We start from the raw sequence: 70,932 nt of genomic DNA on the forward strand, positions 1-70,932 counted from the left end.
GACCCTGCGGTATGGACAAAAGTAAGAAGACAACTGAGCCTGCGCAAGAACAAAAGGTTACTAGCGGTGACGAAGAGGAACTATCAGCCTTCATCCCCACGACCCCTGACGACCACCACTAGGAGGCAATGCGCAAGCGCAGATGGGAGGGGTCTATGGAAATGACTTCTTGGAACTCATTTTAATACACAGCGGGGACAGGTCATGCATATGTATAGGCATATTACAAAACTTTATGAATATGTAATATTTTACTGTATATATTTATGGTGAGTGCCGCATTGAGGCGCGCACGATTTTGGTGGGACTACCCCCGTGCCGCCCAGCGCTGAATAAACATACCTACTTTACAATCTCATAGATTGTGGAGTCCGGTTTCCGCAAGTCACTAGGGCACCCCAGATGACTGCACTGGGCTGGCAGACATGGCATAGGGCCATCCAGAGACACACAATCAGCTTGGGCCACGGCTGGTGGCCAAGTGTGTGTCCCACCACACAAGTAAGGCAGTAGCTGCCTAGGCTGAGGATACTAAATTGTATTTTTAAGCTCATCCCTTGGTACTGCACTTCAGCCAGAGGAGATCTGATCAAGGGAGTAGCAGGCAGGAGTCCTCTCTTGCTGAAGCAATGGTCTAAGGGAGGGTCAGAAATGGAAGACCCCCAAAGGTCTTATATCTCCAGCCTGATTTAAAAGCATTATGCTGACAAGCTCAGATGTAGACAAATGTTCTGTAGATGTGTGAAAACAGAGGAGAGGGCTTCCTCCCAGGTGACTGGCTTAGGCAAAACATGTTCCTGCAGATAAACAAGTGAGTGACATTCAGCGCTGGGGTTCAGAACCAGCAGCATTCTTCCAGGGCTAGGTGCAAGGGCCATAGCTGACCTGGGGTGTTTGGAGGAGGAATGTGTTCCTTTAAAACAAATGAGTTGCACAGGTGCTCCCCATGATGTGGGGTCCCACAATACCCTCTCTTCTTTGGTATAGAGTCTGGAATTCAGGGAAGTGCTTACATCATTGATCTCTGAGAGGGTCTTGCCTCTGGGCTGTCTCTGATGGTTGTTCAGAGGTCTACAGGTGGTAGTCAGAGGTACACAGGTGTCTCCACTGCCCTGACCCAGTGACCAGAATGAAGCTGGGAGTTGTTACAGGCTATTTATTAGCAGAGTTTCTCAAACCATGGTCACAACCCCTGGGAATGAACACCATGACCAGGATAACAAAATATGAGAGAAACCAGGGAGGGAGGAAGAGTGAAAGAGGCTGGAACACACTTCCCTTCAGAGATGAAGGGTCATAGGACCCATGGTCCTGTTCCAGCCACCAGTACTGTGGTCCTCACTCACCTCACTCATGCTGGTCCCTCCTGTAAGAGTATATGGAAGGACAATGTCTTCTCCTTTAAGGGTATCTGGTCAAGGACCTTCTCAAGGCAAAAAAAAAGAATAGTGATAATAATAGGAAGAAGCCATAAACAAGAACATGCAGGGACACAAACCTGACCGACAAATGATAAGGGAGACAGTGATTCAAACCAAACCGGGTCAGTCACACTAGGGCTCATGAGGACATGTGTTTTTCAAGTCCTGTATGTAGGTGCTGTGTGGCAAATAAGGACACGGACTCCGTCTGAGAGGGCACAAAGACGAAGACGAAAATCCCTTCATTATACAGCACAAGCGCCTTTTTATACCTCACATTATGCCACGTATGCACTTCAAAGAATTCCCTAGTACATCCCCTAAGCAAAGGTCATCTCGACACTCTTCCGCTAATTTCCTTATCTTTGTCACGCTCTCAGAACCGTTAACTGCCACCTCTTATCTCCCTTTTTCCCACGGCTTCTTTCACTTCCCATCTTCCCATGGCTTCTTGTTTACCAACACTATGATACTGCTTGTACTCTCAGGCATTGATTCCTCCACAGTGCTGTAAATGGCAGCACCTTGTTTGATGGCAGCACCTTGTTTGCCAATGTCCTTTTACGTCTGTGCATGTGTGTGTCTGGGATACGTGCTCAGCTTTGCTACCAGTTGAACCTGCAGATGAAAAAGTGGCAGCTGCATCCCTCATCCTGGGCAGAGACCCCCGGAATGGGGGCACTGGCCTGGGCTCCAGCAGCCAGGCAGGAGGGTTCTGGGAGGAGGATGCTGGAGACGGCAGCCAATCCTTAACAGTTTAGTGCAGGCATGATCTGGTTGAGCTGTCAGTATTCCTGGGAGTACGCATATATAATCCTTATGCAATGGGGGGCTGATCCTTTGTTAGTATGCACACAGTGATAAAGTTGTAACCAGACTTCTAGGGACTTCTGGAACCAGACTTCTTATTATGCAGGCATCAAAACAGGACTTGTGCTAGTAAATCCTTGGCTAAATGGGATCAATTTGGTTGCAAAGATCTTAACAGAACATTAGAAAGACAGTAAGAGGTGTAAAAGGTTCCAACAGCAGGCCTAGTGACTGGGCTTTGCAGTTTGGAGGATGAAAAGAGATGCCTATCAAAGTATGCACAAGACCTCCAGTAGGTAATGGATCACTCCCAGCTATTGAATCAATAATGAGATTGGCTACAAAACAATGGTTTACTGGAAATGAAGGGGTATGGGAAGGGAAATGCCGACCTTAATTAGGAAAACAGCTATGTCTTACAATTTGTGAAAGAATGTGTAATGTGGACTAATGTTACTGTAGTGAGAGACTAATTTGTGCCAGAGCTTAGCACAAAGGCCATATGAATTGTACTTTAACTTCAGTTTTTCTCTATGGAAACGTAACCAGTAGGTAAGGAAGTGTAAGTAAAACTTTAAGTACAGGGTATTCGGTAACAAAAGAGAAGGAAATGTCTCAAGACACAGACAAAAAGGGTGGCTGGAGGCTGCGAGAGTAAATCAGAAGAAGAGAAGACTCCACACTCCGTGAACAGGATTGGATGAGCAGAAGGCGGCAGATATCCTGCTGGGAGTCTGTTTAGACCACCTAACCAGGATGAGGAGGCAGATGAAGTATTCTACCAGAGGCTGGCAGAAGTCTCACAATCGCTAGCCCTTGTTCTCATGGGGGACTTCAACTTTCCAGATGTCTACTGGAAATGCAATACGGCAGAGAGGAAACAGTCGAGGAGGTTCCTGGAGTGTGTGGAAGATAACTTCCTGACGCAGCTGGTAAGCGAGCCCACCAGGGGAGGTGCCTCACTTGACCTGCTGTTCACACAGAGAAGGACTGGTGGGAGATGTGGTGGTCGGAGGCCGGCTTGGGCTTAGCGACCATGAAATGACAGAATTCTCGATACTTGGTGAAGTAAGGAGCGAGGCCAGCAAAACCGCTACCATGGACTTCTGGAGGGCGGACTTTGGCCTGCTCAGGACACTGGTCGAGAGGGTCCCTTGGGAGACAGTCCTAAAGGGCAAAGGGGTCCAGGAAGGCTGGACGTTCTTCAAGAAGGAAGTTTTAAAGGTGCGGGAGCGGGCTGCCCCCATGCGCCGCAAGAAGAACGGGCGGGGAAGACGACCGGCCTGGCTGAACGGGGAGCTCTGGCTGGGACTCAGGAAAAAAAAGAGTTTATCATTTGTGGAAGAAGGGGCAGGCAACTCAAAAAGAGTACAGGGATCTTGTTAGGTCATGCAGAGAGGAAATCAGAGAGGCAAAAGCCCAGCTAGAATGCAATCTGGCCACTGTGGTAAGAGACAACAAAAAAAGTTTTTACAAATATATTCATAACAAAAAGAGCCAAGGAGACTTTCCATCCTTTATTGGGTGCAGGGGGGAACATTGCCACCGAGGACGAGGATAAGGTTGAGGTACTTAATGCCTTCTTTGCCTCAGCCTTTAATAATCAGAGCAGTTATCCTCAGGGTATTGAGGCCCCTGAGCTGGAAGATAGGGACGGCGAGCAGGATAAACCCCCCATAATCCAAGAGGAAGCAGTTAATGACCTGCTGCGCCACCTGGACACTCACAAGTCTATGGGGCCGGACAGGATCCACCCGAGGGTACTGAGGGAGCTGGCGGAGGAGCTTGCCAAGCCACTCTCCATCATTTACCAGCAATCCTGGTTAACCGGGGAGGTCCCGGACGACAGGAGGCTTGCCAATGTGACGCCCAAATACAAGAAGGGCCAGAAGGAGGATCCGGGAAACTATGGGCCTGACCTCAGTGCCAGGGAAGATTATGGAGCATTTCGTCTTGAGGGCGCTCACAAGCCATGTGCAGGACAACCAGGGGATCAGGCCCAGCCAGCACGGGTTCATGGAAGGCAGGTCCTGCTTGACCAACCTCATCTCCTTCTATGACCAGGTGACCCGCCTCGTGGATGAGGGAAAGGCTGTGGATGTGGTCTACTTGGACTTCAGTAAAGCCTTTGACATTGTCTCTCACAGCGTTCTCCTAGAGAAGCTGGCGGCTCACGGCCTAGACAGGTACACTCTTCGCTGGGTAAAAAACTGGCTGGACGGCCGAGCCCAGAGACTTGTGGTCAACGGAGTTAAATCCAGTTGGCGGCCGGTCACGAGCGGTGTTCCCCAGGGCTCCCTATTGGGGCCAGTCCTGTTCAATATCTTTATCAATGATCTGGACGAGGGGATCGAGAGCTCCCTCAGGAAGTTTGCAGATGACACCAAGCTGGGCGGGAGTGTTGATCTGCTCGAGGGTAGGAAGGCTCTGCAGCGGGACCTGGACAGGCTGGATCGATGGGCTGAGGCCAACTGTATGAGGTTCAACAAGGCCAAGTGCTGGGTCCTGCACTTTGGCCACAACAACCCCAGGCAACGCTACAGGCTTGGGGAAGAGTGGCTGGAAAGCTGCCCAGAGGAAAAGGACCAGGGGGTGCTGGTTGACAGCTGGCTGAACATGAGCCGACAGTGTGCTCAGGTGGCCAAGAAGGCCAATGGCATCCTGGCCAGTATCAGAAATAGTGTGGCCAGCAGGAGCAGGGAGGTGATCATGCCCCTGTACTCGGTACTGGTGAGGCCGCACCTCGAATCCTGTGTTCAGTTTTGGGCCCCTCACTCCAAGAAGGACACTGAGGTGCTGGAGCATGTCCAGAGGAGGGCAACGAAGCTGGTGAAGGGTCTGGAGCACAAGTCTGATGGGGAGCGGCTGAGGGAACTGAGGTTATTTAGTCTGGAGAAGATGTGCAGGGGAACTGGAAGCAACAAAGAGGGGAGTAGGCAGGAAAGGGGAATAGAAGAGGCTGGTCAGGTGTCAACCTGGGCCAGTCACTGCTGGTCTGGCTGAGCTCTGCACTTGACCACCGCAGTCTGTCCTGTCTTCTTATTAAATCTTTTCATAACTCTCCCTGCATAATCTCACTCTACCCTGTGTGTCCGTGTGCTGCAGGGACTAAGTGCCAGCTACCAGCGTGTGTGAATTTGATGCCAGCTACTGAAGTCAGACTGGGATTGTGGCAGCCTCTGACCTCTGGTGTCAGCTACTGGAGCCAGTGGGATCCCAGTGCAGCTACCAGAGCGAGCGGGGTCTCGGTGCCAGCTGCTGGAGGCAGTGGGGCTCTCAGCTGCCAGCTGCTGGGGCAGGAACAGTGTGTATCCTAAAACCATTTCCTGGGGGGATGGCGTGAGTGAAGCGAGTGAGGGGTTCAGCACCGGCAGCTGGAGCGGTGTATAGGGTTTGCGTGGCAAGGTTTTGGGAGTGGGGGGGCTACAGGGGTGGCTTCTATGAGAAGCTGCTAGAAGCTTCCCCCATGTCTGATAAAGCTGATGCCAGCCGGCTCCAAGATGGACCCACCACTGGCCAGGAGAAACAACTCTGCAGACACCAAGGTCAGGGAAGAAGGAGGAGGTGTTCCACGCACCAGAGCAGAGATTCCCCTGCAGCCCGTGGTGAAGACCATGGTGATGCAGGCTGTCCCTCTGCAGCCCATGGAGGTTAACGGTGGAGCAGATATCGACCTGCAGCCCGTGGAGGACCCCATGACAGAGCAGGTGGATGCACCCGAAGGAGGCTGTGACCCCATGGGAAGCCCACGCTGGAGCAGGGTCCTGGCAGGGCTTGTGGACCCGTGGAGAGAGGAGCCGACGCTGAAGCAGGTTTGCTGGCAGGACTTGTGACCCCGTGGGGGACCCATGCTGGAGCAGTCTGTTACTGAAGGACTGCACCCCGTGGAAAGGACCCACGCAGGAGCAGTTCGTGAAGAACTGTAGCCTGTGGGAAGGACTTACATTGCAGCAGTTCATGGAGGACTGTCTCCCGTGGGAGGGACCCCACGCTGGAGCAGGGGAAGAGGATGAGGAGTCCTCTCCCTGAGGAGGAAGGAGAGGTAGAAACACCGTGTGATGAACTGACCGCAACCTCCATTCCCTGTCCCTCTGTGCCACTGCGGGGGAAGGAGGTAGAGAAAATCAGGAGTGACGCTGAGCCCTGGAAGAAGGAAGGGGTGGGGGGAAGGTGTTTTTAGGATTTGGTTTTATTTCTCATTATCCTACTCTGATTTGATTGGTAATAAATGAAACTAATTTCCCCAAGTCGAGCCTGTTTTGCCGTGAAGGTAATTGGGCAGTGATCTCTCCCTGTCCTTACTTTGACCCACGAACCTTTCGTTATATTTTCTCGCCCCTGTCCAGCTGAGGAGGGGGAGTGATAGAGCGGCTTTGGTGGGCACGTGGTGTCCAGCCAGGGTCAACCCACCACAAGCGGGAACGCAGGTCACAGCCCATGTGTCTGGTGCTGGCTGCTGCGGGGGGTGAGTATCTGTATCTTCCCCAAAGTGCGTGTGTATGGAGGGTGTGTGTGTTCACCAGAAAACTTAAAGCTGGACCAGCCAGTTAGCAGGAGTCCCAGCTCCGGGCAGGGGTATCAGCTGGGCAGGGGGTTGGTGCTGGTACCTGGGTGGAGTGTGAGGTGCCAGGGGGACGACTGGGTGAGTGCTGCGTGTTTGCAGGGAGCATCAAGCTGGACCAGCCGGCAAGTAGGGGACCCATGGGGCGGGTCAGAGGGCCAGGACCTGGGCAGGGTACCAGGAGAACAGAGGGGCTGTGCCAATGCTCAGGGCACCTGCAAATATCCATGTGGCTTGTGAACCATGAGAGTGTTGTGTGTGTACCTGCACTAGTGGCCGCCTGTCTCTGACAGCCCCAGAGGCAGTGGGGACATGGGTGTCTGCACTTGTGTGTTATGTGGGTCCTGTGTGTCGGTGGTGTTGACGGCAGCACCTTGGCTGTGGCAGTCTGTCTGACCGGTCGTGTCAGTGTCCTTTTGCATGTGTACATGTGTGCCCACATGTCTCTGGGGTACACACTGAGCCTCACTACTGGCTGAGCCTGCAAAGAGGAAAGCAGCAGCCATGGCCATTGACCTGGGATGGAGACCCCGGGTCACTAAGCGTGGCTCTAGCGGCCGGGCAGGAGGAATCACCAGGCTGTGGAGCTGCTGGAGGTGGTGGCTGCTTATAACATCCCCTAACATGCATCAATCCAGATGATGAAGGTGATACCAGGGTTAAAACAGGAGTGGTCAGTAGGATTGTTAAAAGGAAAGCCTGGAGTTCCCACATGCTTATGAACTACAAAAGGGTTAGTTCCCGCAGGGTGGTCTGGTTTTCCACCTTGCCTTCATAATTTTTCTGGGGAAACATTGTCAATGAGATAAATAGGGCCACTAAAATCACATCTGGTAGGTTTATGCTGATGTCTCTGAACAGGTCTGTCCATGCACGTGAGTCTGATTTCCCTGCCTGTTCCTGTAACAGATTTCTGTCTGTTTTACCACTACTTTAAAAGAACATTTTTTTTTCAAATTATTATTCCTCAAAATAAAAACAACCATACAAGCAAGCCCATTCCTCCACCCCTTTACTTTCCTGTGTTGCAAACAGTACATACTCTTGTCTATAAGCCCACGCTTACTCCCTTCTGCACACCCTCTTAAAGCACCTATCCTGGCAGCAATCATTTTATTACACTGAAAGAGAGGCAAGGTCTGAGGTCAGCATTTACCGCAATGTCTACATTTCTAACACATCTGGTAAGGTTGACACTTTCATTGACTCTTCATGGTTGCTACCTACTGAGTGGGAGGTTTTCAAGGATAGAAATCCATAGAAAAACCCTTAGGAGGGTTTTTTTCCTTCTCAAAGAAATTCTGATTTACTTGAGGATAAAAGGCCAGAATTCCCTAAAATTACTTCCTTATGAGAAGCCATTGAGCCAGTGAATACCAGTTGAGTTTGTCATTCAAAGGTAAACTGACAAGAGAGACTAAGGTGACTATCTAAATGAGGATACCTACTCTTTAGCCGAGATTAGTCTAACCATACAGGAAACATTCTCTATAAATCTTTGTTTTAGTTCAAACAAGGATTAATTAAAGGAAATCATACGTTTCAAATGACACAGACAATCAGTTGAAGCAATGAGAGAATCAATATTCTTGATTAGGATAATCATGTCAGAAATTAGGGAGGCATTGTGTATCAATCACATAGATCACTTAAATGATGCAGAACATAAATAACAAGTAGGATTGCTTATGCTGACCTACGCTGATTTTGCTACGTTAAAGATCGATGGAGCCACAACAAACATGAACACAAACCCCTCAGTCTCTTTATTTTAGAAGAATTAAATTTTGTAATCATAAAACGTCTCTTTCATAGTAACAAATAAATACAGGAAATGGCAGAGAGCCCTCTTCTTTTTATTTTTTGCTTTGGTGGATAATGAAAATAATGAATCTTTGGAAAAGACTTGGAAGCATAATCTCAGAATAAAGAAGTGGAAGAACAGGCAACCAAGTATGTAAGTCAAATATTGTCCACAGATCACACATTCAGGAGGCAGTATTCCTGCCTGCCTAATCATAATCTAAATCATCTGCCTTCTTTATAAAAATTATTGATATGTGTACTTCCCAAAGAGGTTTCTAGAATCAGTTTGCTACAGGAGCCTGCAGAAAAGTCAACATTTTAGTCCTCATTCTTTAACCTCAAATATTTTATTTCTAGTCAGTGATTTTTTCAAGGCAGTCTTTACCTCTTTGTTCCTCAAAGTATAAATGAAAGGGTTCAGCATTGGCGTAACAAGGGTGTTCAGAAGGGACACCACTTTGTTCATACTTAGTGAGGCATGTCCTCTTGGCCTGACGTAAATGAATATGACCGCCCCATAAAGCATGATGACTACAGTCAGATGAGCAATGCAGGTGGAGAAAGCTTTCCGTCTCCCAGAAGTAGATGGGATCCTCAATATGGTCAAAATGATGGCGAAGTAGGAGATGACAGTCAAGAAGGAAGTGCTAAACAGAAGCAATATAGCACCAACAAAAATGAGCCATTCAATATGGCGGGTGTCAGTGCAAGCCAGCTTCAGCATTGGCCCAACGTCACAGTAGAAGTGATTGATGATATTGGGGCCACAGAATGGCAGTCTGAACACCAGAATAGTTTGCACAAAGACAGTCATAAGGCCACCCATCCAAGAGCCAAACGAGAGCTGAGCACACAGTTTTCCACTCATGATGGTGGTGTAGTGGAGAGGGTTGCATATTGCTATGTATCGGTCAAAGGACATGGCTGTGAGGAGGAAAAGCTCAGTAGTACCAAGGAAAAAGAGGGAGAAGGCTTGGGCTTTGCACCCAGCTATGCTGATAGACTTCTTGACCTCCACAAGACAGGCCAAAAACTTGGGTGCAGTGGCCGAGATATAGATGATTCCCAGAAATGACAGATTTCCAAGGAAGAAATACATGGGTTTGTGGAGAGTGTTGTCATTCACCACTGTGGTGATGATGATGACATTCCCAGTGACAGTCAAAATGTAGATGACCAAGACTCCCACAAACAGCAAAACATGAACCCTTTGAAGGCTGGGGAAACCGAGAAGAATAAATTCAGTCACAAAAGTCTGGTTTTCCATCCTCTGCTTCCACTTTGTATATTTCTGCATTAATAAATATGGCAAGTAAAGGAGTGATCAAAGTTTTTTTCTATGTGAGTAGGGAAGAGGAAATATAGAGATATACATGTGTATGCGCATATAGGTATGTATATAAATATATATATGTAAGAGACATTTTAAAATTGATTTTAATATATATTTTAAAGAAACCAGAGGGTTTGAGATCCTTATAATAGTTTTACTGCTTAATTTCTCAGGTACTTTTTCAGTTGAAAAAGTGTTCTCTCTTATACTGGAAGACTGTATGGAAGACTGAAGAATTTATGATTGACAGTGATATATACTGGTAATATTCCCTCTATCAGTTACATTTCTAAGGGTGGGAGACATGACCGTAATTTATGTCCTCTAAAAGATGGATGTCTAGTCAAAATTAATCTAGGCTCCTACTTTGAAGCTCAGAGTACTGCCAAAAAGTGATTAACCCCATCCGGACGTAGGCAACATGAACTACCTCTTACCATAGGCGTTTCTCCATCGATTGTCCATAGCAGAACACAGGAGAGCTGGATGGCAATAGTTATCCAAAAATGTTATTGTTTGAACAGAGATGAAATGTATATCGCCTTTTGCATATACAAAGCCTTCATAAGTCTGTCCTGACCATAGCTTTATGTAAGAAATCACTCTCTTTCCAAGGAAAAAAAATAGATTATGCAGAAAATATTTTAAATCTCTACTTTATGAAGATTTATGTCACCAGTTTTGTGTTACCTTCATCTTTTTCATCCTCACAGGTTGTTGTCAAGCAGTCCTAAATGAAAGAAAGAGCATGACAGTCACATTCTAAACCTATTAATTGCTCATGTATTCGGTTTTATTAAAAAAAAAAAGTACAAATGATCTGCTGTCCTTTCACTCCTACTTATCAAAGCAAGCATTAAGTTGACTTAGGAGTAGAAATCATGAGCTTCCCTTGCTAAGTACATTTTAAAAAGCATTCAAGTTTCTGCCCCTCCCTGCTTTAGGATAGGAATACCTTACTAATACATTATTGTCAACACATCGTGTCTCTCTTCACCCTGATTTCTATCATGCAATCTAATTACTCATACGAGCAAACAGTCTAAATTTCTTGGACAGCAGATTGTTCTGAAATATTTTCTTTTTCTTGTCCTAAACCACTTAGAGTATAATACTCACATGCCTCGGTCTCTTTAGGGCCTGGATTACCTTCAGTAGCCACCAATGGTTCTCTGAATAATGAAAACACAAAAATGGAAGGAAGATATTCACATTTGTGAAAAAGCCACCAATGTTAAAATCATCATCCCAAATAACAAATATCTTCTGAGGAGGGAAGGGAGATAAATACCTGTCAGCAATGCCTATACTCAGCATATAATTAAACCTCTCTATGTGCTGTTGTTAAGCAAGCTGAGTAGCTCCAGACCGAGGGAAGATATTCAGGTAGTTCCATTGCACATTCAGAGGCATTTAATAAAGCCCATTACTGTGCAAAGACTATTGGCTGGGAAGGAGCAATTAACTCAGCTCATCCAACATGAAATCTTCAGGGGGAAAATGGATCACTTAAACGGTGTAAAGGGCCTGCAGAACTTTGAAAAGCAGCCTAATGGATAAATCAGCATGGAAAACCAGAGTATCTTAACTAGTAACAAAAATTAAACTCTTGTAAAGAGTCATGAAAAGAGCCCCAAATTCTCAGACAGACCTGATGAATCAGCTGTTGCAGAGTATGTCAGCTCTATGGATTCGATGAATATAAGGATCCATATTTTGTTCCCCTGCGTTTCTTTTCATTTTGGATGGCAATGATGATTAAAATTTGTGAGCAAGTCTACACAGCCTCCTCTGGGTAAGATGGGTTTGGTAACAACTGCTGATAAGATAGTAGAGTGACTGCAGAAGACTTGTGGGAACAGAACACCCAGAACTAACTGTCTGAGAACTCTTTCTGAAGCATATTGCCATACCATAATGGCAGCTTCATTCCTGAATTAACTCAACAAACTTTAGGCTGTTTTTATCACTAATGAAGCTCTCTGTCCCACATGCCTCTTTATCTCCCCCTAACTCTCGCTAAGGAAGTCCTTTGACAAGGAAGGAGCACATCCACTTGATCTGAACGGGAGGGCATGGGTGACGGGCTCAGTAAATGTTCTGAAATTTGTTTGACACCAAAGTTGAAAACTTCCACTGGGAGTTAAAAAATTATATTCCTTAACTGCTAAGAGAAAGAAAATAATGAAGCTATTTTCACTGGGGACAAGTGGCGGTTGTTGGGTGATTATGAACAGAGAACACAGCTGAGCAGCAGACAGGATGGGCCAGGAGAGTGTTTCATGTACATAACTGCACAGATATGCAGAAACAAAGGAAGATAGCTGCATACAGACATATGCAAGGGAGGGGAGCATTAATGATATGATAAAGATTGAATTAGCCTCCAGGTGCTTATTAAGAAAACCACCCATGTTCATAACAAAAAGCAACAGCTTGTTTTGATTCAGCACAGAACTAGGGATTTTTGTTACAACAGAACGATCCTGGTTCAAACTGAAATAAAAGTTTTCATGCAGAACTGTTTCTCATTTTGGTTTTGCTCTAGCTCAGCTACAGCAGCTTCCATCTGAAGTTCCAAACATTTCCATCTGCAAGAACAGAATTCCAAAGAGTTCTGGCTCCTGCAAGTTTTTCCTTCCCACCCCCAAGCCTGATCCCATTAATTTTGTTGTCAAAGAGTTTCACAAACCATTGATCAGGTTTCTCTCAGATATTTGTCTCACTACCCTTGGGTCACATGCTTGAAATCCTTCTTCCTGTCCCAAACACCCAGGGTTTTAAAGCAGCCCCTTTTTCTTTCTTACACAGGAGAAAGCCCCCAGCTCTGACCACAGTCAGCCCACAGCAGAGAGACAGCCCTCAAAAACACCAACGGAGACTCAACATTTACCTCAGACCCAGACAAAGGGTTGGATGATGAACCCCTGCTCCTACCAGCTGCATTTATATTAAGGATGCTGCTTTTTCTCTCTTCTTGATATGCAAGGCGCATAAAGACAATCACAGCCCAACAGGCACTTTTTACAAGTACTGTTATCAGCACCAGGAGAGATGACCAGCTGATAGTTGGATTGCCAACAGAACACGTAAGCACTCCGGGACGATTAATCAGCCTTTTTGTCCCTCCCCGTTGCTCCCACTAATGGTTTAGTTTTGACAGGTCTCAGACCGAAATAGATCTCTTATCAGCAATTTTCCCATCCTGACATGTAGGAACATGTCAGTAAATCAAAGAGCGTGAGACAGCAGAACAGTGAAAAATGCAGCCTCCCCTTCCCACCTCAAGGACCTTTAATACCCTGTGTTATCTGTATGCAAATGAGATATGTGCCCCTCCAGTACTTGGTACTCCTGAAAGTTCGACAGGCTAGACAGGGAGTTGGCGTTTGGCGAGACCCATCACCAGTTCGGTCTTCAGCTTTGTCTTGCTGCCAGCCAGCTCAGAGGGACATTGTCGTTACCTTGGGTATCAGGTTTTTTCAGGGCATCTCAGAAGACCATGGTCTCCTGGAAGGTGACCCCTGTCCCATTTCTCTGGGCCACTAGGGCATTCAGTTTTTCACAGGAATATGATCTGAGATCTGTTTTGTCCCATCTGAAGTGGAAGCAAAAAGGCCCATGCATGAATTATCCCATGGTACTGGGATTGACAGCCTCCTGGGAATCACCTGCAGTGGACTGCATGCATCGTGGTGGATAATTTAAAAAGATTCTGCCCTGAAAGTCTTAAAAGGTCTTTTTAAGTCCACCACATCCAGCACAACCCCAAAACCTGTAGTTCAGAGCACACATCTGGAGCAGGAGTCTCTACAAGGAGCACTGCCAGATTGCTGAAACTGCTGGTTTTCAAGATGCACACGCCTGATTACCCCCAGTAGCTTTCTGGACGGTCTTTACTGGTATCTTATGCAGGAAGATTATAGTTCCTGTGTACACAGTTCCCACATGCAAGAATGTTCTCTTTACCTCAAAGGAATAAGGCAAAGACATTTTCTTCCACTACCCTTTAGGGAAGAGTCATGTTTCTGAAAGGAATTCTTCCCTCTCCCCCACGGCCTTTCTAAAAGTGTCCTGAAAGCCAGACACCTCCAGAGATATGCCTGGTACATAATATATTCCCTCCACATCACCCCTACACTTTTGAGGAGAACTAGGAGTGTTTTGTTCAGGTTTCTCAGTGGGGGTGTCCCAGGCAGCAAATGGACAGGAAGAAGTGTCCCTTAGAAAATGCTGACCACAGTGATGTGTGAGAAGGCTTTCACTTCTCACACATGGTGGAGAAGGTCTTCTGCTCCCCCATGCTCGATGGCATCCTCAGGATGGCATCTGTAATGCAGACATAGGGTGCGCAAGTGAACAAAAATGGCAAGACTACATCTCGGATGGACATTGCAGCAGCCTGGTGTCACTACAGGAGAGCTCCAGCAAAGAGGTCAAATCACAGAAGCGGTCAATTGGGCTGGGGCCACAAAAACTTCAACTGGTTTGAGAAGTATGTGATGACGGTGGAACTAGTCATTCTCCCAAGCCACGAGCCAGCTGCCAGTGGGAAAACCACTTTCTAGTTCATCATGCTTGTATGGCCAAGTACTGGTTGGAGGACATGGTGGCCAGCAGGTAACACTTGGACACTGCAAGAGATCCAAAGAAATAGAGCTGAGCCATACAGTCCTGAGCAGAGGTGGGTCCATCCCCAGTCAGGAAGTTGGCCAGCAGCCTGGGCAGGTTGATGGAAGTATAGCAGATCTCCAAGCTGCTCAAATTTGCTGGAAAGAAATACATTGGGCTGTGGAGATGCTGGTGTGTCGCCACCAGCAGAACAATGAAGATGTTCCCAAGCACAGTCTCTGCACAGACAATGAGAGAGAGGAGGAAGAGAGGCACCTGGAATCAGGTGCTTTCCCGAATCCCATCAGGAAAAACTCTCTCGGTGACGTCTGTTTTTCCCTTTCCCCTTTCTCCATGCAGTGTCCTTGGTCTTTCTTTTCCCCTCTTGTCAGAAAGGGCACCTATGAGAGAGGGAATGTTTGTGAAAGAAAATGTTACCAGAGAGCAAGCAGTGTTTTGCGCACATCAGGCTGTATTCATGTTCCCTTTAGGGGCTCCATGCCCAGTGCAAGAAGAGGAACGGGTTCTTGGAGAGAGCTTGAACTAGGAGCACTCCTTTCCACCACATAGATGAGTTGCCCCAGGAAGGTACCTACTACTCTCAATGGAATAAAAAGGGAATAGGCATTTTCTCAGTCTTCAACAGCCCAATGACTATGCCTCAACTTATCCCCAATATGTCCTTCACAGGTGTCAAGGACAGAGTTCCTTTTGCTATCAGCAGGAGAAAGACAACTTAGTGTCTAAGAGGAGATTTAAATCTCAGATCTACAGTAAGTGGAAGGGGGTCCAGCACAAGTATACTGAGCTTTGTGTATGGTGAGACAGAAGCTAGCATTGCTTGCTGAATTGCTGCATGAGCATATCTAGCTAATTATTACATCATAGCGTTGTCTGAAAAGCGGATTCGTGCCCGGCGTGCAAGTGACCAATTCCACACGCTCAGGAGAGAGATTGTTTTATTCAGGCCTGGGTGCTCGGTGGACTTGCCACAAATCAAGCACACCTGGTCTAGTCACCTTTCTGTTTATATCCATGCTTCTCATACTTATTTTAAGATTCTCTTTTACATATTCCTTAAATTTCCGGGAACTAATTATAATATTACATCATCCTAGACACATGCGCACTAAAGCCTTTAGAGTCTCCTTGAGCGTCTCGGCAGGGCAGTGAACTCTTCATGAACCTGTTCCTTTCTTTCCTTATAAGGTTGAGGTTTGTCTCCGAGCCACGTCCGGACCAGGTTTGTTTATGGTTCTCGTTTCCAAGGTTACTCTTCACTAGAGTCTAACAATGCTTCTAGGATACACGATTTAGACTACAATTCTACACACCTGCAAACACCACACCTGCTAGTTACCTAACTTCTAAGCAACAAGTCTTCATTGTTTAAAATTACCGGCAGTATGGAATAATAGGTACTGTAACAGACTGTACCTACTGCATCAATAGGATGGCTACTTCAATAACATCACTGATAGGACAGCTGCAGAACAAGAACAAAGTGACTCGGGGTCAGTCTCAGAGCTGACTCTTCAGGAAGACAGAACTGACTTAACAGGCACAATAAACAACAGCCTGTCTGGAGAAACTGAGGAAGTCCAGAAAGCCACAGGTCATTGAATTTAGGGGGGATAAAAGGCCAGCTGAAAGGTCGAGGGGTGAGATTAGCAGGAAAGGCATCAGTGAAGACCCCACCATCTAACAAACTGCTGTGGAGGTGTAGCGATCCTGACCGAAGACGGTTGCATGTCAAGGAGTTAGTGGCGCACATAACAGTTAGCCGGAGGAGGCTCAGGCCTGTGCCGTGCCGTGCCGTGCCGTGCCGTGCCGTGCCGTGCTGCACGCAGGGCGTGACCGTCAGGCTGGGCTGCGCTGCACAAATGCCCCGGCCGCAGGACAACCTCAGCAGCTCCTTCTAACGGAGGAGCCCACAGGCAGCGCATGCTCGGCGCTGGCGATTACGGCTCCTGCCTGTCCTTGCCTGTGTCTGAAAGTGCAGCAAGAAATTCTCATGTGAACATGTGAACGTCCTTTCTGTTTGACAGTAGAAATGATGAATACCATTGTTTTCCTTGAAGAAAATCCTCCAGTAGCTTGAGTGACCCTTCCACACACGGGATCTGTGCGGTGTGCTGCACCCTGGTTGGAGACCAAGCTGATGCTTTACAGCTTGGTGTTCCCAGCATCTGAAGGGACATAACATTTTCTGTATGATCCTCTCTTTCTTCATAGAGTTAGCTTTGATAAATAGCATTTTAAAAGATAGCTTACAGGGCCAGAGTGCTTGTCTTACTGGGATCATAGCAAATCAGCACCTCCTAGTGCAGACTAGGAGGCAAAGGTCTTCTCCAGGCCACCTCAACATGTCGGGTGGGGTGATCTTGAAACCCCCGTGCCCTGAGCTCTAAGGGCCAGTATGCAGGTCTTGTGGACCTCAGCAGGTTGGTAGCTCCCAGGGATCTGAGAGTGCTTGTCCTAAGGCATCTGAAAGTGCCTGCATAACTACAGCACTACACTGCTAATAGTGACCATGGCTGGCTGGCTCCGTTTTTGATAGGTATCCACCGCCAGTTGTCAGAGTTAATCATATCGCAGCTACATTGTAGACACAGACCGGCAAATTTAAACAAACATAACTGATATAAATGCACCTGCTGTTGCTGTGATTATCATAACCACATGCCACAATCTATGTCAGGTATTACAGATCTCTACACATATACTTCTTATAGTCACAGTTTCTTTCCTCACTGGCTAATACAGTGTCCTGGTTCCGGCTGGGACAGAGTTAACTTTCTTCCCAGTAGCTTGGGGTGGGTGCTGTGGTTTGGGTTTGGTGTGAGCGGAGCCTTGACGGCCCGTTGATGCTTTGGTTGTTGCTGGGTGGTGCCTGCACTGGGGACTTTTTGTTCCTCTTTTCAGCCTCCCATGCCCTGCCACGTGTAGGGGAAGCTGTGGGGAGGGAGCACAGCTGGGGTGGTTGATCCAGCTGGCCAATGGGGTATTCTATACCATGTGACATCATGCTCAGTTGTCGTGGTTTAATCTGGCAGGCAGCCAAATACCACACAGCCGCTTGCTCACTCCCCCCGCCCCCAAAGTGGGACGGGGAGAGAATCGGAAGGGTAGGAGTGAGAAAAACTCGTGGGTTGAGATAAAGACAGTTTAATAGAACAGAAGAGGGAAAATAATAATAATAATAATGATAGAATATACAAAATGAGTGATACGCAATACAATTGCTCACCACCCGCGCTGACCGATAACCAAGTAGCGATCGGTACTTCCTGGATCACGCCTACCCTTCATATACTGAGCATGACGTCACATGGTATGGAATACCCCATTGGCCAGCTGGGCTGGCTGTCCTGATTATGTTCCCTCCCATCTTGTGTACCTAGCTCAGTCAGTAGGCACGGGAGCTGTCCTTGGACTAGGAGGGCACTTAGCAACAACTGAAAACATCCATGTGTTATCAACATTCTCCTCCTACTAAATCCAAAACACAGCACTAGGAAGAAATTTAACCCTATCCCAGCCGAAACCAGGACATCAGTATAAAAACAGGGCGGGGGGGCTCGCCCCCATTCGTGACACGCAATTGGCGGTCGGTGAGCAGTTGCATTGTGCATTGCCTGCTTTGTATATTCTGCCTTTGTTGTTGCTCTCATTGTTATTATTACTGTTCTACTTTGTTTTATTTCAATTATTAAACTGTTTTTATCTCAACCCATGAGTTTTCCTACTTGTGCCCTCCCGATTCTCTCCCCTATCCTACCGGGGGGCGGGGTGGGGCGTGACTGAGCAGCTGCCTGGGGTTTATTTGCTGGCTGGGGTTAAACCACGACATACAGCTTTACACTTTCCTCCCCAATAACCGAGGAAATCACACAACTGATGTCATATCACATCAGATGCCCTCTCTCCTGTCAGTAGAAGAACAGGCACTGCAGGTATTGAGTACCTCTGAGCTTTCAGCTGTGGTTTTGGGGCTCTGTGCTCAGTGTTGCCAGTAAGAGGCTGAGTGAACAGAGGGTGAAGTGGGGAAGGAGCATCATCCAGTGCATGCTTGTGGTAAGTACCCATTACGAGCCTGAGTGCGTGCTCAGGGCAAGTCCACACTTGAGGAACAGAACTCTCTGCATCCTAGGGTTTTCCCAGCACTGTGGATAAGCACAATGATGTCCCTGCTGATTTCCTCCCCATGACTTTCGAGCCTTTACAGGGAGATAGAGATGGTGAATGAAAGCACCTAGGTGGTCCATAGAAATCCTGGGATGAATAGGCTGCTCAAAAAAGTGATGCACTCAAACTCTAATACACCTTTCTCCCAGGCTGGGATGAATTGTGTCTGGAAATGCTGATGACATGTGGAATTAGGAGAGATTCTCCCACTGAACACTGTGAATGAAGAGTTTCCAAATCTCCTGGGCAAATGGATGAGAGTTAAGTGTTAAAAACCTGAAGGAGTGAGGTGAAAACCCAGGTTACAATGAGAGAGGGAGTGTCTTATGGAACAGCCCAGTGGGAGATGAAGTGAGAAGTATTGGCCACCTTGGCCTATACTCTTGCCAAGCTGCTCCAGCATCTCACCTGAGGTGTGTAAGTGTCCCAGGGCTGGGTCCAACACCACAACAGCACAGCTGTAACTCAAGTCCCAGAGCCATGCTCTCTAGAATTTCAGAAGGGGTAAGCAGGAGGAAGACATCCAGGAAAGGGCAGAACTAAACCACACATCTTCGCCTCTTGTTTTCACTATGTAAAGACCACTGGTTAAATCAGAAGAGTCCCGATGTGCCTCAGCAAACATGGCACTTTCCTCTAATCTTCAGCATAAAGTGATGACTTTTCCTGTGGTGGTGCCTGGGAAGGAAGACTCAGGTCTGGGTGTCACCTGTTCTGCCCCATATCACTTCCCTCCCTGTTCTCTCTGAAAACCCTTATCTCACAGGAAGGCCAACAGAACGTTCAGCTCTTTCACTCTTCCTTCCATAGCTGGAGCTCTGGGCCTGAAGCACCCGACTGCCATTTCCTAGTGTTACGGAAATAATCAGTGTCCTGGAGGGTGTCTCCCTTGGGATTTCAGGGAGGGAGCACTGCATAAGGGTATCCCTGTGGAGGATGAAAGCTCTGAGCTGGTGCAAACTGTTTCAACACCTCAGGCAATGGCAGTCCCTCCCCAGACCTCCAAAGCATTTCAGCCTGCTCTGAGAAAAAGAGAAACTGAGGTGGGGCAACAAGCACAGGCTTTTCCAAGCTGATGCAGCAGAGCCCAGTGAGGCTCCGGAAAGGGAATTCAGCTCACATCCTGCAGAAGACCATAATGGGATTGACTCCTTCAGAATTAGGCAGCTGTGGGTGACTGAGGTTGCCTTTTGAGCCTCTGCCAATGGTCAACGGGGAGAAAGAACCAGAGTCTGGTATCCCCTCCAGGCCATGGAGACCAACAAACTATGATCAGATGAGTCACCCTTGGGAGTCTCTTGGAGGGAAGAAGCCAAAACCTCTCCCTGGGTCAACAATGCATTTGTTGGTGGCTGAAGTAAGCTGAGCTACCAGTATTTTCCTCACAGTCGTGATTCACCTCTCCAAAATGTGAGGTCCCCAATGCCCTTCTTTCCTCCTTCTACACCCCAAGGAGAGTGGGAGGACACATTCCGCTCAGTCCCATCCCATTTGCATCTCTGGCGAAGGTGACCCCTCTGTCACTGTTGGTGACACTGTCTCCCCACTGACCTCCAGGGCAGGAGAGGGTGGCCAGTGCACACAGACATTTGTGCTGTGTCTGCTCCAGACAGCAGAGGTGAAGCTTAAAGGGAGAACAGCATTTATTTTCAGAGTCGCATGCTCCAACGGAGTTAAAAAGTTAAAGCTAAAACCAAGTTGGACATTAATCACCTGACACCTTTTCTGTTGCAGCTGGGATAAGTTAGACATCAGCCATCTATCTGCTGGGTGAAGTGTTGCTACTAAAGCCGCTACTGCTAAGATCAAGCTGAAATAAATTCAAGAAGTCTAGAAAAAGCCTGGCAAGTCCTCAGCTCTTGTCTTGCTAACCTAGAACAGGTCTGTGCTCTCCCAAGAGCAATGGCAGCACCTTATGTACTGTATTGCAATCCACAGCTCTCTGGGAAGCGACGTCCTTTCATGCCCCTCCTGGTGACTCCCCTGCAAGGAAGGATCATGGGCCCAACTGAAATAAAGGCTATGTCACACCTTTTGGCTTACAGAAGATTCACCGTTTATTGGAAAATGAATCAGAGACTTTGCCAACATGGGCTGAGACCCATGAATTCAGGGCCCTGGGGCAGGAGGGAGTACATTGCGCGACTGGTTTGCTGATCAAAGCTCCTGCAGTTCTACCTCCAACATGCTGGCAGTTTTCAAATCAACCTCGCCCCACATGAGCTCTCTTGGACATTATGATGGGCTGGCTCTGATGTAGATGAGAGTTTTACTTCCAAAACCACTGTTTTACATGGCAATGCAGGTGTGGGAGTTCCTGACACAGCCTGGTCTTTCGGGGTAAAGCAAAGAGGTCAGCAAGTGGGGTGCAGCAGGAGTCCTTCATTGGGAGCCACTGCTGTTGTGCCTGCTGTTGACACCTCTAAGCACTCATCTTCTCTGGTGTGCACAGCACTCTCTTGTCAAGACAGAAACCATAGAATCATAGAATCATTTGGGTTGGAAAAGACCCTTGAGATCACCGAGTCCAACCGTTAACCTAACACTACCAAGTCCACCACTAAACGATGTCCCTAAGCGCCATCTTTGTGGACGCCAGTAGCCCATTTTGCCAAAGCCTAATTTGGGAAGGGCAGCCACTGGGGAATGTGATGCTTCCTTCCCATTCCTACCCCTGCCCAAACTAGACACGCTGGAGGCTCTGAACTAGAGCTTTTCTCTTGAGGAGCTCAGCATGGCACAGGTTCAGCCCAACTAGTAGAAGACATAAGCAGTGAGAATTCATCTGTAACGTAAGACCCCAGCTGGTAGCAGGAGTGGTATCCCAGCATGGTAGGTGAATTTAGGCTCTACTTTCTGGGCCTTTTTAGCTCTGCACGTGCTGCTGGTCTCTAGCACAAAGCATGTGATGAGCTCAGAGCCTGAAGACACTTGGCTCCACGCTGCTCCCAAGGAGGGTGTTGGCTGCCTCCAGGCACTTGTCCAGCTGGGACACTGCAATCAGGGAGAGACAGGGGCACTAGGGGAGTCAGGCAGGAGGGAGAGTCCACAGATGGAAAGGAGAAAGGGGACACAGGACTCCTTCAACTGCCCCCAGGAAATTGTGGTCCTGTGAAGGGGTGAGGCAGGTCCCACTGGAGAGAGAAGGGAGGAGGCTGTGCTGTGGGGATCAGCAGGAAAAGGACCCTCAAGACTCACCAGCTTGGCTGCACAGCCAGGTCACAGCCTTGGCCTCCAGCAACTCACAGAGGCCTTGATAATCCTTGTCGTTTCTGTGCAGCCAGGTCACAGCCAGCACTGTGGCCCAGACGCTTGGCTCCATGACCTGTAGGAGAACAATGACTCAGGCATCCTCCCTGCCCCCTCACTGCTTCCCACCCCTTCCTTTGTGGCTTCTGGTTTCTGATCCCTTCATTCCCCTCTGGCTGCCCTTGGAATGCCAGTGTTGCCACCAGCCAAGGGGTTCCCACTGCCCCAGGATGACACGCTGCCACCATAAGAGGTTCTCCCCTTACCTCACCAGGCATCTTTCCCTTGATTTCAGCCTCATCCATTTCCAGCACAGAGGCCAAGCCTGAGCTGAGGGCCCAGGAGCCATCTACATTCTGCAGCACCACCAGCTCCTGGCACTCAGCAAAGGCTTTGGTTAACCAAGGCCCAAAAATTGGAGAGCGCAAAACAAATTCCGTGGGATCCACATACTCGAGAGAAGAAATAGGTGGTGCTGGTGGTTTACATGCTGTGGGAGAAGATGTGAACAGGAGGGAGAATCACAGGAAGCTGACCCCTCTCTACTGCTCGGTTGCAATGCCCCAGAACATTATCTCTGCTCTTCTTTCGGCAGCTACCTGCACTCTAAGCTCCTTCCTGCATGTCCCCAAAGCACTCCCACCCGCAGACCTTTCTGGACACCCCTAACTCACCCCCAACTTTGACCATTGCCTCTTCTCCTGGCATTCCTGCCCAGCCATGTCCCAAGACCTCTCTTGATAGCCCCCCAACACCATCTTATCCAAATGTGTATTTATGATCTAGCACCGTCCTTGTCCCCTCCCTCGTTTCCCTGAGCTGGGTCTTGTATTCGCTGAAGGACTTGCAGGTTTAAGGGTAACTAAGGGAAGGGTTAAAGGCAAAATTCATTGGTTTCCACGCCATGGGCAAGACATGGCAGCGTAACCCTCCTATCAGACATTAGATTACCCCATACCTTTTGAGCAAGCCCCCCGCTGGGGCAGGGCAGCAATGCCATGGGCGAGTCGACGGAGGGCAAGCCATGACTGACACACTGCTGTCAGCCAGCCAGGTGGGACCCAGATGGTCCTAGGATAGCAGGAAGAGACTCTACTGGAGCCACGAAGCTCAACGATCTGGCAGGGGATGAGTGACCGGCGGGGTGGCAACAGTGCCAGGGGCCCTTCGAGGGCAAACAGGGAAAGGGGCTGAATTAAGCGTGTGGGAAAGAAGCACCTGGTGGTGATGGGACCTGCCCTGTGAGACTGGGGGTGGCCTGTGGCTGGGGTTCCAGCTCCAGTGGAATGAGAACATCCCATGGAGCTGCCCCACCAGCTCTTTCTGCAAGTGTCTTTCCTTACCTCGGTACCAGGTGACCCTCTGTGATGTGCGAACCCCCACATAGCTGGTAAAGGGGCAGATGATCCCCGAAGTGAGGCTGATCTCAACCGCGCGATGCCTTGGTTCGTCCCCGGACCCACTCGCAGCCTCTGGCAACAACCTCTTCAGCAAGCATCTTGCAGCCAGACGATGCCCAGCCAGCCTGGGGACAGAGAGGGGTGAGGCCTGACCGCCTGGCTCGTCTGCATGCTGGGGAAAGGTGGACAGAGAGAGAGCCTGGACACCTGGGTTCTCTCCCTTCGGGGGTGAGGATGGACAGAGGGGAAACCTGGATGCCTGGGTCCTCGTCTGTCTGGAGGGAAGTGATGCCCAGGTTCCTGGGTCCTACCCCTGTGGGGTCAAAGCAGGGAAGGACGGCATGCTTGGACACCTGGGTTCTCTGCCAGTTTGGGGTTGTGTGTGGAAGGTGGGAATGCATAAGCTACCTGGGCCCCCCCCAGCTGGAGTCCATGTTAGAAATGAGGGGATGCACGCATCTTCCCTTGGGACAGGCTCTCACCGGCCATCTCCTTGTGGGCACAGTGGGAATTCAATCGTGTGAGTGACATCCTGGCCGTCCAAGCGGTACTGCAAGGTCATGACCCCCTTGGCCACCGTCATATCCTGGGAACGCATGGGAAGCTACTGGAGGTTACTGGGGACACAAGATGGTTACTGGGGGATATTAGGAAGTTACTGAAAGATTACTGGTGGTTACTGGGAGGCTATTGGGAGGTAACTGGGGGTGACTGTAGTCCCAGCTCTCACCTGTGCCTGTCCATGGATCTGGGCGTAGAGGAGGCTGTGTTGACCCTGAACGATGCACTGAGGGGTGCCCCCCAGCACCTCCACCTCCAGGCCACGGGGCAGGGTCCAGCTCAGAGAGACTCCCTCAGCTGCTGGCTTGAGGGCCCTCCTCAGGCACTTCAACACCTGGGGACAGAGGGCAGGACACCACAGTTCGCAGCTCCACCAGGGTTCAGCCCATGGCCCCTGGTGTCGGGGTTCCCTGGGGACAGGGGAATGTGTGGGGTAGCCTGCTCCAGCTGGGTTCCCTGGGCACAGTCAGGTCTATAGTGGGGCACAGCCTGGGCACCTGGCTTCTCGGTGGGGTGGGGTGGTGGAGCAGAGTCAGGGGAAGCCTCAGTGCCTGGGTTCCAGGGGCAGCTGTGTCTCTACTGTGTGTGGGCAGTCCAGGTGCCGGCGTACTTGGAAGTCAGTGTGTCTGTGGAATAGAGGGGGACCTGCCAGGGCTCCTGGGTTCCTACCACAACTGTCATACTGTTGTCAGAGGAGACGTAGGTAGCTTCACCCCCTGTCTCCCTGGCCAGGGCCGTAGCCAGGGCAGCGCTGTCCTTGGAGAAGCAGAAGGAGAAACACCTATGGGGGAAGCAGGGGAAAGTGTCAGAAATGAGAGCCAGAGGTGGGTGCAAGGATGTCGGGATAGAGCTGGAGAACACAGGCTGGAGTTAAAGCTGGGGGAACAAAGCTGGGGTGCAGAACAAGGGGGCAGGAGGAAGAGCAGGGAGTGAGGCAGGGACTGGGGTTGGAGCTGGGCTTAGTCGTGCAGCTGGCAGAGAAGAGCTGGGACTTGGGGCAGGGCTGGGGTCAGTCTAGTGGGGCTGGGGCAGAGCTTGGGGGCACATCAGGGTGTACAAGCCCTGTGCCTCAATCTCCCTGCGCACTCTGTGAAGGATGCCTTGGTGGTGGGAGTAGTAAGCAAATATTCCCACTTTGGGGCTTGGCACTGGAGAGCTGTGCAGGGTGGGAAGGGTCTTTGGGACACTGGAGGGGCCCAAGGACTGGGACAGGCACTGGTGAACAGGGGCCCTCATCAGGGATGGAAATGACTGGACAACCAAAGGGAGACTGGAGGACTGGGGGCAGGGAGTCCCCATTACCGGTGGCTGTTGCGGTGACGGCAGACCTCAGCTGCGATGGCTTCCTTGTCAGGGGGTAGCCCAGCCATGAAGATGAAGAGCTGGGAGACAGGGGACTTGAATAGTGGGGCCCTGCACAGGAACCCCAAAATGGGGAGAGCAGGCCCCTGAAATGGAGAGAGGGGCCCAGGAGAGAGACCCCCTGTAGACAGACTACCCCGGGGAGAGCTATCCACTCAGGGACAGAAACCCCCAAAGATATAGACCCACTTCTCCATTCCCCCACACCCCACACTATCCTTCTTCTTCTCTTGTGACCACCCTGTGCTTTGGGTGGCTCCTCCCACCCACACTCCTGTGTCCTCTCTCTCCTCCTGGGACACCCGTTCCTCCACCCCTCCATGACCCTGCACCCAGACCTGGCGCATATGCCCGCGGGGGCGGGGGGTATTGTAGATTGAGCGGAGGGTTCCCAGCAGATTGGTGTCACCCAGACGGGATCCGGGAGAGGGGATGCGCCGCACGGCCTCGGTCACGTTGTCCTGAGTATATTCAACACTTTGCCTGCAGAGAGCATGGCATGTTTGGAGAGCACATTGCTCTATGCTGGCCCTAGAGCTCTCTGAGACCCTGCCCCATAGCACTTGCCACAGCTCTGCCCTCGGGTCCTCTGCAAGTCCCTGCCCCATAAGAGTTCTTGAAGAGACCTGGCTTCTAGTTCCTACGAGACTCTGCTCAGCAGAACCCAAGAGGTGCTATCCCATAATGCCACAAAGATCCCGTCCCCAGAATCCAGCCCTGCCCTACAGTACCCAGTCGTGCCCTCCAGCACCCAACCTTGCCCCATACCAACCAGCCGATTTCAGAGCACGCACACCTTGCCCTCCAGCACCTAACCCTGCCCCAGAGCACCCGTTCCAGCCCCACAGCGCCCAACCATGCCCCTGCATTTTGTACCCAGCCTTCCCCACCAGCACCTCATCCAGCCCCATAGCACCCAGCCTGCCCCACATTTGCTCACGGGTAGATGCCCACAGATGTTTCTCCATAGCAGTAGATGTTGAAGTAGCAGCCCAGGGGCAGGCTTTTGAGAAGGAAGAGCAGGGAGTCCTGTGGAAAGACACAGCAGGCAGGTCTTGGGAGGCACTTGGTGGGGCATACCTTTGCCCATAGTCTGGTCCTCCTAAACTCCCCTAGATGATCGGAGCCAGTGCCTTGAACTCCCCTGGGCACTCGAGATATTTCAAGACCATTTCAGGCCCTACCAGTTCCCACTCACATCTCTGTCCCTCCGCAAATGCCTGCCCTGGCCCACTCTCCATCAACCTGCTCCTCCACCCCGTCCTGGTCCCTGCTCTGCAGGGCTACCTGTGCATGCTCAAGAAAAGTGGTGTCCAGGAGGAAGATGAACTCTCCAGACTGGCGCTGCCCAGGCACTGCCTCAGGGATGCTGGGTGCCAGCGTCACCAACACCATGGGATCACCAAGCAGGGAGCCTGGAGGAGGAATGGGGTGGGATGAAGGCCAGATAGGGACCTCCTCCTCCTCCTGGTTCTGATTCTCATTGTGCTTTCAGCTTCCTCCACCTCAGAGCCTGTGACGCCCCATACTGGTGCCTCAATACCCTACGGTACTGTCCAGCAATTGCACAGCCCAGTGCCCCATGTATTCCAGTCCAGTGCCTCCAATACAGCTCCCCAGTGAGTCCTAGCACAGAACTTCCCATACGCGTGCTGCTATATCTGATACCTCACCACGGTGTCCCCAGCACCCCATGCTGGAGCCCCAGGACCCAAACTATCCCATCTGAATGCCTCCCATTCCCATCCCAGTGCCCAATGATATCTTGGCCCCCACAATCCCCAGTGTCTCCCTGTGCCCCAATGCCTCCTGCAACCCAGAGCTGCCCCCATCTTCCCTCCCCAGCTGCACTCACCTGGAGGGGCCCCAGGGTCTCCCTTCTCCACCACGGCACTGACTGCAGCAGGGTCTCCAAAATACACCAGCAGCTCCAAATCATGGTGACTTGGGGGGCTGCCAGCCAGTGAGACCTGGAGAAGGGTGCCTGGTCATACACAGGAGGAGGGGACCAGACCCAGCATTGGGCCAGGAGCACAGGCACTGATCCCAGTGCATCCCCTTTTTCTCAGTGGTGACAGCCCCGCTCAGCTGCCCCCGGGATCCTGGCACTCAGGAGGGCATACCTGTGCAGTGCTGCGGTCCTGGGCAGTGTAGGTCAAAGGGGTGAGGGGGAAGTTGGCCTGGACATTGGCCACTCCACGGGGTGACTGCAGGCTAGCGGTGAGCAGCAGGCTGTAGGGCAGCTTGCTAGTGAGACAATTCCAGGCTGCAAGGAGAAACATGGCACTGGGGAGGGCAAAGGCTCTCCCTGCAGGGGTGGGGCGGGGGCAGGACCTGGCATCCATATATAGGACATATGGAGAGAATTGGGGGTTGTCAGTAAGGCGTATGGAGGGGTGCATGAGTCCGTTCATGGGATATGTGTGTGGGAGGTGTGGATCCCTTCATGGGGCACAAGGAAGCATACGTGGACCTGTCCGGGGGCTGCATGGGGGAAAAATGTGGGTCCCCCTGTGGGTGCAAAGGGAAGTTGCATCGCGTCTGTTCGTAAAGCACGGGGGGAGTCTGTGACCCTTCTGTGGGGTGTGTGACTGCGAGGGCAGGTTCCTCGTGGGGTCACTCACCATACAGGAGTGTGTGGGGATGCAGTGTGGGTGGCAGCACAAAATGGGCTGCTCCATCTGGCTCCCGTGGCAGCTCTTGGACATAGCGCAAGGTCACGACCACCTCCCTGCCAGGCGACAGGGTGCCCAGGAAGCAGGCAAACACCTCGCCCGGATACTTAGACTGATCCTGAAGGTATTCCAGATTCTCCCAGCCTCCTGTAGCCTCGTGCAGCTGCTGGGCCTGGGTGGCAAAGGGAGGGACAGAAAGCTGATCGCCAGGCAGGCCATGGGCTGCTCATCCCATGCCCCTCTGGCAGTTCGCCCATTCGTCCCTGGATGCTGGTACCTCATCCCGCAGCATGGCCTGGACCTTGGCATCCTCACTGCGGGCCTGGAAGGAGTAGATGGCCATGTGGGGGCCCAGGGGGAAGGCAAAGAGGACTTCTCTGGAGATCTGACTCTTGTTCTGGTAGATGAGTTCAGAGGCCACGTCAGCCACATAATCCTGGATAGCAACATCCACCACAGCACTACACAGAGGCACTGTGCACAGGGGTATGTGGAGCTCCTTCCCCAGCAAAAAGGATCCCGTTGCTGTTGGGAGAGATGCAACCTGTCCATCAGCAACATGAATGACACAAGGAGGTGGTTGGGGCTTCTTCAAGTACGTGGCTGTTCCCACCCTGGAAACTGAGACTAGGTGAGGGTCTAGTGTGAGCCTGCCATGGAACAGTGTCTGCCCCCCGCCCCCCAGTCTCCCTTTTTCTCCAGACCTCTGTTCCCCACCTGTTTCCTGTAGAGCTCTTGGCCATTCCTTGTTTCACTCTGGGAAGGTCCAGCCCAGGTATTTCTCCCTAAGGCTGCCTATCCTTCTCCTTTCTTTGTCCCACTTTGGGAGCATCCCCCATCCCCCAGATGTCCCTCAGCTCTCTGATCCTCAGCTCACCGTCATAGGCGTAGGATTTTTCTAGAAGTCCAAAGCTCTGATGCCACATTTCTGGAGACCTGCAGACAAGAAGGGTCTCCTGTAAGAGGAGAGATCCACAGAAACCACCAGGAAGCCCCTATTTGGTGAAGATTCCTTGCCATTTCCCCAGTCCTACACGCATAGCTGGAAGCCCCAACCCACCAGGTACAGCCAGAGCAAAGCCAGGGATTCAGAAATCCCTGTTCATGAGCACTGGGACATCACCAGGAGCATCTCTGCATTGAGGAGGTCTGCACCCCACCCCCACCATGGGAGAATCCTGAAGAGAACTGAGGGATAGCAAGGGCAGATGGAGGGAAGGAGGTGTGAAAACAAGGGTGGATGGATGGATGGATGGATGGATGGATGGATGGATGGGACTGTATTGGGATGAACAATACATGGCTGGATGGATAAATGGCAGATGAGGTCCATTTTGGGACAAATGGATGCATAGGTGGACAAACAGGGACACATAAGAATTTTTGTTGAAATGGTTGAATAGACAGGTGGAGGGGTCCATTTTAGAAGAGATGGGCAGGTCCCCATCACAAACGGTGTTGTGTGAATGTAGCTGCACAAGAGAGAGCACCTGCGAGGGCAGGTTGAAAGTCCAGATAGTAAGGGGGAACATGTTGGAGAGAGAAGTGAGGCCAGGGCGGGTATTCCATGGCTGCAGAAGAAATCCCAGAAAGGCACTGGGGGGAGGGTGCAGTTCACGGGGCTGTCTTCTGGCCAAGCGAAGGAGGTGACAGGGACCGCCCTCCACCCCAAGCCCATCCACGTAAGTCTCTCTGGTTCAGACACATTTGCCTCAATTTCCCCAGTTCCCGCTCGGGGGTGACAGGGTGGGGAGCACCAGAAAGATCCCCACCCCACCATCATGCTGACAGGGTGGGCAGACAGAGCAAGCAGGGTGCAAGTCCTTGGGGGAGCAGGGGTGAGGGATGGTCAGAGGGATGGGCTGAACAGGGGCAAGGTCTCCCCAGTGAACAGGGACAGTGAACAGAGAATAAGGACAGAATAACAAAGCCAGGCACAAACAAGCAGACACTCACCAGAACCACGGCCAGAGTCAGCAGGGACGGACTGACAGTCGGATGGACGGAGGGAGAGCTGGAAGAGGAAGGGGGGAGAGTGAGGGGCAGGCGGATGAGAAACGGGCAGAACGGGGGGTGGAGGGACAGAGCAAGAGATGCTCGGGCAGACGGGAAGATGCAGGGCTGGGTAAGCAGAGGAATGGCTGCGATGGAGAGAGCGGCGGAGGGGCGGGCGGACGGACAGACGGACGGAGGGCGGGGAGGCAGGGCCGGGGGGCGGAGTCACCCCCACCCCCAACCGGGATCGCTGCAAAGCTCCTCCCGAGCACCCCCCAGTCCCCCGCGGGCCGTGGGGGCAGCGGGGATCCGGGATGCCGGGTAGCCTGGGAGGCTGTGGGATGGGGAGGGCAGAGGGGGCACCCCCGGGGGCGGGGGTCTGGCCGGGGTCCCTCGGAAGCCGAAGGGGCGAGTGGGCGGGAGCGTCTGCCACCCGCGCTGCGGGACACCGCCCCGCATGAGCTGCTGCAGCCCCGGCAGCGTCTGCGCGCCCTGCCCCGCCAGCGCCCGGGCGGGGAGGGCGTCCTGGGCGGGGGCAGCGTCCCTCGCCGCCGCAGGGTGCTCCGGGCACGGCCAGGGGAGGGACCGCGCATCGCTCGGCGGGACGGCTCCTGGCCAGGCGGAGTCTGCCGGGCCTCCCCGCCGCCAGCCCTCCCGCTCGGTCCCACCTGGATGCAGCGGGCAGCAGCTGCCAAGGGCCCCTGCAGCCGGGGCAGTGTCCGTGTGCCCGAGGAGGTGGCGCTCGCCCTCCAGGAACCTGTCCCCCTGCCAGGCCTGCAGCACTGGCTGCAGATTCGGAGGCTGGGCTCAGGTCCCTACACCGATTAGTGCCAGGCTGTTAATTGGGTGGGGGATTGCAAAGAAGCAAAGCCGAGACACTGGCCAGCCGAGGAATGGGAAGAGCTGGCAGACAAGCTCAAACTTCCATGCCTACTTCTGACGGGGGTGTTTCCTCTCGTCTGCTGCGCTGGGATGCTCCGTCTCCACCCTCCTTGCATGAGCCAGCCCCGTGCTCATGCTCCCTGGCAGTCAGCCCCTGGTCGAGACAACCCACCTCACTGGTGGTCTCTAGACACTCAAGGGGCCAAACTGCATTGGACTTCAGGTGTGCTGCTCCCAGAGCACTGGGAGTGTGCCCAGCACTGAACTCTCGCTTCTCCAGCAAACCTGGGCAGCTTCCTGCAGCCTGCCTCTCAGGATTGGTGTGATTCTCGGACAAGACCACTCCAAGGGCCGTGCTGACAGTGTGACAGCCTCGATCAGCACAGACAGTTCTAGCTGCCTTTGTTCAAATTCTGCCACAGTGCGACCAGTCTCACTACAGTCATGGAGATCACATTCTTTGAGGAAGTGGGTAACCGACATTCACGTGCTGCTGGTAGATTGGCCCATGACTACCTTCAAGAACTGGCCGAACACCCCATGTTGTCTCCAATAGTCCTGATGCTTCTGAGTAGGCAAATGAGTCCCACGTGTAGGTGCTACATGCTGCATTTGAGCAGCTAGGGAACACTTCCCTGCCTCTCGGATCTTCCTTTCCTCACCACAGGTGATGAGTAAGCGGCATGCTTGGTCAAAAAGTGCCACAAACACTGAACTGCTGACCCCTTAACCTAGCTTCACCTTCCCAAAACTTCTGTCCATCTGGGATGCATACTTGCAGGTTCTCACTGACTCTTGGTGGAGACCACTTGATGGCGGTGAATGGTTTTGGGGCGCTGGACCTCCAGGATCTCTCTTCTGAGCATCTCTGGAGGACGTCAGCCTCCTCAAGTCTGGGCCTCTTTTGAAGTGCAATGAAATAATACCTGGTCTTAGTGTGGCATAAAGGTAGTCTGCTCGGATGCTCACATACTTTCTGTCCAGACAGGACAGCAGAGTCTCTTGCATCCAGAATAGGAAGCAGCCAGGTGAACAACCCAGCTGATGGTACAAGGAGTTGCCACAGGGCTGGAGGGCAGCTGTGTGCTGCTGCTGAGGGGACTGTTGTAGCTACCCCCTGCCTCTCGCACACATACATGCTCTCAAGTTCTCCAGCATTCACCCTATGCTTTCATTTGTGAATTCATCCCTGGCAGACAGCACTGCTCAGAAAGGAGGGGAACTGAGCTGTGGAGAGGTTGTGGCCCCGGGTACAAATCCATGGAAACATTTGGGGTACCAGGTTTCCGCTGGTTTCTTAAGCCTGCACGGGTCCAGCAGATCTGAATGTGGAGGGCCCTGCCAGGGAGCAGCAAAGGCCAGCTGCTCCACAAGGGAAGGGGAGTTGGGAGCCAAATGCAACAGTAAGGTGGGTGGGAGCAGTGACCTCACCAACAAGGAGCCAGGATGCTGAGGGGTAAGTCAGGGTCAGGACTGGGTCCAGAGACAGTGCTCAGGATCAGGCACAGTCAGTGGTCACCCAGCAAGTCGGGTAACAGCGGGGATGGGCCCTTGCTTCTTGCTTTCTTCACAACAGCTCTTATCAGCAAAGGAGCTGACCTTGGACTCGACCATCTAAACTGCTTAACTTAGCAGCTGAACTGGAGCAGGTTCATTGTCTTTAAGAAGTCCCACTTTCTACATACTTACTTTCTAAAAGGTTCTTTTTATAATTTTATTCTGTCCATAGCCATTCTTATTTTTTCTGCTTTCAATAAGAATGCACAGAAATATTCATGAAGTATGGGCACGCGTGGAGTTTCAATAATGAACTAAAGTTTGACCATGATTGATATGAATTTTAAGGCTCTGGTCTGTTTCAGTGTGTTTTAAGAGGCAAAATTCAGTTGGCAACGTGTAAAATACATGTATATATACAGTCAAAACATAGACATCTGTAGTGGGTTGAGCTTGGCTGGTTGCCAGGTGCCCACCAAGCCACTCTATCACTCCCCCTCCTCAGCGGGACAGGGGGAGAAAAGAAGATGAAAAAGTCATGGGTCGAGGTAAAGGCAGTTTAGTAAAGAAAAAGGAAAGGTTGCACGCAGAAGTAAAGAAAAAAAAAGAAAAAAGATTTCTTCTCTACTTCCCATCAGCAGGCGCTGTGCAGCGCCTTCCTGGGAAGCAGGACCTCAGTACACGTAGCGGTTGCTTTGGAAGACAAACATCTTGATAAGGCATGCGCCCCTTTCCTCCTCCTTTCTCTCAGCATTTATTGTTGAGCATGACGTCATATAGTATGGAATATCTCTTTGGTCAGATTGGGTCAGCTGTCCTGGCTATGTCCTCTCCCAGCCTCTTGCCCACCCCCAGCCTACTGGCCTTCGGGGTGGGGGGTGGGTGCAGGCTGTTGGAGATTCAGCCTTTGTGCTGTGCGAGCACTGCTCAGCAGTAGCCCAAACATTGGTGTGTTATCAATGGCCTTCTGGCTACAAATACAAAGCACAGCACTGTGAGGGCCGGTATGGGGAAAGTTAACTTCATCCCAGCCAGACCCAATACAACACTGTAGAACACAGTTTAGGAAAAATAAATCATTTTAATATAAATAATAGCCACACAAAAATAAGCGGTTTCTTGCAATTTTGACTGATAATGGGAAACAAAGTAACAGAGGAAATAAATGACAAAGAAAATAGGAAAACTACTTTGCAAAGATCTTACTTCAGACTGAAAATTCTGTTTTCACCCTGTTCTAGTTGTGTCATAGTCTGAAAAATTTGCAAAACATATGAGGTATTTTGGGTTGTTAATGGTAAATTCCCAAATGCAGTAATGCCAAGGGACACTTGTTATTCCGGCAGGAAAAACAAGCAGGGGGACAAGTGACCCACCTCGTATCAGTTCCAGGTGGAGGTTTGTCTTTCAGCAGTACACGGGCAGGCAGAGCAGAGGCACAGCCATCTGGAGAAGGTTTGTGCACTGGAAGACCCGATTCAGCTCCAGAGCAAAAGCGCTTCAAGTGGGGATGCATCATATCAGACTAGGCTGAAATCGCATTTCTAAGAGGTGTGTCAGATTAATTTTGGTTAAATTAGAAAAGATTCTTTTATAACTCTCTTCTACCCTCTAAGGTTGGTCCAGGATGAATATATTGGATGGACATCAATGCACAGGATATGAAGAAAATTACAGCAGGCAGGATGAATAAGTAGACAAACAGGCATGCTGTCAATCTGCTAGAGATTCACTGTAGTGTAACTGAATACCAAATTTCCTTAGATATTATTTTACTTTCCATTTGCACAGTATATTTTGGGTTAAGAAGGGCAGAAATTCTACTGATAGCCTTAGCAGTCTGCCTGTAAGAATTACAAATGCAAACTGTCCTGCAGCAAGGCAGGTGGGAAATTTTCCCATGATCTTTTCCATTGCAATACGGTTTGTGAAACAGGAATAATTTTTTCTGTTCTGAAGTGTTACTTTTTTGGGTATTCTATCTGAATGAAATAAAGATATTTCAATATGATTGTCCAGAACGGAGGCATTAGTCTGTGGTCAAGAGAGAGAGAAACGCTCTTGCAGTATATTTCATCTCAATTACTTTGAACAGTGGATTAATATGTCCAGATATGTGTGTCTACACTGAGGTTAATTGTGTGTGCAACAATATTTAATGTGACAAGTAACACCAGGTCCCTGGCAGATCACTTTCTTGTTCCTCAGCCTTGTGTTCTTTTAGCTTCTGAAAGAAGCACACACACACAAAAAAGCACACACACACAAAAAATCCCAAACAAAAAATGAACAAAAACCTGCCAACCCCTAAAAAAAAAAAAAAAGGAAAAAAAGAAAAAAAAAGAGGAGAGGAGAGAAGAGAGGGAGGGAAGGAAAAGAAATTGATTGTTTTAATAACTATCAGTGCATCATTCAAATAAAAAATACATTTCTTCTCATGATTTCCTTCAGTATCTCTTATACTTCCTAGGTCTGGTATTTGTCATCTTGGGTGATGAAATGGTCATTCAAAGAATTCCTCTCTTTTCCTTTCTTCTTTTGACTGGGGGTTTCTAAATCATAGCTTGTTTCTGTAGGCTGGAATATGACTTTCTGACCCTGCAGGTTTCAAAAAATATTGCCAAGTGAGATAAGCCATACCTTTCAACATCTTCCTCTATATTTTTCTGGATATTTCAGGTTTTTATCAAGTTCAGTATACACAAACGCTCATCAATCTGTCCAGTTCTCAGAAAATGCATATTACAGTTTTCCACTGGTTGTATTGCTCTGGTATAGTCTAGGTCATCAAAACATCCTGCTGCAGTTCCGTGTGATGCTTTCCGAACCCAAGGAAACAACTGTTAAAAAAAGTACATAAGACAAAATTAAAAATATACAATAACCTCTCTCATAAATTATTATCTGGAGAATGTTCAAGAACTGCTTAAAAAGAAAATAAACAATATGACCGTACAGTGGTAACAATAACATCTTTCTTCAGTAATTACTCAGTGACGACGGACCTATAATTAAATGCAGTTCTTGATGCTTTATTCCAGGCTGTGATGCATTTCCTCTTGGCTTGATACATGGCAAATGGGGAATGTAGAAATAAAACAGTCATCACAACATTTCTGCTCCTGGAATTTGGGAATATCCCAGAAATGCCATCTTTTCTCTTCCTCCTTTTCTTGGTGATCTACATTGTGACTGTGATTGGCAACATCCTCATTTTTGTTTTGGTGGTGGCTGATCGGCACCTCCACAAACCCACGTACTTCTTCCTGTGCAACTTGTCCTGCTTGGAGACCTGCTACAGCTCTGCCGTCCTGCCCAGGATGTTGTCCAGCTTTCTGACTGGGGACAAGAGCATTTCTATTGGCAGCTGCATCACACAATTTTATTTCCTTGGTTGCCTAGCAGTCAGCAGAAGTTTTCTCTTATCGGTGATGTCCTACGATCAGTATTTAGCAGCATGCACACCCTTTCACTACAGAGCTGTCATGAATAGCAGATACTGTCTGCAGCCTGTAGCTTGGCCTTGGATGAATGGTTTCCTTGTTATGGCCATAAGCTGCTTCCTGATTTCACAACATTCCTTCTGTGGTCCCAAGTTTATCGGTCATCTCTTTTGTGATTTCACGCCAGTGATAAAACTCTCTTGCGGTGACACCAGCCTGACCGAACTGTTGGTGTTCATCCTCTCGTCAGTATGTGCACCACCCACTTTCCTACTAACCCTGGTGTCCTACATACGTATCATCACCGCTGTCCTGAGAATGTCTTCCACCACTGGGGTGCAAAAGGCTTTTTCCACTTGCTTTTCCCACCTCATTGTTATTACAGTTTTTTATGGAAGCTTAAGAATTGTTTATGTCCTGCCAAAAACTAAGACTCTCAGAGCACTGAATAAAGTCTTCTCAGTTTTCTACACTGTTTTGACTCCACTGCTCAATCTCCTCATCTACAGTCTGAGCATAGAGAGGCGAAGGACCCTCTGAGTAAAGTGATCAAGAAAGGTGAGTATTTCCTAAAGGTTAGAAAGTTTTAACCATTTTCTTCCCCTAGAAGACAATGACAGAAAATAAGTTATGATATTTGAGGGAAGATTCTCCTCATGTAATTTTTAGCCCTCACAGCCTGTGCTACTTACCCTAGACTTCTCACTACCGATTAGCTAATCTGACCTACCTTAATTGCCCAAGCGAGGATGAGACATTTTTCTCTGGAAAAGGGTCGTCTCTCTTTACCAATTGTACCAGTTGCCTGGGTGCTTAGTTCAGCTTTCAACGTCTAACTAGTGATACCTCAAATCAGCTGATCGCAGTTCCACTCCTCTGAAGAGTGGCCCATTTCACTTTAAGAGAGCTCTTAAGGGCAGTTGATTCTTAGGTGAGTAATTTAGATTTAAAGAGTAATTTTTTTAGGCAGCTAAAGGTAGGTCAGAGGAATGGATCTAATTCAGAGGGATCAATGTAATCTCTGTTTTAGAGTAACTATACCAGTATGACTATAATTGTTGCAGTGAATGTGAATGCTACACAGTTGATTGCATAGCTGTAAGTTTGCGTATTTAAAAAAATTAAATGACACACTAGTAACTCTTAATTGCTTATACGTTTTTAGACATTTCATGTTCATGTCTTAATTTTTTTTCTCAGAAAGACACCCATACCTTTTTATGTCAGTAACTACAAATGTTTTTCAGCACTTAGCCTGAAACCTTAACATTCCTCTAACATTTTATGCCTATGGTTTAGAAGCCTAAGGCAAGGAGACAATTGAAGAAATGGAGATGTCTGTATCATGACTGTTTCCATTTACTCAGATTACAACCATCTTAGATATCATAAAGTGTAGTCTGGCTGGATGGTTGGGCTTGAAGGGTAGTAATTAACTGGTCGTACTCTACCTGGAGGCTGATAACAAGTGGAGTACTGCAGGAAAATACACTAGGACCTGTCATGTTTAACATCTTGACCTGGAGGATGTTGCAGAATACTTTTCTGTAAAGATTGCAGATGACACAAAACTGGGGAGACCAGTTGATAGCCTTGAAGATCAGGCTGCCATTCAGTAGGGTTTTGGCAGGCAGAAGGAATGGGGGCAACAGGAGCTGCACAAAATATAACAAAGCATAACCCTTGGCAAAAATACAGGCTGGGTACTGACTGTCTTGGGAGCAGCTCTGCAGAAAAGTGCCTGAGACCTTGCAGGCAACAAGCTGAACATGACTCAGCTGGTAGCAAAGAAAGCCAACAGCATTCTTGGTTGTGTTAACAGGAGCATAGTCAGTAAATGAAAGGAAGAGATTTTCTCCCTCTACTTTGCACTCATTAGACCACTTCTAGACTACTGCATCCAGTTTGGGGTTCCAAAGTCAGTGAAGACATGAAGAAACTAGACTGAGTTGAGCAGAGTACCACCAAGAAGACCAGGGAGCTTGAGCACATGTGCTCCTCCTCAAGGAGGAGAAACTGAGGGAACTGGGATTGTTCAGCCTGGAGAGGAGAAGCCTAATTGTAGCTTTGCAAAGAGTTGCCATGAAGAAAATATAGCCAGCTTTACAGTGGTGCTTGGTGGGAGGATGAAAGACAATGAGCTTAAGCTGAAATAAAAGAGGTTCTGACTGATGACAAGGAAATATTTTCACCCTGTGGAGACTGAAGCATTGGAGCAGGTTTCCCAGAGAGGCAGTGCAAATCTCCATCCTCTGAGAGTTTTAAGTTCCAACTGGATAAACTCCTGAGTGACCAGATCTCATAGCTGAGCCCACTTTGAGCAGGCAGCTGGACTAGAACTCCTGGAGGTCCTTTCCAACACTTATTGTCCTGTGATGCTGTAGAACTTTTATATGAAATTAGCCTCGGCTAATTTGCAAATGACTGGTTGGGTAAAAGCATGATATTTAAAGAGACAGATTTTAGTTTTACTTTTAAGGTGCTATCTGGGAGGACTGCTATTGACTTCTGAATATAACCTTCATCATTTTTAACTGGTGCAAATTCATACTGGTGGGAGAAATTTCTATAAATGATTTTCAAAGAGAAAATGCCACCAGACTTCTATTATTATGCAGAAAATCTTCATTAAGTCATAGTCATAACAAAAAGCTGAACATTTTTGTTTTGTGGAAAAAGCTCCTAGACAATCAATTTCCTTGCGGCACCTTTCATCTCTTTGTTTCTCATGCTGTAAATGACTGGATTCTTTACTGGAGGTAGCACCGAATAGAGAACATTCACAGTGAGCTCCAGAACTGATGGGGTGGAGGGGACACATGGGTCTGACAGACAATGATCCCAGTGGAAACGAACAAGAAGATCACACTGAGATGAGAAAGGCATGTGACGGAGGCCTTGTGCCGGCCATGCTGAGGGAATTTCATGCTGAGGAACACGTTCCTGATGTTCAGAGGGCACCTCCTGTGTTTCAGTTTGTGCTCACTGCCTCTTGTCCTGTCGCTGGGCACCACTGACAAGAGTCTCACTCTGTCTTTTCCATTCTCTCCCATCAGATGTTTATACACATCCATAAGATCCCCGCAAGCCTTCTCTTCTGCAGGCTAAACGATCCCAGCTCTCTCAGCCTTTCCTCACAGACGATGAAGGCTGCTCCAGTCCTTCATCATCTCCATGGCCCTTCATTGGATTCTCTCTGTGTCATCTGTCTATGTCTCTCTTGTACTGGCGAGCCCCGAACTGGACGCAGTACTCCAGGTGAGGCCTCACCAGTGCTGATGTCTACGCTGTAACCTCTGTCTTCACAGACAAAGCATCAGTTCCAGAGAGCAATCTCTGGCTAGCCCTTGGGTGCTGGGTGGCATGCTTCTACAGACTCTAAACTCTTCTGCAGTAGTCTGGCCAGGCAAATGTCATTTGCTGAAACACAGACATCTGGAGTCATTTGAGCTGGTCGTGGTTGACGGCACGGAGCTGGCATATACATCGCAGGATTCAGAGTAGATTTGTATCCATACAGAGCAGCAGCTGAAGGCGAGGCAGGACACTCCCTGTGTCTAAAATGCCACAAGAAACTCCATAATTCAGTGTTCCCTGTCCATATCAAGGTCATTGGGAGTGCCAAAAATGGTGACAGCAAATCAGAAAATGGCAGTGCGGTTGGAATGGGCTACTCATCCGCAAGGTATTCCCTACCAAATCCTGTAACTAGGGACACTTAAGAACATTGGGGGGTACCCAGAGTTCCAGAAGGACTTTGGGAAGGAACCCTACAACCCCACATCAGGAATCAGGACCATGTCTCCAACACCCAGAGAACCTAAGAGTACCAGAGGGAACCCAGTTGCCTTCAGCAGGAAGCCTTTTCCATCTCATAACTATTGAGTGAGTCACAATCCCAAGGTTCGTTCCAACAAGGACACGGCAGTGTCTTTGGTAGCATTTAGCACTGGATGAGGACATCCAAATGCACACATTTCATGAGACAATCTCCATGGCAGCCATGGAATCTGAATTCACAGTGTTGTCCGTGGGGATTTAGTCACTGCCATGGCTGAGTTCAGAGAACAGTTCATCCAGCCAGACGCTGTCTGCTTGGGCAGTGCTGAACAACTCTCAGCTGCAGTGACTGTGTTTGGAAGCTCTCCCATGACTAGAAGGGGAGTTTAGGCACCCACACCACATTAGGCGTACCTAGAGTGCCATTTTAGTCCCTAAACACAGGTCTTGAACAATATTTTAGGGTATTGAAGACATCTGCACGGGGCTGGCAGCTATGACATATGATCTAGAGGAAACGTGCCCTTCTGGAGTGGTAGCTGTAGGCCAAATGGGACAGCCATAAGCATTAAAATGTCACCAGATGACTCTCTTCAGGAACTGACATTGCTCCCAGCCTGGTGGTTGTGCAGCTTAACGACTAACAAGCTTGTTGGTTCTGCTCTCAGAATTTTCTTCATCTGAAAAAGAATACTGACTTTGAAAAGGCAGAGTTGAAACTAGCTAATCCATTCTGGTGAAAAACAGATGTAGAGTTAGGGGACACCAAATGATGTCAAAGCAAGAGCTGGCCACTCTTCAGAATCCTAGGACACAGTGAAGGAACTCTTGAAGAAGTGCTGGAAACAACAACAATGAAGGTGACAATTTGGTGCTCTTACTCTCATTTTTAAAGATAAGGCAAATACATGAATTGATGTCTTTTATTATTCCCATCAGGTATCCTTATTTTGCCGTCTGCCTGTTTCCAAGCTACTTCTTTCTCCAGACCCGTAAGACAGTGTCCCATTGGTTTTTTTTACCCTTATCTGCCATCTGAAGGCCAACAAGATTCAAAAGCATTTTCCTGGTATTGCCGGAATCCTTTGCCTTTTCTCTTGCTTTCCTGTCTTTCCCACCGCATTTTTAAGACCCAGGTTTTCACTTGTGTAAATAGATGTAATTCAGGCAATGTCTTAATGATAGCCCTAGGACCATGGTGAAAAAGAATTGTTGCTGCTGCAGTGGTAATTCCACACTCCTATGCGGTGGAACACAAGGGTCTGCACTCCTAAACTGTCGGCATGTTCCTGGGACTGGTAAGCAGTCCAGGGGAACCCCCAGGAACAAGTCAGGATTTAGCATGAGCTAAAGTCTACTCCCAGCAGGCAATTTGGGTGTGGCATCTCAATTTTGGCAGCTAGGAGGGTTTGGTAGAATGGATGTGGCCAGACTATGTCAGCTGGCCTCTGGGCCAGAAAACAGGCCCTAGCACATAGAATTTACTTCAAAAAATACATAGCTTAAGCGATTTAACATGGTGATGGCTGAAAGTGTATCCCTTGGTGCTGAAACAATCATCTCACCTAAGTTGGAGAAACATTTCACGTTCCTAAGCATAGGAAGTTCGTCCTCCCTATGTGACGTCCAGAAAGTGACTTCTGGAGGCCTTGCACCATAACTGAAAGCCCCATACATATGCTTGAGAAACCTTAGACTGTCTACATCTATACTGGACACTTATGTTTTGACACCTGAATGGTTCCCTGAATGTCTCACCTGAACTCACGGTCTAAGCTGGGGAGAAATATGAACCTCCAGTGTCTTTCCAGACAGCTGATCCAGCTAGAGATATGTACATTCTGCTACGTAACAGGCAGGTGGTGCTTGTGGAGCTCAGGAAACCTGGTAGGTCTTTGAGAACAGCATCGTTCCCAGTGCAAGAACAGTTCATCCTGATACTCTGGAAAACAAGCAGGCCTACCAGGAGAGTGGCTTGCCGATGCAGGGAGCTCATGACAGAGCTCCAATGCAAAAAGGTGGCACACAGGCTACAAAATAAGTTTTAGAAACATTGCCAGGGCATGTAAGGACGGTGTTAGGAAAGCCAGTGCTCACCTCAGGTTCAGCTTTGCAAGGGCACAAGAAGAACTTCTATTACCACAGTAGTTGTGAAAGGATGAACAAGGAAAATGTGGGGAAACTGTTTTAACAATTATGATATGTGTAAATGTGAACAGCAGTGTCTGGATTTGCAAGACTGTCTGCGATACTGATGGAGAACTGTAGAGGGAGCCAAATGATGCGGTTTTGTTCCTGTTGTCTGCGGTTGTGGTCCCCGGAACAAACAGGCTGGAGCGTCCCACCACAACACAGAGGGAATTTGTGGATTTATGGGAGCCCAGAAGTGAATGAAGTTTGCCTCGTTGTGGACAGTCGGAACTTGGAGTTGAGGAATGGAGTGAAAACTTATGTGATTCACACCCTGGTTGCACCCCGTGCATCTAGAGGGACTCTGGAATGTGACAAGTAAAGGTCAGCCACAGTGCAGCTTAAAAATAACAATGCTGCAAATCTAGACATGTAGCAGAGAAAAGCGTGCCTGATGAGTGTAGTGGCCAGGGATGTCTCAAGGAGATGTGGAAAGAGCTGTCTTCTGGAGGTGTTTCTTTCTCTCCAGGACTATAGCTAGAGCCAACTTCAGACTTATGTATCATCTTTGTTGTACTACAGATTGAAAAGATAATCCTCAGGCCAGCTCTTGTGGTCTAGTTGTGACCATTCCAGCAGCCAGGATGGAATGAACTCTGTTCAGCTTCTGGAATTCATGTAAATCATTATACCCGTCTTTGGGTTGCCTAACACAGCTGTACAGAGCTCAGTTCACCTGTCCAAACATTTGAGGTGCCCTGGGGTACCCGGACATTCTCATCAGGCCACTAAATATGATGTAGAAACTACACGAAAACCACACTCTTCTGAACAGGCAGTTGGATGCCAGGTGGGATACTCCAGGGCATCTCAAACTGTTTGCAAGCCCGTATTCTGCTTTTGAGGAAGATTTGATGTAGATTTGATGAGGCAGATTTTTTGAGGTAGATTTGGTGTTTCACTCCAAAAGAGTAAACAAATGCTGATTCAGCGATGGTGAGAGGGGATCATGTGTGAGTGTACTCCGTGAGTGGCAAGGAGCAGAACTTGGGAAGCAGAGGGGCGGTGCCAAAGGGTCCTTTGTTCAGTCTGGTTTTGTATCTCCATTGTAAGAAGGAGATAATGAACATTGCTGGAATTTGTTCTTACATCAGTCACAAGGTAGGCTATTGTAGTTCCTTATTTGGAGCATTACCAGAGCTCTGGCAAGAGGTAGTGGGATACATGGACATCAAGAGAAGCCATTAAGCTCATGGTTTTGATCTCATGGAGCAGAGAAGGAGGTGCTCAAGGCCTAATGTAACAGAGGGTGGGGGCTGAGGTGCAACATTTAAGCCCGTAGGTGTTTGAATCCAGAGATGACCCTGATCGGGATGGAAGGAGGGAGCTGTGAGTTAGGATGGAGTCTGTCAGCAGGCTTGTGGTTCATGAATGTGTCAGCAGTGTGTGTTGCAGTCACAGTGTCTTGGCTGATCACTATAACTGAAGCAGGGAGAGCAGGACCTGTGCATCTGCCAGTGCCTTGGAAGAGCAGGTTTGGAGAGGTGGGTCCATGGCATTTCCTTTCCACATGCCGTGTGTGGGGATCGCTGACTGAAAGGACCACCTTCCCGGTACCTGGGGTTTGCTGTTTGACTTCTGTAAGGGAAGTTTGATACAGGAGAAGTCTATGGCTTTCTGTGCTGCCTGTAATCAAAGTCTGTGAGTTTCTGCTCTAATGAGCCCCGGTGGGAACACATTGTCCAAGTAGGTTTCTGGTCTCGCATCTCACACTGGGCTCCATTAAAACTCCAAGTAACTTTTCTTTCTGCTTCTGCCTGTCATTTCTTCAAGGCACCTTGCCAGATTTTGCCACAGCTACAAAGTGACAGGGAGGTAGCACCACATTCCTCAAGGGGCTCGTTAAAATGCTGACAGCCATAATGAGCTCTGCGTTTGGTTTTCTGCCGCTCCCTGGAGAGTTGTAAGCATTGTGTAGCTAATTAGGGAGTTCTGAGATGTGTTTCAATGAATATGTACAGCATGATTTTTGTTTGTCTTTTAATTTAATTTGTATGACAAGAAGAATGGAAGGGAAGACATTTTGAAAGGAAATTAGTCCGGCTTGTATCCTAGTGGGAATCAGCAGAGAGAGGAAAAATCAAGCAACGAGTGGCCAGAGTTAAACTTTGATTCATGCTCTGGGAGTAAGACAGTTCTCATTACAGTCTATTCTCTTGTCACTGCAGCCCACAGCAGTGTCAAAGGCTTTATTTGCAAAGCCTTTGTCTGCTCTAATTAGCACTATCTTTACCTGTTGTACTAACTATGCACAGAAACAGGAGGAATATTCATCACCATTGCAAAATAATTTCAAGGCCTTTTTTAATGAAAGAAAGAAAAAATCTTAATTAAAAAAAAGTCCTATCTTTTACTCTGGTCCCACTGAACTCCAGTTTCCTCAGGACATGAACCCTGAAAAGAGCTGGCTCAGTGGAGAGATGGACAGGTGATAGAAATTTTCAGGGACAATTAGACTAAGGAATGTTTAAACAATGGAATGAAGGGATGGGTATTTTTAGAAATGTCAAATTCATATACTATTTATAGCCAAAAGAATGCTAAGAACAACTGTCAGCAAAACAAAGCAAAAAAATAATCATGAGCAAAACATGAGGAAAGAGGTAAATAGCAACATTTTTTTACAGTTAAAAATGGATGGATTGTAAAAAAAATCTTTTGATGGAGTGAAGTAGTGTTTCCTTTTGAAGTTTATTGCTTGTTTCTTGCTTTTATTATTAAAGCATTCATAACATTTCACTTTTGGGTATCAGTACTTATTTCAGGGATGGACAAAAGTAGCTTTCTTCTCCAAGCCTTGCATGTTCTGACCTTTCTAGAAAAGTGCACAAGACTCCAGTTGATGTTCTCAGCAGACTGACTTTTGAGAGAGCCTACACAGGCAGCTTGGACTTGAGTGTATTTTGAGTGAATTTAGTGGATCTAGCTGAAATCCACCAAAAGCCTTTCTTACAGTGTTCACATAATACGAGAGCCTGTTGTAATTTCAGTATAGCTAGTCATTTGCAAAGTCCTGCGCCTGGGACAAAATAAGCCCCCTCCCGAGGATAGGCTGGAGGCCTGGTGAACGAGGTGTTGAACCTGTCTCAGCAGTGTGCACTTCAGATGATGAAGGCAGACTGTATATCACACAAAATAATTAGAAACTGCCTGCTTTATGCTGAAATGCCACTTGTCGATTGTTGGGGGACAACCAGGGAAGTTGTATTTTCCATTGTCTGTGTTCATTCTCTGGTTTTGTTTTGGACCCAATGCTCGTTTCTTAGGGCCTACACTGATGTCTTTGATAGGCACAATGTTTAAACTGCATTTGGGGACCTACAGCATTGTTGGAAGTTCAGAAAGGGTGGAATTCATCAGATTAGAACTTCAAGGGCAGGATTTACTTCAGAAAGAAGAAATCTACATTAAGGCATCTATAAGCACATTTCCCAATAGTCATTGGAGGTCCAGCCAATAGAGCCATTTGAGTTCCAGGCATGGTTTGTCTGACTGGCAGGTAGATTTCTACTTCAGAGACAGCTATCTAGGTTCTACGTGAGGTTTTGGTTTCCTGCGGAGAGGTGCCCGATACCCTTTGTAAAGTCTCAGGATACCTGAAGACAATCCAGTGGGGCCGGGCCAGAAAGAGCAGAAAGACGACTTTTGTTCTTCTGGAGTGACACGTAGAGGCCCACTTGGCTATCCCAAGGCAAGTCCAGTGGCCCTAGATACTTACATTTTGTCACCTGACTCATTCTCCTAGTGCAACCCAGATTCCTATCTTGTGGATAGGAATGGTTAGTAACAATCCTTTTCTTGTTGTGCAGGAAACCAGGTTATGTTTATACAGCTGAAGAAGTGGAGAAACTTCAGCTCCAACACCTCTGTTGCACTCACTTTTTCCAGTGTTCCCTCATTTCTGTCTTTGTAAATAGAAAAGATGCTTGGTCATGTTCTTTTCCCTGAAGATGGATGACTAAAGATAAGCTACTGTGGTGGACTTCTCCCAGCACAGGCAGTGGCAGTGTCTACCTGTCCTGGTTTGCTTTGGGGTAGGGGTGTGATTCAGAAGAGAATCTCTAAATTATCCCCTCTAACTGTATTATTTCAGCTTATGGAACAGCTTAGATGGACGTGAACTGTTTCACTTTGTACGAACCCTTTGCACATTCACTTTGTACAGTGGCATCTCCTCTCGAGTAGCAGAGCACACACTGTTTTGACCCACCCACCTACTCCTATTGTACTAAATGGGCTCTCACTGTAGCAAAGCTAATACCTTCTTCAAACTGACAGAACAGTTCCCAGGAAGGAATGACTTCCACCTCCTAAGACATGCATGGTGGGACATCCCACCAGTGTGTAGCACTTGTTTGAGCATCTATTCTGAATATCACATGGTGCATCTGTGGCCCTAAATTTATGTGTGCCTGTGTGTAGGGACCTTTTTTGCCCAGTTCAAAAATCCTAAACTATTATGAGGGCTATGCTTAGTCACCAAAAAACCCAAACCCAAACAAAGCAAAACCAGGAGAAAGCTTCCATGACATGGAGCTGAGGGTTTGCATTGTAGCGCTGAGGGTATTGCCTGAGAGCCATTGCAGGTGTTTGACACTGCAGAGCTTACCTAGGTAGTGTCAGCTGACTGCGTAGAGCAGAAAGAACAAAACCTGTTCCAGTCTTATTCACACTGCCTCTTGAAAGGGATTGCTGGAGTGGTCTACTCCACAAATGTGTTTGTTCACTCCAGAGGGAGACAAGTAATTAACAGTCAGTTCTACCCTGTGGACATTCAGAGGACCAGGTGCCAAGGGTGAACAGAAGACTTCTTTGACAGCACTAAAGAAAATCCATTTCTTTCTGGGAAAGACAAACCCCAGGAGAATTTGTAGGGAAGAATCTATTTTCACCAAAATGAGGACAAAACATATTTTCCTTTCCTAGTTCTTTTAGTAAGAAAAAGCCCAATGCTTAGCTTCCATTTGCTGATGAAGACACCCCAATGTAGATGTCTTCATGTGTTCAAAATATCTGCTGTTACTTTATAGTCAGTGAAGAACTCTTCATGACAGGGGACAGCATGATTCAGCTGTGTAGTCAGCATGGGCAAGAATCAGGTGAAGGTGAGGATACTTAACTCTAGGTATCCAAATGAAGATGTAAATTGGGCATTTAAATCTTCATTATTATCCCTGCAGGTCCAGTCAACACAGTCACATGAATTAAATGAGCTATGATGTCTAAGAATGACAGTATATTCTGCTGCACAAGTTTCTGGAGGCTAGCAAAATATTCTGTAGCCTTAGCAGTATACGTTGACTTATTCTTCTAGTCTTGCCTATACACTAATGGTTGTCTAAAGAATCAAGTTACCAAGCAAGGTGAGGCTTCCGTCTGACCTTCTGTGGATGTTCTTGGGCGGGACTCCTCCGAGTTGACCTGAGGAGAGATTAACGGACCTATGTCTGGGCACCCAAATCCTGGTGTTTATTTGTGAGTCAGGCAACCAACGGTCAGAACAACCAGTGGAGCCAAAGAAATGATTCAGCTGATCAAATATAGGTGTTCTTGCTATGGGGACCTGAATGTCTTCCTCACGTCCTTTCATTTTCTTGCTCTCTATTGAGTATATTTGAAGCATAGAGGCATAACTCACATGGAGACACTGGTATTACAAAACCCAGCTGCAAGTGAGATGCATCCTTAAAGGCATGAAATGATTTCTACACATGAAATGAAGGAACAGAATCATAATGTGGCCTTACAGCAAAGGCGGCTAATGGTGTCCTGGGCTGCATTAGGAGCAGTTCCATTAGGAGCAAGAGCTCTCAATCCCCAGGTGTAAGAAATCAGGAAAGGAAGGCAAGAGACTGGCATGGATGAGTCGAGACCTGCTGGTAAGAAGGAAATGCACAAGCAGTGGAAGCAGGGACAGGGATCCTGGGAAGAGTACAGGGACGCTGCCCGGTTGTGTAGGGATGGTGTCAGGAAGGCCAAGGCATGGCTGGAGTTGAACTTGGCAAGGGACGCAAAGAATAATAAGGGCTTCTACAGCTATGTCAGCCAGAAAAGGAAGGTCAAAGAAAGCATACCCCCCCTGAAGTTGTGAAGAACACGACTGGCAAACTGGTAACAACGGACGAGGAGAAAGCTGAGGTACTCAACAATTTTTTGCCTCAGTCTTCACTGGCAACCTCTCTTCCCACACCTCTCGAGTGGATGGACCGCAAAACAGGGAACAAAGTCCCTCCCCCTGTAAGAGAAGATCAGGTTCGTGACCACCTGAGGAACCTGAACATACATAAGTCTATGGGACCTGACAAGATGCATCCGAGTCCTGAGGGAATTGGCTGATGCCATTCTCCATGACACTTGAAAAGTCATGGCAGTCAGGTGAAGTCCCCAGTGACTGGAAAAAGGGAAACATTGCACCCATTTTTAAAAAGGGTAGGAAGGAGGACCCTGGGAACTACCAACCTGTCAGCCTCACCTCTGTGCCTGGGAAGATCATGGAACAGCTCCTAGAAGCTCCTAGAAGCTATGCTAAGGCACATGGAGGACAGGGAGGTGATTCAAGACTTCAGCAAGGCTTCACCAAGGGCAAGTCTTGCCTGACCAGCTTAGTGGCCTTCTATGATGGAGTGACTACATCAGTGGACAAGGGAAGAGCTACTGATGTCATCTATGTGGACCTCTGTAAGGTCTTTGACACGGTCCCCCACAACATCCTTCTCTCTAAACCGGAGAGATATGGATTTGATGGATGGACTGCTTGGTGGATGAGGAATTGGTTGGATGGTCGCATCCAGAGGGTGGTGGTCAATGGCTCAATGTCCAGATGGAGATCAGTGATAAGTGGTGTCCCTCGGGGGTCCGTATTGGGACCAGTACTGTTTAATATCTTCATCAATGATACAGACAGTGGGATCGAGTGCACCCTCAGCAAGTTTGCAGATGACACCAAGCTGAGTGGTGCGGTTGACACGCCTGAGGGATGGTGACACATTCAGAGGGACCTGGACAAGCTCAAGAAGTGGGCCCATGTGAACCTCATGAGGTTCAACAAGGCCAAGTGCAAGGTCCTGCACCTGGGTCGGGGCAATCCCCAGTATCAGTACACGCTGGGGGATGAAGAGATTGAGAGCAGCCCTGTGGAGAAGGGCTTGGGGGTACTGGTGGAGAAAAAGCTGGACATGAGCTGGCAATGTGCGCTCACAGCCCAGAAGGCCAACCGTATCCTGGGCTGCATGAAAAGCAGTGTGGCTGGCAGGTCGAGGGAGATGATTCTGCCCCTCTACTCCGCTCTGGTGAGACCCCACCGGGAGTACTGCGTCCAGCTCTGGAGCCCTCAGCACAAGAAAGACATGGACCTGTTGGAGTGGGTCTAGAGGAGGCCACAAGATGATCAGAGGGATGGAACGCCTCTCCTATGAAGAAGGCTGAGAGAGTTGGGGTTGTTCAGCCTGGAGAAGAGGCGGCTTTGGGGAGACCTTACTGTGGCCTTTGAGTACTTAGAGGGGGCTTATGAGAAAGATGGGGACAGATTTTTTAGTAGGGCCTGTTGCGACAGGACAAAGGGGAATGGTTTTAAACTAAAAGAGGGTAGATTCAGACTAGATATAAGGAAGAAATTTTTTACGATGAGGGTGGTGAAACACTGGAACAGATTGCCCAGAGAAGTGGTAGATGCCCCATCCCTGGAAACACTCAAGGTCAGGTTGGACAGCACTCCGAGCAACCTGATCTAGTTGAAGATGTCCCTGCTCATTGCAGGGGGTTTGGACTACATGATCCTTAAAGGTCCTTTCCAACCTGAAATATTCTATGATTCTATGATTCTATGAGTGTTTCCAGGAGGTTGAGGGAGGTGATCCTTCCCCTCTACTCAGCACTGGTGAGGCCACACCTGGAGTACTGTGGGCAGTTCTGGACTCCCCAGTTAAAGAGAGACATAGACATACTGGGGAGAGTCTAACAAAGTGACATGGAGATGATGAAGGGACTGGAACATCTCTCCTATCAGGAATGGCTGAGAGAGCTGTGACTGTTTACCCTGGAGAAGAGAAGGCTCTGGTGGGATCCTATGCATGTATATAAATACCTTCAGGTAAGGTGTAAAGGGGACAGAGTCAGGTTCTTTTCAGTGGTGTCCAATGACAGTATAAGACGCAATGGGCACAAACTGAAACACGAGAGGTTCTGTCTGAACATAAGGAAACATGTTTTACTGTGAGGGTGACCGAGCACCTGTACAGGTTGCCCAGAGATATTGTGGAGTCTCCATGCTTGGAGATATTAAAAAACCATCTGGAATTTGTCCTGAGCAGCTGGCTGTAGGTGGCCCTGCTTGAGCAGGGGGGTTGGATCAGATGACCACTGGAGGTCCCTTCTCACTTCAATCATTCTGTGATTCTATGATTCACCAGTATTGTCAGTGTGCAACGCAGAGTAGAAAACAGCTGTAATCCATCCTCTGGTTACCATCGGCGTGCAAGGTTTCCTGTTCATGACTCATAGTTCGGTGGTTTGCAGATAGTGACCTAACAGTCATAGGTCATCATGGTGAGAAAGGTTAAGCTGGTTGCAGCACAGAAAACAAAGATTTGGGTGACACAACCAGAGTAGGAAATGGAAGTGGTGTTCAGCAGGGAGGTGGTGTTTAGCAGCGTGGCCTCCATGAGAAGAGGCCAGGGGCTGCCTTCATGCTGCCCTCATGCTAGACACAGACAGTTCCAGCCAGCTTGTCAATGGACCCACCTCAGACCAGCGTTGAGCCAATCAGCAAAGCTGGTGGCACCTCTCCGAAAAAATATTTCTAAAAGGGCAAAATGCTGTATGGCAGTGAGGAGTGAGGAAAAACAAAGTGAGAAACAATCCTGTGAACACCAAGGCCCGAGAAGGAGAGGGAGGTGCTCCAGGTGCCAGACCACATATTCCCCTGCTGTCCGTGGGAAAGACCACGGTGGGGCAAGTATTTCCCTGCAGTCTGTGAAGAGGACCACTCTAGAGCAGATATCCACACTGAAGCCCGTGAATGAGACCACAGTGGAGCTGGTGGATATGCCTTGAAGGAACTGTGGCCTGTGGAGAGCCCACGGTGGAGCACGTTTATCTTGAAGGACTGCAGCCCATGAGAGCAACCCCATGCTGGAGCAGGGAAAAGTGTGAGGAGGAATGAGTGGCAGAAACGAAATGTTACAAACTGATCACAGCCCCCATTCCCCATCCCCCCTGTGTCTTAGAGTTGGGTCGGAGGTCGAGAAGTCAGGAGTGAAGGAGTGAATTTGAGCCTGGGAAGAAGAGGGGGGTGGGCAGAAGGGTTTTTTTTGTCTTTGTTTCTCATCATTGTATTCTATTTTAACGGCAAGAAATTAAATTAATTGTCCCAAAGTCAAGTCTGGTTTGCCCATGATTGTAATTGGTAAGTGATCTGGTCTTTATCTTGACCCATGAGCTTTTTCAATTTATTTTTATTTCTTGCAAAATATAAAATTTACTGATTTGCCAGAAGGGAAAGATGAAACTAAAGGGAACGAAGCAAATTAACAACAAAAGATCACAGAAAACTGTACGTCATTGGAGGGAAGATTAGTTAATAAAAGAAAAGGTAGAATGAGAGATTTTTGGGGCTCTGTGAATGACATGACTGACAATAGGGCAAACTGTTCAATGGATAGCAAAAGAACTAATGATGTTATTACTACAAACTACTGATATTTGTATAGCTTGCTGGTGTTTGCAACAAGGTATGACAAATTTATTTTAGGTATGCATTAGAACATCATATGCAATTGCATAGTTGCTATCACTGAATAGCAAACATTTAACATCAGTATTTTTGTGTATTTAAAGCTATTAAATGATATATTGTTTTATAGTATGCACACATAAAATTGCATTTGAATGTTTATGCTGGAGAGAGACTCTGACAACTTAATTTTTAAAATACTGAGATAATAAATTTTCATGGTATTGTCAAATGTTTATTATTGCAGCTGGCTTGTTTAGCAAAGCTAAAGCATCACGGCTCAAGACCTGAGCAGAATGACAACATGGATGAATGAACCATGGAAGTAGGGGTAAGATGGCGTTTAGCCACAGACACTGTCACTAAGAAGAGCTTAGGTCTTTTGGTGTCTGCAGCCTGCTAGTTAGGGGTGTAAGCAGAGACTTGGCCTCATACCAGACTCTAATATTGACCAAATAGATAGCGCTGATGATCAGAAGATACCAGGCCATCAGGGGAGAGAGCTGTAATCCTATGTCTGCAGAGCCCGCTGTAAGCCCCCACCCTAGCCAGGATCTAAGGATCTAAGACACGGCTGTGTTATGGCACAGCTGTGTAATTATCACTCAGACAACTACAAAAAATCTGTGAGGAAGTCTATAGAGAAGAAAGGAGTACTGTCCGATTACGGACAGAAGCGGAGTTGGGGAAGTGTTATCATCGCTAACTCAAGGATTCAAAACCACACAAAAACTGCACAAAAGTTCTAAAATCTAAAAAGAAGGAGGGATGCAAGTCAGGCTAGTCAGGGGCTGGGCAGGAATCATCAATCCATTCAGTCCATCGCCAGTGTGTGATGGGTTGACATTGGCTAGCTGGCAGGTGCCCACCAAGCCACTCTATCACTCCCCTTCCTCAGCTGGACAGGGGAGAGAAAATATGACGAAAGGCTCATGGGTCGAGATAAGGACAGGGAGATCACTCAGCAATTACCATCACAGGCAAAACAGACTCAACTTGGGGAAGTTAATTTAATTTATTGCCAATCAAAGCAGAGTAGGACAATGAGAAATAAGAACAAATCTAAAAACACCTTCGCCCCACCCCTTCCTTCTTCCTAGGCTCAACTTCACTCCTGAATTCTCTACCTCTTTTCAAATGTATTATGAACTGACAGCAATCCCCATTCCCCCTGCCCCTGCGCAGGGAAATTCACCCAATCAAGGAGTAGGTGTTTAAGTGGGAAATGAAGTTAGCCATCCCAGGCTTATGATCAATGAAAGAGCTCTCTCATCTTTGAGGTGGGGCAGCTGTTCTCATACAACAAGCATTTTAGGTCAACTTCACAATGAAAGGTGCAATTTTTGTTTTGTTTTGGTTTGTTTTATTTCTTCCCCCTGATCATTCTTAGCCTTCATCTCTCTAAAGGGCTCCAAAATGTCAGAAGTACAGGTCTAAGCCAATTATCCTAAACTCCTTTTATTGCAACAGGAAGGAATAGATGTCTCCTAAAGACATGAATTACATCAAAAACCAGGTGTGAAGGACAGTCCAACTCTATCAGTTCACCACTAAAAATGGAAATAGCCTCAGGGTTACGGGGTCATGTTCTGGTATTGGCATAGTAAATATCAGCAGTCTGGTCAGATCAATTTGAAAAGAATATTCAACTGTTTATTGTGGAAACCATCTTGCCCAAGCTGAGACACACCACACTTGACCAGTGAAAATCAGCCTCAAGAGGAAGATGGTGTGGAACCCAACCCTTGATACCGGAAGCATTAGAGCTCTGCATCTCCTGTTCTGTCTGCCTTTGCACTTCTCCTACAGTAAGCTTTTCAAACAGGTTAATGAAATGAATGAAGAACTTAGTGTGCTGGTCTTTGGACCAGCTCTTCCTTTCACAGGTCTCCCATTCTCCAGCCCTACCATTCATGGCTCCTGTCTGCTCTTGACCCGACTTTCCTCCCTCTGCTCCCTCTGCTGCCTACTGGATAAGATGGCTCAAATCGCTCAGTCCTTCTTTTGAGTCTGAACTGACAGGCAGACCCAGTCTGAATTACTATTCAAGTGAGCGATGCATTTTCATATTCTTGGCTTTCAGGCATGAAATGGGAGGCTTTCTTTCTCAGGATTTGTTCAACGTAGTCCCTGGAGCTCTGTACTGCTCATGAGTAGAGATTCAAAGTAAAATTCTGCTGTATTTATTCCATGTAAAGCTAGAAAATGCCAATGTGATACTCTGCTTTAACCTTTTCAAGTAAATCAGTGAGATGATCTCAGTCAGAATTCCCAGCTCTCAGCTCAATCTGTCTGTGCAGGGACCTGAGGGGGACTGGAAGTCTTTGGGAGGTGTTAGCCATGATCTCAGAAACACTTCTGTGTCACACAGTTTTGACACTCCAGGTGATCTCACGATCTCCTAGTCCCCTCTCTGCATCCTTCACTGTTTGAACACTACTGTAAACTTTTCAGTGTGTCTTGATTCCTGCCTTCCAAGTAATATTTTTGGTCTTAAAAGGCATGAAGATTGGGACTGGAACATTGGCTCAAAAGAATAAAGGAAGTGCAACAGTGAACAGTTACCATGTGTAACCTAACATCAGGGTTCACCTGCCCGCAGAGATGTGCATGGCAACGATGAATGCCTCAGAATAACCCCCGGATATCATACCTTGCCACTCGACTTTCTGCTGGGTCCTGCACTCTCTCTATCAGTCTTGTACTGATTCCCTACGTAACCTCTGGCATCTCAAATGACACAAGGAATCCTAGAAAATGAAGGAGCTACTCCTCTTGGAACACTTTTCAGGCCACATAGAGGAGACGAAGGCCATTTGGGAAAAGTCAGGCTGCATGTACCAAGGGTAAAACCTGATCAACATGATCAACCTGACTGCCTATTACTGTCTTTGAAAAACAGCAACAAACAAGTTGAGAACTTGTGGATAAAAATTAATGGCCAAGCCAACAAAGGAGACCTCATGGTTGGTGTTTACTACAGGCCATCCAGTCAAGAGGAGGATGTTGACAAAGCGTTCTTGCTTCAACTAGAGGAAGCATCACACTGATCCTGCTGGAGGACTTCAGTCACCCTGACATCTGCTGGAAAAGCAGAGCAGCAAGCTGTGAGCAGTCCAGGAGATTCTTGGAATGCATTGAGGATAATTTCTTAATCCAGGTGATAGACAGCCTGACCAGAGAAGCGTTACTAGACCTGTTGCTAAACAACTTGGAAGGACTAATTAGAGAGGTCAAGACTGGTGGCAGCTTGGGATGCAGTGACCATGCCCTGGTAGAATTCACCATCTTGAGAGATATGGACCAGGTGAAGAGTAGAGTCAGGACCCTGAATTTTGAGAGAGCAAACTTTCAATTGTTTAAGGAATTAGTGGATGGGAGCCCCTGGGAAACTGCCCTCAGGGATAAAGGAGCAGAATATGGCTGGCACTTCTTTAAGGAAATTTTCCTTGGAGCATAAGAGCTTTTGATTCCCATGTGTAAGAAATCAGGCAAGGAAGGCAGGTGACGAGCATGGCTCAGTAAGGACCTCCTGGTCAAATTAAAGTGTAAGAAGGAAATGCACAGGCAGTGGAACCAGGGACACGTATCCTGCGAAGAACATAGGGATGCTGCCTGGATGCGTAGGGATGGGATCAGGAAAGCTAAGGCACAGTTGGAGCTGAATTTGGCAAGGGATGCAAAGAACCATAAGAAGGGCTTCTACAGGTACATTGGCCAGAAAAGGAAGATTAAAGAAAATGTACCCCCCTGGTAAATAAGAGGGGAGATCTAGTGACAACCAACATGGAGAAGGCTGAGCTACCCAACAATTTTTTTGCATCACTCTTTCCATATCTGTCAGGTCCCTGAATCTCAAGGCAGGGACTGGAGGACAAAGAGATACTGATGTCATCTAAGTGGACTTCTGTAAGGTCTTTGACATGGTCCCCCACAACATCCTTCTCTCTAAACCGGAGAGATATGGATTTGATGGATGGACTGCTTGGCGGATGAGGAATTGGTTGGATGGTCACATCCAGAGGGTGGTGGTCAATGGCTCAATGTCCAGATGGAGATTAGCGATGAGTGGTGTCCCTCAAGGGTCCATATTGAGACCAGTACTGTTTAATATCTTCATCAATGATATAGACAGTGGGATCGAGTGCACCCTCAGCAAGTTTGCAGATGACACCAAGCCAAGTAGTGCAGCTGATTCACTTGAGGGAAGAGATGCCATCAAGAGTGACCTTGACAGGCTTGAGGAGTGGATTCATGTGAACCTCATGAAGTTCAACAAGGCCAAGTGCAAGGCCCTGCACTGGTGTTGGGGCAATCACCAGAATCGGTACAGACTGGGGATCTATGGACTGAGAGCAGCCCTGCAGAGAAGAACTTGGGGTTCTGGTGGATGAAAAATAGGACATGTGCCAGTAATGTGCACTTGCAGCCCAGAAAGTCAGTCGTACCCTGGGCTGCATCAAAAGAAGCACGGCCAGCAGGTCAAAGGGGTGATTCTCCCACTCTACTCCACTCTCATAAGACCCCACTTGGAGTACTGCATCCAGTTCTGGAGTCCCCAGTACAAGAAGGACACAGACCTGTTAGAGCGGGTCCAGAGGAGAGCCATGAAAATGATCAGTGGGCTGGAACACTTCTCTTCTGAAGAAAGGTTGAGAGAGTTGGGGTTGTTCAGCCTGGAGAAGAGAAGGCTCTAGGGAGACCTTATTGAGGCCTTTCAACTTATAAAGGGGGCTTCTAAGGAAGACAGAGAACAACTTTTTACCAAGGCCTGTGGTGACAGGACAAGTGGCAATGGTTTTATACTAAAAGAGGATAGATTTATCATAGAATCATAGAATCATTAAGGTTGGAAAAGACCTCTAAGATCATCGAGTCCAACCATCAACCCAACAGCACCATACCCACTACACCATGTCCCTAAGCGCCTCATCTACACGTCTTTTAAATACCCCCAGGGATGGTGACTCCACCACTTCCCTGGGCAGCCTGTTCCAAGGCCTGACCACTCTTTCATTAAAGAAATTTCTCCTAATGTCCAATCTAAACCTCCCTTGGCACAACTTGAGGCCATTTCCTCTCGTCCTATCGCTTGTTTCTTGGGAGAAGAGACCAACACTCACCTCGCTACAACCTCCCTTCAGGTAGTTGTAGAGCGCGAGGAGGTCTCCCCTCAGCCTCCTCTTCTCCAGACTAAACAACCCCAGTTCCCTCAGCCGCTCCTCATCAGACTTGTGCTCCAGACCCTTCACCAGCTTCGTTGCCCTTCTCTGGAAACGCTCTAGCACCTCCATGTCCTTCTTGGAGTGAGGGGCCCAGAACTGAACACAGGATTCGAGGTGCGGCCTCACCAGTGCCCAGTACAGGGACACGATCACCTCCCTACTCCTGCTGGCCACACTATTTCTGATACTGGCCAGGATGCCATTGGCCTTCTTGGCCACCTGGGCACACTGCTGGCTCATGTTCAGCCGGCTGTTGACCAGCACTCCCAGGTCCTTTTCCGCCGGGTACCTCTCCAGCCACTCTTCCCCAAGCCTGTAGCATTGCATGGGGTTGTTGTGGCTGAAGTGCAGGACCCGGCACTTGGCCTTGTTGAGCCTCATACATTGGCCTCAGCCCATCGGTCCAGCCTGTCCAGGTCCCTCTGCAGAGCCTTCCTACCCTCCAGCAGATCAACACTCCCACCCAACTTGGTGTCATCTGCAAACTTACTGAGGGAGCACTCGATCCCCTCGTCCAGATCATTGATGAAGATATTGAACAGGACCGGCCCCAGTACTGAGCCCTGGGGAACACCGCTCGTGACCGGCCGCCAACTGGATTTAACTCCGTTCACCACAACTCTCTGGGCTCGGCCGTCCAGCCAGTTTTTTACCCAGCGAAGAGTGTACCTGTCTAGGCCGTGAGCCGCCAGCTTCTCTAGGAGAATGCTGTGGGAGACAGTGTCAAAGGCTTTACTGAAGTCCCGGTAGACCACATCCACAGCCTTTCCCTCATCCACGAGGCGGGTCACCTGGTCATAAAAGGAGATCAGGTTGGTCAAGCAGGACCTGCCTTCCATGAACCCGTGCTGGCTGGGCCTGATCCCCTGGTTGTCCCAGACATGGCTCGTGAGCACTCTCAAAACGAACCGCTCCATAATCTTCCCCTGCACCGAGGTCAGGCTGACCGGACTGTAGTTCCCCAGATCCTCCTTCTGGCCCTTCTTGTAGATGGGCGTCACATTGGAAAGCCTCCAGTCGTCCGGGACCTCCCCAGTTAACCAGGACTGCTGGTAAATGATGGAGAGTGGCTTGGCAAGCTCCTCCGCCAGCTCCCTCAGTACCCTGGGGATCCGATCCGGCCCCATAGACTTGTGAACATCCAGGTGGCATAGAACGTCATTAACTTCTTCCTCTCCAATTATGGGGGGTTTATCCTGCTCGCTGTCCCTGTCTTCCAGCTCAGGGGGCCGAGTACCCTGAGGATAACTGCTCTGACTATTAAAGAGTGAGGCAAAGAAGGCCTTAAGTACCTCAGCCTTATCCTCGTCCTTGGTGTCAACGATCCCCCTCGCATCCAGTAGAGGATGGAGATTCTCCTTGGCTCTCCTTTTGTCATTAATATACTTGTAAAAGCATTTTAGATTTAGATTAGCTATAAAGAAGAAACTTTTTATGATGGGCGTGGTGAGTCACGGGAACAGGTTGCCCAGAGAAGTTGTGGATGTCCCATCATTGGAAGTATTCAAGGTCAGGTTGGCTGGGGATTTGAGCAATGGCAGGGGGGTTGGACTAGAGAATCTTTCAAGGTCCCTTCCAACCCAACCCATTCTATGATTCTACGATAAATTAACTAGATTTGTGGTCCAGGAGAGAGCACGGTATATCATTTACCTTGACTTTAGCAAGGCTTTCAGCATTGCTTCCCACAAAATCCTTGTATCTAAGTTAGGTCATTATGGTCTGCATGAGTGGACAATTAGATGGGTGAAAAACCAGTTGGACAATTGTCCTCAGAAGATAGTGACTAATCAGTTTGTCTTCAACTTGGAGGTTAATAGTAAGTGGAGTGCTGTGGGGGTCTATACCAGGACCCACCATGTTTATCAGTGACCTGGAGGAGGGGCAAGGGAGTGCATTCTTGTCAGTTTCACAGATGACACCAAATGGAGGGGACCAGTCAATACGCCTAAAGGCAGGGCTGCCCTTCAGAAGGACTTAGGCAGGAGGAATGGGGCCAAAAGGAATTGCAAGAAATTTACCAAGAACAGATGTACCTTCACTTCTGGCAAAAATACAGACTGTCAACTGATTGTCTTGAGAACAGCTCTGTGGAAGAGCACTTAGAGGACCCCGTGAGCAGCAAGCTGAACATAAAACAAGCAATATGCCCTGGCAGCAAATAAAATCAACAGCATGCTGGGTTGCGTTAACAGGTCCATAGCCACTAGATCAAGGGAATTGATTGTTCCCCCCTAGTTGGCACTCATTAGACCACATCTAGTCTACTGCATGAAGTTTTGGGTCCCCTGGTTCAGGAAACTGGAGCAAACAAACTGGAGCAAGTTCAGAGGTTGGTGGCTTTAGCACATGTCATGCGAGGAACCGCTGAGGGAAGAGGATTTGTTGATCCTGGAGGAAGGAAGGCTTCCAAGGAATCTAACAACAGCCGTTCAGTACCTGTTATGAGTGTTATGAAAAAGAGGGAGCCAGGCTCTTCATAGTTGTGCAGGGTGGGAAGATGGGAAACAAGAGGACTGTGTTTAAAGGAAACCTTTTTCACCTTGAAAAGCAGTCCAGCATTGGAAAGGGGTTACCCAGAGACATCCTAGGTAACCTGACGGCAACCTGAATCAAGGCCCTGCAGTTCCACATCAAGATCGAAATGTCAAATTTTCCAAGTTTTCCCTCAGCCTAAAGCTACATTTGCACTTTATTTGTTGATATGATTTCAGATTAGAATAGAATAGAATAGAATAGAATAGAATAGAATAGAATAGAATAGAATAGAATAGAATAGAATAGACTATTCCAGTTGGAAGGGACTACAACGATTGTCTAGTCCAACTGCCTGACCACTTCAGGGCTGATCAGAAGTTAAAGCATATTATTAAAGGCATTGTCCAAATACCTCTTAAACACTAACAGGCTTGGGGCATCGACCACCCGTCTAAGAAGCCTGTTCCAGTGTTTGGCCACCCTCTCCTTAAAGAAATGCTTCCTAATGTCCAGTCTGAACCTCCCCTGCCACAGCTTTGAACCATTCCCACGCATCCTGTCACTGGATACCAGGGAGAAGAGATCAGCACCTCCCTCTCCACTTTGCCTCCGCAGGAAGCTGTGGAGAGCAATGAGGTCACCCCTCAGACTCTTTTTCTCCAAACTAGCAAACCCAAAGTCCTCACCCCCTCCTCAGATGACACGCCTCCCAGCCCTTTCACCAGCTTTGTTGCCCTCCTCTGGATGCATTCAAGTACTTTCACATCCTTCTTAAATTGTGGGGCCCAGAACCACACACAGTACTCAAGGTGAGGCCACACCAACGCTAAATACAGCAGGATAATCCCCCTCTCTTTGCTGGCTGGTTGTACTGTGTCTGATGCACCCCAGGATGCGGTTTGGCCTCTCGGCTGCCAGGGCACACTGCTGACTCGTATTGAGCCTGCTGTCAGCCAGCCCCCCCCGATCCCTTTCTAAAGGGCTGCTCTCCAGCCACTCCTCTCCCAGTTTATACCTGTGTCCAGTGTTACTCCGTCCCAGGTGCAGAATTTGTCATTTGTTTTTGTTAAATTTCGTGCCATTGATTACCGCCCAGGGCTCCAATCTACCTAGATCCCTCTGCAAGGTCTTTTAGCCCTCAAGACAGTCAACAGCACTTCCCAGTTTAGTATCATTAGCAAACTTGCATTCATCTCCTACGTCCAGATCATTGATGTTTACCTCTTGCCCTGTGCATCTGTTTATGTTTATCATCCACTGGAGAGGTCTGGTGACGTCAAAGATATACAGTCAGTGCTTCAGATGGTCTCTGGCTGGTGTCAATCATACAGGTCTTTGTATCATCACACAGGACTTTGGTACTTCCTCATGTACCAACCTTTCAGGCATCACACACACAGCGCAGGCATTTCTGGTCGGGTACCTCATGGCGATCATGGGTCTTAGCATCATCTACTTCAGTGATCTCCAAACTTCTTGGATTGCACACCCCATAAGTAAAAAATTTTTGAGCACGCACCCCCAATATATGTGTATTTATTTATTTATAGATCATATACATATGCTACCTACTAACATGTTATATAGATAAAAATAGAAATGAAAAAAGGATGAGATGAAAATGAAATAAACACTTATTAAAAGTTATTTTAAAAATATTAGTGGTACAAAAGTATTTTATTGCCATGCCCCAATGGATTATCTTGCGCACCCCACTTTGGAGACCACTGATCTACTTCATCCAAAGGCATTGCTCAGCACTATGCTGGTTATGCACTGTAAAGGTCCCTATCATGTACCTGGAGTACCAAGAACTTTCGGAAGATGTGAATTTCCTGAGTCTAGATTAACTTCAGGGATGCTGTCAGCATGGCCTAACTTGCCTCTTGGTCCTCTGTGGCCTCTCGTAGCTTTGAGAGAGCTGAAGAACTTTCTAAATGTAGAACGTAAACCCTGGAGTGGTCTCATCCATTTGACCTCTTTAAGCCGTCTTTGGCCTGATCAAGCCGCTAAAACTTTCTGAGGCTTTATTTTGAGCATTACCTTGAATTTTTTCTGCAGAAGGGATCCTGGGAACCATCTAATTTTCCTGCAAAGTGTCGTGTCAGAGGGACACAATCCTGGACTGAAAAGTTGCTACCCAAGCTGGCAGCATAGACACACTCCACGGGTGGAGTTAATTTGCCTTAACACAGGTGTCTAATGTTATTTGAGACTGCCTATGGTATTCAAGACTTTCAAATGAGTCTGACAAAGGACTTGTGGGATAGTCTCAGCTTCTCACGCCCCGAAGCAGCATCTGGAGGGCAGGTCGGATCCCTGAGTGTGCAGAATGTCACTAGATGTCGATATTCAGACATCACTATTCAGGCAATAGACTCCTCCCACCTCTGGTGTCTTCCATGTTGGTGTCCCTGTGTTTGCGAGGTGATCTTCTGGTGAAGTTCTGATCTTCTGATCCCCTAGCTGTTTGGGGGAGAGCTGGTCAACACAGCCACTGAGGCCAAGAGTGTGTTTCAGGTCACTTTAGAGGAGATCTGCACTTGATCAGATTAATTACTCTGCTGGCTTAATTGACCTCACTAAGTGGATCTTCACTGACTGTATCAGGTGTTGAGACACCCACCCCACAGACACAAAGCTTCACTGTACATGCCTAAATCCAGATGTCTGCATCTGCAGCTCATTTCCCCCGCTGCAACTTAGGATGACTTACATCGGTGCTTCACGTCCCTGTCACCCCCGTCAGCTGATCATTACAAGTCAGCATCATTTTCAAAAAAGAAGGTACTTAAGATGAAGCCAAGAAAAAGAGTGGCATAAATCTTCCAAAGTTTTTGTGACGTCTGGCTTTTACTTCTAAGTTACAGTTGTTTGCTCCGTGCATGGCCAAAAAGGACTTGTGGAATGTGATTTATTTTTCTTAAGACTGATGGCTAAAATTATTGTACAAATCACCCTTTGGAGGGATCAATATTTCTCTCTTGACTGAAGACAGTCCCTGAACCACTGTCTTGGATTTGGTCTGTCAACTGAGATGAATCCTGTCCTTAATCTGTCCTTACTCTGCAGCTCATGCAGTTGTTGGATTTCACACCATAGGTAACATGGAAGATACCTTGGGACTTTGGCTGAGATTCTTGAACCCTCCTGAAACCTCAAAAGAAGCCTGGATACCCTGAGGTATAACTCACCACTAGATAGCTCTGTGTAGGGAACTGAATCAAAGCTCCACAATGTTGATATTAAAGACACGTAAGATGAATCATGTCCACTGCTGTCTAAACTTTTTACCTCTTGGAATGAACCGTAAGCCCAGCCAATTGAATAGGCCAAGGAAGAAGGCATTTCTGAGACAAACAATTACACTCCCAGAAGACCACAAAGGATCTTCCTAGGGAGATCACCACACATCATCTTGGGAAGGGAGGAAACTAGAATAAACCAAATTAAATACCTCTGGTGTAATGACTCACACAGGAAAAGCTCTGAGAAAAAGCTAGGCCAGTAAAGTAATTGCAAAATAGAAGCAATGTTAATGGCACTAAATTAAGCATTTTCTTTTTCTCCTTCTAGGCAGTTAGGGTTGAACCTTTTAGTAGTATATATAGTGCTTGGAAAGGCAGGTTATACGTGCATATAACCAGCACACGTGCAAAAGATCTTTTTGCTGGATATAGGTTGGTTTTATAAAAAGCTACACACTTGAAATGTCACGAAGAAAGATGTGATTTTGTCACTTACGAGACAGGTCACTGAGACCCGTGCATAAGAAAATCCTCCTCAAAAGAGAAGGCATCTCAAAAGGAGGAGTGTTCTTTGGCTAAAAGGCAATTTCAAGGGATTAGGTGACAGAACAATAACCAGCTGATACGATCTGAAAGATGTTCCTAAGGGTTCATAAAACAAAAGGTCTTCCTCCCAGGAATATTTGATTTTCTCAATCTGCATGGTGAGTACTTTTCCTTTATAATAATACCATAACAAAGATGATCTGAAGCATGACATATGATCCAACTCCTCGAAGGGGATGAAAACATGTGTATTAAGACAATGTGTATTGTCTTCTCCCCAAAAGAAGAGGTTTTCTAGCCCTTGCAAACATCTCTAAACGTGCTGTCCAATTAATTTATTAGAAGTAGTCACTTTATCAATTTAAATATTCCATATTATTACTTCTACTACTACTATTATTATCTCTGCTATACCTCAAGATTTGGTGGTAGATTAATGTCAGGATTCTTGTTAAGCTTTAGTAGTAATTCATCCTTCTTTGATTGTAATAGGCATGAATTAAAGTATTTTCATTAAAATCATTGCACAAAAGTACAGGGAGTATTCATCTCTACAAGTTAGACACCCAAGTCTGAGGAAGTACTTTAGGCTCTGTGTATTGTGAGGGGAGAGAGCAAGAGAGGACCAGAAGGCAATTTTCAGATTTATCTTCGTTACCTGCTTAAGATGAAGATGAGTTATCCCTGCCAATGTTTATTGTAATCAACTAATTAGAAAAACCTGCTGTGACTAACTCAAAACTTGCACATGTTTTAGGATCCTCATTTAGGGCATTTGGCAACATTAAATGCTTGATTTGGTTGCATACGTACAGGTTTCTGGTTCCTTTTGAAATGTCTCAGCGTTACCTGACCAGCCTCCCATTGTGTCCCCTAAGGGCAATGGGGCAATGGTCCTCCACAGTGCCTGCCACTCCTCTGTAGATGTCTCATTAGTCTAGGAATTCAAGTGGATCCTTCTGACAATGTTTAAAAGTCAGTAGAATACCTCAGTGGCATTTTACATGCCTTACGAAGTCCCGTCTCATCTCCAGGTTGCAGAAACCTATAAATACATGTCCAATCTGCCAGCGCTGTATTGAAGTCCTGAATACTCAATGGTGCTTAAGATGTTATTAGACATCTATGTTTAAGCAACTGAGTTCCATCCCAATTGGCCAAATGTAAGTTACTCACCACAAGTGGGATTTGTCTCACTTAAACTGAAATCTACAGCTCTGCCTTTTTTTTGGTTAAGGGATAGTTACAGGCAATCCAGGAAACCACTTCTTCTCATGTCATTAAGGTATCTACCTTAGCATGAGGTGAATCATGTCCTGCAAATGCCTTTTATATCCATTGTTCAAAAAGGGTTTCTAGATGATTTGGTCATGTAGCTCTCTACAAGGAAAGATGCTTGAAGGTGGATGAGCAGGCTTTTATCTTCTGTTTGTTTCTGGAGATGGACTCCTCTCTTCTTTGAATCACTCCTCAGCAAATCAGGGGCTAATCATCTATTCATTTCATCAGGGAACAAACTCCTCTCTGAAAGTACTAGATACTAGTAGTATGATAGCCTACTTAGATTTAGCACCTTATTTTTAGTAAGGTAGAGGTGTGTGAGATGAATTTAACTAAGCATCTGACACCAAGGACAAGGAGTATTGTTGGGAGGTTTAGTTAAACCTTGGTAGTGGAGGTATTCATAAAGGCTTCGGTCAAGTGATGCTCCTTTTCAGAGCTCCCCTTGGGTATGCCTATGCTTACAGGGTCACCCACCGTAAAGCTCCAGCCATTTAACTGTCCATTCCCCGCCCCCCACACGCCCCATTTTATTTTAACTGTCTCTTTAGGCTCTGAAGATCAGACACAGAAGGAGAAGAAGAACGGATCACTGCTTCATACTCAAGAGCTTCTTCTACAGTGTGCATTCATTTGCCTTTGCATGCTTAGCATTGAATTTGAGTATTACTCAGAAAGGCAGTGTAGACTTCATCTTAGAAACCAGTGAGGAGGGGTAGCAGGCAATTCAGAGAGGAGATCTTATTGAGCCTTGGTGAATCCTCTGCTCTGGAAGAACACCCAGGAAAAAGGGAACACTGGCTCGTTTCAGGAACAAGGTTTTGGAGACTCTCGCTCATTACTTTTTGGTTTTTGTGTGCTTCCCTCAAAATATTTTTATCTGTTTAAAGATAAGCTACAGATGGAGAATCAAACAACAGTGATGGAGTTCATCCTCTTGGGTCTTGCTGATGATGATCAACTCCAGTATGTGTTCTTTACCACCCTATTAGTCACCTACATCTTGAGTTTAACAGGTAACATTCTCATCATCACCATCACCCTGATAAACCGTCATCTTCACACTCCCATGTACTTCTTCCTCAGGAACTTCTCCATCATAGAGATTGGCTTTACCACCACTGTCATCCCCAAAGCATTGGCCAACTTGGCTTTAGGCAAAAAAACAATTTCTTTAAGGGGTTGTCTCACTCAAACTTTTCTCTACTTCATGCTAGGTACCACTGAGTTTCTCCTGTTAGCTATAATGTCTTTTGACAGGTACGTGGCCATCTGCAAACCTCTACACTATGTGGCCATTATGAATTCACAAGTCTGCAGCCTGCTGGCGATTGCTGCCTGGATTGGTGGGGCTGTCCTTATTCTTTCTCCATCAGTGGTATATTTCCAGATGCCATTCTGTGGTTCAAACATCATTAATCATTTTTTCTGTGATAGCACACCAATGATTGAGCTCAAATGTGGAAATACCAAGGTCCTAGAGTGCATGATTTTAATCTCAGCAGTGTTCACCCTACTGGGTAGCCTAGCTATTACAGCTGTATCCTATATCAACATCATTGCTGCTGTGGTCAAAATCCCCGCTGTGGCTGGCAGACAGAAAGCCTTTTCCACCTGTGCCTCTCACCTCACTGTGGTGTCTGTGACATATGGCAGCTGCATCTTCATGTACCTCACCCAGACCAACAGACTGGACCTCAGCAAGGTGGTGTCCATCTTGAACACTGTGGTATCTCCTCTGCTCAATCCATTCATCTATAGCTTGAGGAACACACAGTTGCAAGAGGCCCTAAGGGAGAGCATCAGATGGAGTATAGTTATTTCTAAACACCCAGAAATTTGAGGTGGTTGTAAATGTGGACGCAATGGAGAACGTGAAAGAAAATAATTTAATAACATTTCTGTCCCTCCTTAGACATCCGTCCATTCACTGACATACCTATTCCTACACATCCATCCACCCATGCATTCATCCATTCATCAATCCATCTACAAACAGTTGTCAATATTCCTGTAGATTATTGAAACCTGTTCTTTCAGTTTTTCTCCTTCCTTTTTCTTGCCACAAGCTTTCTGGTTTTCTTTTCTTCATGTTGAATGATTTAGGATAGTGGTAGCTAGTCCACAAACCACTCTCTTGCTGGGTAGTCCAAGTCCACATGAAGAATGAAGGGAAGTACAAAGGGCTTTGTGCAAACAACATCACTGTGTCATTTAAGGAGCCACTTGTACACACAGAACAGTTCCTTCAATGGAATGAAATCAGAAAGTATGGGAAGGTATGGGACAGAGGGAAAAATAACGTCATCAGCTATCTGTGAATAAATGCCTGAGCCTTCCATCCTCATGCGTCTCAGTGATACGTGATGTGTGATAGATCTTTCTCTGATGTATATATACTTCACTTTGAGCCTCAGCAGGTGAAGAGTGTTGGCTGCTGTGTGAGCCGGCACAGGCAGGATGCAGGAACAAACATAAAACCATGGATGAAATGCAAAGAGTAAATTTATTTTCGTTACCTCGCCAACTGGGAGATCCCTGAAGCGATACCCTGGCAGAGGCACACAGGTGGGGACACAGGCACCACGGGGCTCGGTTCATGCTAGAGGATCACCGAACCTGCTGTTTTCGCCCGTATATCAGGGTTTCGCACAGGCGTAGTCTACCACCGTGCTTTGATCTTTCCCCACAGCAGGGCAGGAATCTCAATCGTCTTCAGTACGGTGCCTCTAAGTCTATCACAGGCCTATGTTATCTAAACACAGACGTTCTACTTGTCCAACACACAAGGCTAAACAACGGTTAGTACGATATATGTGTTTTTCGACACCTCAGCTGCAAGTCACTTGAGCATGTTTACAGTTCTCCTCGCCAATCTTCCATTATTTTCCCACAGCTACCTCTATAATCCAGTGAGTGAGGGTGGGAAGAATGCTAGATGTTTTCTGAAACAAACTGTAATTTTTGTTCACTGATGAAGGAAACAGTGTCAAATCTGTAACATGTACAGGTTTCAGTAATTCATATCATGGTTGCTGGAACCCATCTTATTTAAATTTTAGGAAACTGGGATGGGAATAATCTTACGTAACATCAGGGGTTGGATTCAGCACCTGATTTGGACCTATGTATAGGCATCTAAAAATAGGCGTTAGGATATGTGTACACATGGTCATCCCTGGCCTACACTAAGAAGACAACAACAGGAGTGATTAGAAGACATTGCAGACAGCAAAAGGGGTGTAATATGTGTACAGTTTGACCTGACTCAGGGCATCGCCAAAAATCAGCAACATGGGAAATGATAGGACGCTATTGATAACAAATGGGGAGTACGAGCTTAACAGAACTAATCAACAAGGTAGATATTACCAGAGCAACTATATCATAAGTATGAAAGAAGTCTTTAAACATAACAAAACCTTGGCTAGTGAGGAAAGGGTAAGCTTTTTATTTAAGGGGATAGCTAGTGGTAAAGGGCTAAGCGCTTTTTATTTAAGGGGATAGCTAGTGGTAAAGGGGAAGAACTTGGGTGGGGAAAGGAATATCAGGTGAAGCAACTCATGTGATGGTAACTGTCAGATGGTACATCTGTCAAACAATCCTGCTCCTGATCGGTGGAGTTCGGAACAGGAGAAGAAACCTGTTGCTGTCATAACCATACTTGTGTCTGACACCTTCATGGTTGAGAGACCTGGTGTCTTTTCCTTAAACTTGGTGAGGGAACACCTAGGGGACAGGAAAGGCATTCTGACTTCCTAGTGAAGAACTCTCTTTTACCAGCATCTTGTGCTACTTTAGATGCTCTGGACTACAACATGAACAGGGCTAGTAGATACGGCTTAGGGGCTCCACAAGATTCAGCTCCTATACAGTAGGAGCTGCAGGCCAAGCTGAACGTACCAGAACATCTCAATGGAATCGCCCTTCTGAGTTTCAAAAATGGCTTAAATAGAAGTGTTCTAGGGTATCAGAGCCATTGCCATGGTTTGGGTGATACAACACAGGATGTACCATATACCTTCTGGAGCAGCAGCTGGAGACAAAATGGAATAGCCTGGGACGTCTAAAAAGGCCCTAAATTCCCCGGAAACATTATTGCCCCAATATATTCTTTGAGTAATGAAGAGAAGTAAGTGTGTTCAAGGCATTGTTCATCTGAAAGATAGTCTGCTTAACAGGTAGGGATTCATGCCATAGAATCGCCAACAGGATGTCAGAAATGTCTGTATCTCCCCGTGATACCAAAAGCAGCTTAGACCACTTGTCTAGAACTGGCAAAATTAATTCCTCTCTCCTTTCTGTTCAGTGATTTTCAGTGGACTTTTGTCCCTTGGATTTACTAATCACACTTTCTGTTATTAACAGCAGCGAAGGGAAATAACACAGGAGAGCTTTCTTTGGCATCCCGTACATTAAAGATCACAATATCCTGCTGGTATCAGCTCACTAACTGTCACTATCACATTGCATTGAGCCTCGTCATTCTCACCCTCAGGCGTTCCATCCTGTGCCCAAGAAGGCTGCACATACGAGCAAGTTTGAACATATTTTTATTGGTGGTCAGAAAGCAGAGCAGGAGGTAGCACTGTTGGGCAGCAGTGGGAGGAAGGGAATAATGTGCAAATGTGCATGCTTGGGACCTGCTTTTTTACCTTGCCACGGAGACATTCCTTAGTGCAGAAGCCTGTGCGTATGCCATGAGGGCATCGCTGACTCCATTTCAGCTGCCCCTGGAAGCCTCTGAGCGTCAGCAGATTTTTGATGCATTGTGGAAACGGGGCACTGAGCATTTTAGTCAGAGGAGGGAGAGTCAGGGAGGTCTTGGAGCGCAAACTTCCTCAGCTCTTCACGTATCCAGGCTTCAAAATAGGACACTGGTAAATACTTCAGGGAAGATACGATATTTGTGTCCATAAGAAACACTGCCATGAGCCTTCCCATTGCAGACTAATGGGACACCAGAATCACCCTGTGAGGTAAAAGGAGTGGGAGAGGTCAGACATGTCAGAGCACAGCTTCCCTGCCCTAAGGAAGAAACTGGCCCTCTTGCCTCCCTCCGTGTAAAGAACCTCCTCTTTCGACCATCTCCCTCCAGGCCCAGCTCCACAGGGCTTGTAGCTGCCTCACTACTCCTCTAAGCCGATCCGTGAAGCAATTCAAACCTGGAGTCTGTCTGAGGTTCCGAAACTGCCTTCACAACCCTGAAAAGAAGAACGTAGTCCTACTTTAGACATGTGGGCATATCCGAGCTATCCCACTGTGTCAGGAGGATATGACAAAGGATTTACATGAGATCTGGAGCCTGCTGGAGCAGTGGCTAGGCTGGCTAGAATATCCCCAGGTATGTAAAAAGGCACATGATGCTGACAGTTGGGCAATTGCACCCCGGTTCAGTCAGCACATCAGCTTCAGAGCTCCTGAGAGGAGCCTCGGCACATCATTCTGAAGTATCCAGTTCATTTTAATCCCCCTCGTCCCCCACCTGAGAACCAACCTGACTGTCTAGACCCAACCTCAATCCCAAGCTTGGAACCCGAAACAACACTTACACAGAAAGTAGATTTCTTGCCATCCTCATCACCAGCGCAGATCATAGACTGACACAGATAGTTCCTTTTGAAAGACTCCTCACACACTTTGTCATGCTGCACCTTCAGGTCCATCTCCATCAGCACACTAGTCTTATCCCATGTCATCAATGTCCAGCCCCAGCCAGCCACTTTGCATATAGTTCCCGGTTCCACACGCTCGTTGTGGCTGGGCAAGGGGATACGACTCACTTCCTCAGTTTGGTCCTTGACTTCAGCTGCCAAGCAGAGAGAACATAGGGTTAGAGCAGGCAAAGGAATGGGAACAAGTCCATGGTGTCGTGGTTTAAGTCCAGCCAGCAACTAAACACCATGCAGCCGCTTGCTCAGCCCCCCACTCCAGTAGGATGGGGGAGAGAATCAGGAGGGCACAAGTAGGAAAACTCACGGATTGAGATAAAAACAGTTTAATAACTGAAATAAAACAAAGTAGAACAGTAATAATAACAATGATAACAACAAAAATAATAGAATATACATAGCAGGCGATGCACAATGCAACTGCTCACCACCCGCTGACCGACACCCCATGTGTCCTGAACCGTGAGAGCCGCCCCCCACCTCCCCAGTTTTTATACAGAGCATGACGTCATATGGTATGGAATACCCCATTGGCCAGCTGGTTCAACCGCCCTGGCTATGCTCCCTGCCCCAGCTTCCTGTGCACCTGGCAGAGCATGCGAAGCCAAAAAGTCCCCAGTGCACGTACCACTCAGCAACAACCAAAACATCAATGGGCCATCAACGCTCCTCTCATACCAAACCCAAAACACAGCACGCCCCACCAGCCACCAGAAAGAAAGTTAAGTCTCTCCCAGATGAAAGCAGGACACTGATGTTTTCCATGGGACTCTGGCCTTAAGTAACACAAAAATCTGGTCCACAAAACTGTGTAGACCTAGCAGGAGGAAAAGTGAGTAAATAATCTCAGGAGGTGTATAATCCTTTCAGTAGACAAAGGGAAGACTAGGCAAAGGAGTTCCGGTTTAGACATCTGTTTTACAGATTTTGAAAGTTAAGTAAGAGAAGTGTACTACTGAAAGGCAAACTTGGATTGAATTCTTAGTGA

General features: G+C 47.8%; 4 protein-coding genes across 4 annotated transcripts; 2 read left to right on the forward strand and 2 right to left on the reverse strand.

Moving 5' to 3' along the window:
• Positions 1–8,923: 8,923 nt before the first annotated feature.
• Positions 8,924–9,865, reverse strand: LOC142091735 (olfactory receptor 6X1-like). Its single transcript, XM_075171112.1, has one exon. The coding sequence runs from the start codon at positions 9,863–9,865 to the stop codon at positions 8,924–8,926; it is 942 nt and encodes a 313-aa protein (XP_075027213.1).
• An 11,779-nt stretch (positions 9,866–21,644) lies between these two features.
• On the reverse strand, positions 21,645–28,903 carry LOC142092067 (von Willebrand factor A domain-containing protein 5A-like). The gene is made up of 17 exons (XM_075171805.1): positions 28,855–28,903; positions 28,255–28,502; positions 27,927–28,149; positions 27,426–27,568; positions 27,158–27,272; positions 26,590–26,717; positions 26,243–26,331; positions 25,641–25,785; positions 25,243–25,322; positions 24,610–24,721; positions 24,110–24,274; positions 23,862–23,965; positions 23,323–23,504; positions 22,938–23,144; positions 22,246–22,469; positions 21,929–22,055; positions 21,645–21,724 (listed from the first exon to the last, which is right to left on the reverse strand). Exons 1-17 carry the CDS (start codon positions 28,901–28,903, stop codon positions 21,645–21,647), a joined length of 2,421 nt encoding a protein of 806 aa, XP_075027906.1.
• Positions 28,904–35,339: 6,436 nt separating this feature from the next.
• LOC142091736 (olfactory receptor 5A2-like) lies at positions 35,340–36,334 on the forward strand. Its single transcript, XM_075171114.1, has one exon. The coding sequence runs from the start codon at positions 35,423–35,425 to the stop codon at positions 36,332–36,334; it is 912 nt and encodes a 303-aa protein (XP_075027215.1). The 5' UTR covers positions 35,340–35,422.
• Positions 36,335–65,173: 28,839 nt separating this feature from the next.
• Positions 65,174–66,115, forward strand: LOC142091737 (olfactory receptor 6C74-like). The gene has a single exon (XM_075171115.1). The coding sequence runs from the start codon at positions 65,174–65,176 to the stop codon at positions 66,113–66,115; it is 942 nt and encodes a 313-aa protein (XP_075027216.1).
• The last annotated feature ends 4,817 nt before the right edge of the window (positions 66,116–70,932 follow it).

This window comes from Calonectris borealis, chromosome 22 (assembly GCF_964195595.1).
Source record: "Calonectris borealis chromosome 22, bCalBor7.hap1.2, whole genome shotgun sequence".
In the NCBI taxonomy this organism is placed as follows: domain Eukaryota; kingdom Metazoa; phylum Chordata; class Aves; order Procellariiformes; family Procellariidae; genus Calonectris; species Calonectris borealis.

Bases quoted from the DNA above. Each gene is read 5' to 3' on its own strand.
- LOC142091735 (XM_075171112.1), bottom strand. From the start codon at position 9,865: ATGGAAAACCAGACTTTTGTGACTGAATTTATTCTTCTCGGTTTCCCC.
- LOC142092067 (XM_075171805.1), bottom strand. From the start codon at position 28,903: ATGTGGCATCAGAGCTTTGGACTTCTAGAAAAATCCTACGCCTATGAC. The intron at 26,332-26,589 runs GTAGCCCTGCAG...GTCTTTCCACAG, and splicing joins CTTTTCTTGAGCATGCACAG to GACTCCCTGCTCTTCCTTCT. The intron at 22,470-22,937 runs GTATGGGGTAAT...CTTCTCCCACAG, and splicing joins GCGGGGGGCTTGCTCAAAAG to CATGTAAACCACCAGCACCA.
- LOC142091736 (XM_075171114.1), top strand. From the start codon at position 35,423: ATGGCAAATGGGGAATGTAGAAATAAAACAGTCATCACAACATTTCTG.
- LOC142091737 (XM_075171115.1), top strand. From the start codon at position 65,174: ATGGAGAATCAAACAACAGTGATGGAGTTCATCCTCTTGGGTCTTGCT.